At 39.6% G+C, this 57166-nt stretch overlaps 1 protein-coding gene across 2 annotated transcripts; it reads right to left on the bottom strand.

Moving 5' to 3' along the window:
* Nucleotides 1–19397: 19397 nt before the first annotated feature.
* Btla (B and T lymphocyte associated) lies at nt 19398–47587 on the bottom strand. Of its 2 annotated transcripts, none has more exons than XM_021185414.2 (6): nt 47306–47587; nt 33101–33421; nt 29727–29762; nt 28135–28293; nt 26173–26219; nt 19398–21910 (listed from the first exon to the last, which is right to left on the bottom strand). In XM_021185414.2, the coding sequence occupies exons 1-6, from the start codon at nt 47421–47423 to the stop codon at nt 21662–21664; spliced, it is 930 nt and encodes a 309-aa protein (XP_021041073.1). In that variant the 5' UTR covers nt 47424–47587; the 3' UTR covers nt 19398–21661. The 2 variants fall into 2 exon arrangements, with proteins under 2 accessions (XP_021041073.1, XP_021041074.1); XM_021185415.2 differs by having other exon boundaries at nt 28135–28290.
* Nucleotides 47588–57166: the final 9579 nt, after the last annotated feature.

Here is a 57166-nt window from a genome sequence, read left to right as displayed (position 1 = left end):
ATTTTTCTGCTGATGTTTGAATAAGCCAATAGTGTGTCGCTATGCTGAATTCCACACCCCTAAGCCCCTTACCCCATAAAAACCCCTAGCTTTCGAGCCTTGTGGCCGACATCCATTATATCTTGTGTGGGATGCATGTCGGTCCGGAGCTCCGTCATTAAACTACTTTGTGTAATTACATCAAGATTGTCTATTCGTGATTTTTTTGGGTGCACGCCGAATTGGGAATTGAGTGGGGGTTTCCCCATTAGGTTCTATCAGTGGCACATCTGTAGCAGATGTGCAGCTTGCAACAACTGGAGTGGAGGCTCTTCTTAAAGCTGTAGTCTGACTGTGGTATCCATTTCCCAGCAGGGCTGCCTTGTCTAGTTTCAGTGGGAGAGAATGTGCCTATTTTGAATCAATGTGCCAGGGTAGGGGGATACTCAGAAGGGAGTGGGCACTCTCTCATAGGAGAAGAGGAGGGGGATGGAGGGAGGATCTTTGTGAGTGGGGGACTGGAAGGGGCAGGGTTTAGGATGTAAATGAATATAAATTTTTTAAAAGGCCCTACTTATAATCACACAAGCCTCCTTCTGGTCTCTTAGCAGTGTGTACGCCAAGCATGGGTGCCATCATATCACAAACTGATGTCAGCAGAAAACCATTGTCTCCAGACATACACAAGAATTTAACCCAAGGGAGGGGGGAATTCTAAAATATCTGCAGCTTCACTAAGAACCTGAGTATGAACACCCTTCCTGGTACCCCATAAACCAGACTCTCCACATGGCTCCTTCCCTCCGCTGTAAACAGCCTAGCCATGCTAATTTCTGATCTAAAGTCATGTTCACATCTCTGTTCATTCCCATCTGTCAGGCAACATCATGGAGCTTTATGCATAGAGTAAATACTAGCTCTTTGACCTTAACCACTCTAGTTAGGTCACATAAAATCCAGGGGAAAGTCAGTCTTGGCAATACAGCCCTAGCCTATTCTATTGTAGAGGGGACATTTTCCAGAGCACAGGGAAGCTACAGTATTTTTTTAAGCAGAAAGAAACATTAAAAGATTTAATTTTGGTGAACAAACGTTTTTTTCTACCAATAGAAGAACACTTTCACTGGAATATATGAAAAAAGCCATCCTTCCATGCCCCAGGCTTTGCATCTCTAAATGGGTACTTGAAGTGGAACCCATTCGTAGAAATACTAAAAGTATCAAACAGTGTAAGACATGAAAATCCTTAACAGTCTGTTATTATGACTTGCATTCAGTATTATAGATGACGATTAATTGATTTCCAATAATTTGGAAATGCCTTAAAATCAGCTTTTCACTCTTATTAGCTTTCATGCCTCAAGGATCTCATTAATGATATTTTCAGAAACTATTGCATGAGTTACCTGTTTGTAGTTCAGTAATCTTGGATCCTAAGAGAAAACCTGCTTGTGATCAGACTCACTCACACAAAGGCCAGGTCCTTCTTCTCTGTTTCCAGAGTCCTTCAAATGAATGTCCACCCTTACAACTATCACTTCATATGACAACACTTGCATGTGATTCCTTACTACATACCAAGTCACCTAAAGGCAAGGCTTCTTTGACCCAGAATGTAACACAGGACTTGCCACGTGATATATTCATATCACCATCACCACCACCACCACCACCACCACCATCATCATCATCATCAAGTTTTGCTGAATGTGTCTATCTCTGTAGTCCTATCTCCCTGTCAGGACAATGAGTACTGCCACTCCTCTGAGAAAATCCCCTTGGGGATCTTCACACCAGCATTGCCGTACATATACGCATTCCCCGTATCCGAAAATTACTTTTCTGATTCATTTTTCCTATTCTAGAACTTCTACAAATGAAATTACCATTTTTATGCCTATAATTCTTCCACATTGCAAAATATTTTGGAACTACATCCACACAGATGTAGGCGGTGGGGATACACTACTTTGTATTGTAGAGTGGTCATGTGTGAGTGTAGCATGATTTTTAAGTTCACTTTTGTTTTGATAGAATTTTCTGTTATTCATAAAACTGCAACATAAACTACTATACATGTTTTCATTGATCTTTAGTAAATGTCTAGGAAAGGAATTTTTGTCATAGGATATAGGCATATTTAATTTTATAACAAAATGTGTGAGCTAATGTATAGACCTTCTCTTCTCTTCCACTGAAGTGTTGTCTCTACAGAGTTTCTCAACTGAAGTTTTTTTTTTTTTTTAATGTTTCTCTGTATAGCCCTGGCTATCCTAGAACTCACTTTGTAGACCAGGCTGGCCTCGATCTCAGAAATCTGCCTGCCTCTGCCTCCCGAGTGCTGGGATTAAAGGCGTGCGCCACCACCACCCGGCTCAACTGAAGTTTTAATTGTGGCATTATAAATTTCCCCCAATACTCTTGATCTCTGTTACATATGTTTTAAGACCTTCTTTCACCATATATATTTAGAATCAACTTTTTCTTGCAAAACTAATGCCTAAATTATTATGAAATGTCTCTCGCCTTGATAAAATTTCTTCTCTCAAGTTGTGCTGATATTAATATAGACATTCCACTTTTATTATGATTAATATTTGTGTGACATATCTTTTTATATCCTTCTTCTACTTCGGATCTGCACATTTAAGGCATAGCTCTTTTTTTTTTTTTTTTTGGTTTTTCAAGACAGGGTTTCTCTGTGTAGCCCTGGCTGTCCTGGCACTCACTTTGTAGACCACTGGCCTCAAACTCAGAAATCCGCCTGCCTCTGCCTCCCAAGTGCTGGAAGGCATAGCTCTTATGAACCAAATATCTAATAAAGTTTTGATTGTTTCCCAGTATGACAATCTCTAAAAAATTAATTGGTAATTAATTGGGACTTGTATTTCCTTTTCATTTTGGGAAATGAATTATGTGGCTGGGCTTAGATTCAATATCTTAATATTTGTTTTTATTTGTCTCATACTTTCTGTCTGTTCCCTCTTTCTTAATTCCCTCTCTGTTTGATACTAAAGTGATATTTCATTTTTATCCTTTTTGGCTTTTTAGCTACAATTCAAGAACTAACTGACTGCCCCCAGGAGTTCACATTTATCTTTAATGTACCATAGTTTGTATGCATGTAATACTTCCATTTAACATGTGTTCCTTCTTTGAACTACTGTTGTTATATATTTTACATATGCACATTCTGAAATTCCCATATCACATTGCTACTTTTTTCTTCCACTCGTCAACATTTCAAAAACTTTAAAAATAGAATTTAAATGCCTTTTATATTTAGCCATATATTTCTATTCCCGACACTTTTCATTCTGTTGCCAGAACCTACTTTCTCTCTGGCATTACTTTCTTCATCCCATGAATGCTTTTCAAATGCTGCAAGTATTTTTTTTCCTGTGTTTTAAAAGGATTTTTGTTTTATATTTGTTTTTTGGTAATTTGACCATGTTCTATTCATATATGCTTTTCATTTCTTTTTATTTTTCCATTTGTTTGGCTGGCTGTTTGTTGTTGTTGTTGTTGGCTGGGGGTGCTTTATTAAAATTTTATTGTGCCTTCAATCACAATATAAAAGGCAGTTTGGAATCACTGTTCAGTTTTTTTCTTTTCATTTTTATTCTTCTCTCATATAATACATCCTAACTACAGTTTCCCCTCCTCCCAAGTAACCCCCCATGTTCCCTCTCCCCCACATCCATTCCTCCTCAGTTTCCCTTCAGAAAAGATCAGAACTGTGATGGACATCCATCACCACACTATAACAAGTTTCAATAAGACTAGACACAAACAGGGCTGGGTGAGGCAACCAAGTAGAAGTGTCCTAAGGGCAGGTGAAAGAGTCAGAGACACTCCCATTCCCACTGTTAGGAGTCCCACAAAAACACCAAGCTAACAACCATAGCATATGTACACAGGACCCACTACAGACCCATGCAGGCTCCTTAACTGGAGCTTCAGTCTTAAGGAGTCCTGCTTAGTTGATTCTGTGGGCTGTGTTCTGGTGTTCTTAACCCCTCTGGTTCCTACAATTCTTTTGCAATTCTTTTCTTACATTCTCTTCCATGGGTTCTCCAAGCTCTAAGGGGTTGAACCAGATGAAGATCTCCAGTTTTGGATCTCAATGCACTTAATGTTTGGTTGTGTGTTTCTGCACAATCTGCTCCCATCAGCTGCCTGTAGAAGTCTCTCTGATGATGATTGGTCTAGGCACTGACCTATGAATGAATCATCATATCATAGCAAAATATCATTAGGAACCATTTTATTGATTTTTTTTATTTTCCAATCCTAGGTCTCTAGGCCATACGGTCTCCAGCTCCTGGTCATTCAGGCAGTGTTGGGCATGGGATCTCTTTTGGAGAATGGCCCTCAAATTAGGTCAGTTGTTGGTTAGCCATTCCCACAGTTTCTAAGCTTCCACTTCCCCACACATCTTGCAGGCAGGATAGATTATAGGTTGCAGGTTTTGAGGCTTGGTTGATATTTCTGCCCCATCAAGTTGCCTGGTTACAGAAGATGGCCATTTCAGGCTCCATATTCTCCATTACTAGGAGTCCTCACCAGGGTCACCTTCACAGAATCCTGGGAGTCTCTACCATACTGCTTCCACATTGCCCCCCACATGCTCTCTGGTTTAAGTTGTCCCTTCTCATACTCAATCCCTGAATCCCTCCTCATCACCGGCTCGCTCCTGTTCCTATTCCCACCCACCAGCAGTCCACCCACAAAAGTCTATTCTGTTTTCACTTCCCAGTGAGTCTCATGCTTCTCCTTTGTTACTTAGCCTTTCTGGGTCTGTGGGTTGTAGCATGATTATCATTTACTTAATAGCCAATAGCCTCTTATAAGTGAGTACATACTATGTTCATCTTTCTGGGTCTGAGTTACCTCACAATGATATTTACTAGTTGCATCCATTTGCCTGCAAATTGTATGTATGTATGTTTTGTTTTGCTTTGCTTTGCTTTGCTTTGCTTTAACAGCTGAGTTGAGTAAAACTCCATTGTTTAAATGTTCTACATTTTCTTTATTCATTCTTCAGTTTAGGGACATCTAAGAAAGCATCTTCAACAAATGGTGCTGATCTAACTGGATGTCATATAGAAGAATCCAAATAGATTCACAGTAATAGTATATCAAAGACCGCAACATAAAACCAGATACAGTGAACCTAATAGAATAGACAGTGGAGAATAGCCTGGAATACACTGGCATAGTAGACAATTTCCTGAATAGGACACCAATACCACAGGCACTAAAATTGACAATTAATAAATGGGACCTTCTAAGTCTGTAAAAGATTCTGTAAGGAAAAAAACACTATTAATGCGACAAAACTACAGCCTATAGAATGGGAAAAGATTTTTACCAACTCCAAATCCAATACAGGGCTAATTTCCAAAATGTATTAAAACCTCAAGAAACTAGACTTCAACAAACCAAATAAACCAATTTAAAAATGAGCTCTAAATAGAGAATTGTCAATAGAGGAATCTCAAATGGCTAAGAAACACTTAAAGAAATGTTCAACACCCTTATCCACCAGGAAAATGCAAATGAAAACTACTTGGAGATTCCATCTTACACCGGTCCAAATGGCTAAGATCAATAGCACAAGTGACAACTCTTTCTGGCAAGGATGTGGAGGAAGGCGAACACTCTTCTATTGCTGATGCGAGTGCAAACTTGTACAGCCACTATGGAAATCAATACTGTGGTTTCTCAGAAAATCTACCCAAAAACCAGCTATTTATTCCAGGGCATATACTGAAAAGATGTTTCATCCTATCATAGAGACACTTGTTCAACAATGTTCATAGTGGCTTTATTCATTTCTTCTTCTTCAAAAAAAGATTTATTTATTTATTTATTTATTTATTTATTATGTACACTGTAGCTGTCTTCAGGCACACTAGAAGAGGGCATCAGATTTCATTAGATATGGTTGTGAGTCACCGTGTAGTTGCTAGGATTTGATTGAACTCAGGACCTCTGGAAGAACAGTCAGTGCTCTTAACCACTGAGCCATCTTGCCAACCCCAGGGATATTCTTATCCAGAACCAGAGCATGTGATCTGGGTCTGGCTGGTAAGATGTAAAGACAGATTTTTCTGCAGGGTGAATTCTAGAGAATAGTTGTATTTAGCAGAGAGATCTGTCCTAAGAAATGTCCCTTCTTTTTTTTTTCCAAATTTTTTTAATTAGGTATTTTCTTCATTTACATTTCAAATGCTATCCCAAAAGTCCCCCATACCCTCTTCCCCCCACTCCCCTACCCACCCACTCCCACTTCTTGGCCCTGGCATTCCCCTGTACTGAAGCATATAAAGTTTGCAAGACCAAGGGGTGTCTCTCTTCCCAATGATGGCCGACTAGGCCATCTTCTGCTACATATGCAGCGTGGCTTTATTCTTAATAGCCAGAAACTGGAAATGACCTAGTTTTCTTTGTGGTTGCCTTCTTTGAGACATTTGAGTTGATATTTTTTCACCAAATTTAGAAGTGATTTTAATGTTGTTTCTTCAGATACATCTTGTCTACATTAGATTCACTGTTGTCTGTTTGAGGCTATCGTTATATATATATTAAAACTCTATTAATTAGTCCTTAGGCTGTTTTGCTTGGTTCTATTGTCTTGTTTTGTGCATGTCCTGTTGCTTCACATTTGAAAAAAATTAATTAAAGGCCACTTATCAAAATGATATAAGAGAAATGTTCACGTTCTTTCCTTTAAATTTATTTTGATTCAGTAGACTGCTGGGGGTCAGTCCTGGCAGAGGGTCTCTTTCTTGTCGGTTTTTCTTGAGGCAGCAGAGGAGGAAGAGTGTAGGCGGAGGGTAAGACTTTGTCTTATGAGATATTTAGGGTTGATGTATAATAAAAAGTTTATCTGAATCTAAGTTTCTATGCTATTGCAGCTGACCTGCCTTCTGTGTTCCTCTGAGGCCAGAGACTGCAGTCTCAGGCACTTAGCATCTCATCCTAAAACAGCAGGAGATTAAGTAGAAGATTAATTGCTAGAGCCTTTTTCCTTTTGTCCAGATGCCTCTTGCTTGTCAGGCTAGGGGGAAGTTTGGAACAGTAAAAGGCTATTGAACCAGGAGAGGAGAATAACACTCAAAGAAGGGAAAACTTTTACATAAGCAAATATGCATAATCTCACATAAATTCATATATAGACTCATGCATGCTCATTTATACATTTCTATTCAACCCCAGTTGGGCTCAGCTTGCAGGCATTCTCACAACTACACACACATGCATACCTTCTCACAATTACATACTCACACACACATCCATACTTACATATGCATATGGAGCAAAAGATCAAGCACCAGTGCAGAAAGAACTCACTCGTTCTGGATGAAAAATGCATTCCAATCTTTATTGCATAGAGAAAGAAAAAGCTTCTATCCTTTTAATGCTAAATGATTTAAATCCGTGTTTGTAAGAAAAAAGCTTTGTTCCTTTTAATAAGACAAAACCTGCCTTGTCTTTACCATGGGACCTGTTCTGTCCCATGGTAAGGAGAAGCCTGCCTGCTCCTTCTGCTCTCTGCAGCTTCTTTTTTTCCTCTTTCCCTCTGCATTTTGCATTGTTCTCTTAGAGGTTATCTATAGTTTCTCAGTTATTCCACTCTGCAGTCTCCTTTTAATCTTGTTCTCTCCACCTGCTCTGAAGTCACAACAATGCTCTCTTTGAAAAGCCTTTCCTCTGAAAGCTATGCCTATACTTCTAAATTCTTCTTGAGTTCAGTTCTGTCTAAAAAGTGTTCTATCTAAAAACTTCTCCGCAGTTCAGTTCCCTCTCACAGGTCATGTCTTCTCAGCTAAATTCTTCTCACCTCCATTCTGACTCTTCTCTTTGTCCTCAGCACTTAAACGTCTTTCAGAATGCATGATCACATGTTACAAAGTTCATTACAAGTTCACAAACAAAATCAAATCATAAAGTGAAATAGAAGTTTACAACAGAGAATGTTTACATGCATATCCATTAGGAGTAATTATCTAGCTAAACATCTATCACCTGTTTCAGCTCCTGTACAGATTCACTGAAGGTTCAAAACCATAACTAAGTTATTAGTGAAGTTTAGTATAGATAAACCCAGTCACTATTTTATCTTCTGTCCTAGCACCTATAATAAATCATTAGTTCTATTTTTATGATATTTGGTTAATTGTTTTACAACCTCTTAGAATGTGCTCTGAGTAGGAGAAAGTCTGGTTATTATCTAAGATCAATTAACTGGTGACACTTGTGAAACTGGCAGAATTCTCATTGCAGTTTTGACTATCAGAAAAGGCCCTAATAGCAGTCCCACTATAAAAGAGCTTAATAATCACAGATATAATTTTAGGAATTCTTGTAGGATCATCACTAAGACTTAAGTTATTTATTTGTCTATATAGCATCACTACAAGACAGTACATCTTTGTGGACCTGCCGAGATCTGCTCCAAAGGGGTGTGCTATTACTTAGTGATTGTTATATATGTTTAACAATAATAAGAAAAGCATATTAATAGCAAGAATCATTCCTAAAATGAATCCCTTACAGCCTTGCTTAATAATGGTGAACCTGTCGCAGATTATATAATAATCTGAAGCAGGCCATCTTGGGACAATCACCTGCTAGTTATTAGCTTGTCCCATTATGGATCCTGACAGTCGAGAAATGTAAGAAAAAGTTTCTAGAGAGGAAAAGTCATGAATTTATGAGTCCTCTTTTGATTCAGAATTGAACTTCAGGTTCTTACTTTAAATCTTCAGTTTATGATTTCTTTTTTGTCACACAGAAAGGCTTTGCTTTCAACCAACTATATGCACACCGACTTGCTGCACCTTATATTCTTCATATGCCATCCACATTTATTTTGGAGGTAATGCATGTGGTGGTGTATACCTGCATATGTATTCTGATATACATGTGTGTGTGTGTGTGTGTGTGTGTGTATGTGTGTGTGTGTATGTGTGTGCGTGCATGTTTAGCAGACAGACATTGATGTTGATATCTTACTTCATTGCACTACAACCTTGTGTTCAGAGACTAAATCTCTCATTAAACCTGCAGCCTACAGATTTGACTAGGCAGACTGGTCTGCAAGCCCAGGATCTCCCTGTCTCATGCTGAGATTGAAGGATACTATCTTTGCACTTGGCTTTTAATATGGGTTCTAGAGGACTGAATTCAGAACCTCCTGTTTACGCAGCAAACACAATAGTGCCTGACCATCTCTTTAGATCTTCATGCATCTTTTCTAAAGTTTTACTCTGAAAAATGTAGACTAAAATATTTTCCCAGTTCATTTTTCTTATATCAGACTGATTCAATAATTAGAAATAGTTATTTTATCTGTCTGGCTATGCCATCTACCCAACATGAATTTGAGATTATTTGAGTTTTTTTAATTTTAAAGATTATCATAAAGTATTGTTATTACCTGACTGTGCAAAGAATTACCATGATCCCAAAGTCAAATTCTACAAGATACAGTTTTTAAAAGACTTGTTAGCCAAGCATGGTGGTACATGCCTTTAATCCCAGCACTCGGGAGGCAGAGGAAGGTGGATTTCTGAGTTCGAGGCCAGCCTGGTCTACAAAGTGAGTTCCAGGACAGCCAGAGCTATACAGAGAAACCCTGTCTTGAAAAACCAAAAAACCAGATAGATAAAGAAAGAAAGAAAGAAAGAAAGAAAGAAAGAAAGAAAGATAAAAGATTTGTTTTCTTTTCTTCTCCAGTTTTTGAGAAAGAGTATTTCTATGCAGCCCTGACTGTCCTAGAACTTGCTGTATAGTCTAAGCTACTTTTGAGTTGGGAGAAATATGTCTGCCTTTGCCTCTACCTCCTTCTTCCTGCCTTCCCTGCCTCTCTTGTTTCTCCTGCCTCTCCTGTCCCTTGACCTCTGCCCCTGTCCCCTGCCTCCCCTGCCTCCCCTGCCTCCCCTGCCTCCCCTGCCTCCTGCCTCTGATGCCTCTGCTGCCTCTGCCTCCTCTGCCTCTATGCTCTGCCCAGTGCTGGGATTAAAAGCATGCAGCACCATGTCTAACAAGATTCATTTTTTTCTTTGCTTATTCTACACTATTTTGTTCCATCAAGAGGTAGCCATTTAAAAATGTTTAATTTTCACTTTTTGAACTAAATACACATATGTATCCACGAAAATGTCTGTGTCTGTGTATCTATGTGTGAATGTGTATAGACATGTTATATTTTTGATAATATTGTTTGTCAGAGTTTCCAAAGTGCTCAAAAAAAATTACAGTACAGACTAAGTATACTATAAAACAAAATACGCAGATTTTGCGGTTGTGTCTGTTTGAAAGTTGCTTGGATTTCCATGGAACCATATGCCACAAGACCAGAACTTTTAGAGTTGTCATCAAAACAAGGGTAAAGTTAGGCTTTCATAAGACATATGGGGTTCATCAAATTGGTTACCCTCTGATTTTCCTGAGACCACAGGAGTTCATTTTTAGCTTATGGGTGATGGGACTTACCCTTAACCCTAAGTTTGATTCAGCAGTTCACCATGCCCCAGACTCTCCTTCCTTCTTTGGTTTTATTGTTAATCCAGTTTTATTTGTTTTTCCAACATATTCCTGCTCACTGTGGGGAAGAGGAGTGTGGTACAAGCTGTCAGTAATGCCCGTGAACTGTGTTTCACTCAGGACTGTAACTCGAAGCATCTACCTTCTCTCATTCCACAATACTCCTCTCTAGAAAAGCCTGGAGTGGCTTCATCTTGAGACTGCAGACCTCTCTAGTCTGCAGCTAGGTCTAGATAGGAAGTATGTTAGGGCCCCACACTCATATGTTATTGGCCTGAGCTCTTGGCAAATGTTTTTGTGCCATTTGCTTTGTCTCCAACCACTCTTATTTGAATCACAGATCACCCATTTAGAGTCTGCCCATTTGTTTCCTCCTAAGCATACCTACCCTAATGGCTATCTTATGATCTGCCCCTTTCCTTCCACAAGCAGGCTGTCAATGCCAACATAGTGCTATTCACTTCTCTTGACAATGACTCCTTTCATCCACTGATGCACCCTGCTGATAAGCAACAATTGCAAATATTACTGATCTTACAGGACTCAGCAAACACTCGTGTCTGTCGGCTTCAGCAGACAGCTCTAAGGCACCACATCACTCTGAGCTCTTGTGCAACTACAAAGCCCAGAACAACCAGACTCCTTTGATGTTTCATAGGGTGTGGTGGTTTGAATATGCTTGATCCATGAGAAGTGGCACTATTGGGAGGGGTGGCCTTGTTGGGGGACGTGTATAGGTGAGCTTTGAGGGCTCCTAGAGCCTAGGCCCCACCCATTGATAAAAAAGAGCTTCTTCCTAGCTGCTTGGGGATTCCAGTCTCTCAGCTCCTTCTCCAGCACCATGTCTGCCTGCATGTTGTCATGCTTCCTGCTATGATGAAATTCTAAACTGTAAGCCAGCCTCAATTAAATGTTTGCCTTTATAAGAGTTGTCTTGGCCATGGTGTCTCTTCATAGCAATGGAAACACTACCTAAGACCTGGGGTCTGCAACAAGTCTGCTAGTTTGCAACAAACTCTTTAAACTTATTAATGATAAGCACATGGGCAAGTTATGTGTGCCTGGGCTCTCTAACCAGTAGAATGAGCATGGTGACTACCTATGTAATATGGTGGCTTTGAGACTTAAGTTGTATATATATAATTCTTAGGACAGTGTTTGATGTGTGGAAAAATAATGGCCAAGTGGTAGCTTGTAGAGAGTAGCGCTCATAAGTGCACAATTGTGAACCATAGAAAGCCCTAAATAGCATACATTTCAAGTTAATATTCCACTATTGATCAAAATAAATATAGTATATTATTTACATTATTCTTCTTAAGTTTAAAAGAAGTTATAAGGAGCTGAAGGGGACTGAAGCCCCATAGAAGGAACATCGATATGAACTACCCAGTACACTCAGAGCTCCTTGGAACTATAACGCCAACCAAAGAAAACACATGGTGGAACTTGTGGCTCTATCTATATATGTAGCAGAGGATAGCCTAGTCGGTCATCAATGGGAGGACAGACCCTTGGTCCTGCGAAGGCTCTATGCCCCAGTATAGGGGAATGCCAGGACCAGGAATGGGAGTGGGTTGGGGAGCAGGGTGAGAGGGGAGGGGATAGGGGATAGGAGAGGAAACTAGGAAAGGGGATAACATTTGAAATGTAAATAAAGAAAATATCTAATAATAATAAAAAAGAAGTTACACTGAGAATTTATAGTTAAAATGAACTTGGAGATCACACTGACCCAAAAACTATATAGAAAATCATCCGAAGAAAATAAAAACTCTCTAGGGTTGTAAAAACAACATAATCTATGATAGGAGCTATTCTTTTAACCATTTTTACTAGTTGGTGAATAGTAAGAATGTGTGAAGGATTTTTTTGTTGTTAGTATTTGTGTGGGTTTAATAAAAAATGGCCCCCATAGTTCCATAGTTGTAGCCTTGGAGTGGGTGTGACTTTTTTGGAGGAAGTGCACCAGTAGGTGGCCGTCAAGCCCATTTCAATGGTGTTTAAGGATCCAGATATAGAACTCCTAGCTCCTTCTCCAGCGCCATGTCTGCCTGGACACCACCATGCTTACTAGCATCTGATAATGGACTGAACCTCTTAAACTGTAAGCCAGCACTGATTAAATGTTTCTCTTTATAAGAGTTGTCATGGTCATGGTGTCTCTTCATAACAACAAAACACAAACTAAGATATACTTTTGTTTGTTTCTTAGTTTGTGTTTTGTTTTGTTTTGATTTGATTTGTTTTGCTTTGTTTTAGGAGACAGCAGCTTACTCCATTGCCAGGACCAGCCTCAGAGTTATGATCCTCTTGCTTCTGCCTTCTGAGTACTTGGGTTACAGGCATGCACCATCGTTCCAGGCTCCTGAGTTTGTGCTTTCTAATCTCTATTTGTTTAGCATTTTACAGGGCTTGATAGAATTCTAATCATTCCTGCCCAATAAAATTACCAACTACTACATAGTTTCTAAGACTTTGATAAGCTCATAGCATTGTTGTAAATTAAAATGATAGTTATTGTTATATAGGCATATTAACTATGTAATTTTGTGTATGTATATATGTTCATAAATGTGTACATGCATATGAAGGGCAAAGACCAATGTCAGCTGTTTTTCTCATTTACTCCCTACCTTAATTTTTGAGACGAGGCGTCTCACCAAATCAAGAGCTCAATGATTTGACTAGACTGAATGGTCAACAAGCCCCCTGGGATCCCCCTATTCCTTCCTCCTGAGAGCAGAGAATTCGGTATATCAATGCTGTTTGACATGGGTTCTAGGGATCAAACTCAAATCTTCATGTTTGCATTTCTGACACTGCCAATATGTTCCACACTCACAGGAGTGACTGCAGGGACTCCTAACTGGTCAAAGTCTTTAGAACATGTGACTGAGTACTCAGCCATGAACAGTTCAGCCATTCTAACTTTCAGGAAATATCACAGAAGAGAAGAAAAAATCAAGACCTGGAGTAAGTGGTGGGGCATTGTGGAATGCAGATTCCTGGGTGCTATATGACTATTGAAGTTTTTTTTTGAAAAACTAGATTTTATTCTCTTTATTGAAGGGAGGGGGATATGTGTGCCAGAGCATACATGTGGAGGTCAGAGGGCAAGTTGTGGGATTCAATTCTTTCTTTCTACTTTATAGGTTCCAGGGATTAATCTCAGGTCATTAAGCCATGTGGCAGGTGGCCCTACCCACCAAAGTATCTTGTGGGCACATATCATTGCACTCTTAAACTCAACAGCAATAAGAGTACCCTCACAGTACTTCCAAAAGATTGGGCTGCCAACATTTCCTCACAGAGTAGAGAGGTGTACATGAATTGCCTGAGGATCCATAAGCAGTTAATGCCTCTGGAAAGGGAGAGATATTTTCTTCAATGATATAGCCACTGGTAAGGTGTCTATGCGCCTGTAAACAACCTTCCCACCTATGCTCCTGTAAGTAACACTGTTGAAACTCACTGAGTCACCGAAACAAACAACAAATCCAAAAAGACCCGATAGTAGTAGAGCAACCAGTTGGGAAGAGAATCAGAGGGTAGATATGATTAAAATACATTATAGACTTGTATCAGAATAGAACAATGAAATCACTTCATGTGCACAATTAATATATATATATATATACACTAAGAGAAACAGAAATAGAAACAACTTTACTAAATACCCCAAGCCCTTAGAAATGGCTATCTCTAATTAGAATTCTCTATCTTTAGTCTGACTAGATGAGAAATCACAAGTACTCTTTCTTTGATTTCCCCCAGAGAAGTGCACTTTTAATGTCATTCCATCCAGTAACTGGTGTAACATGCTGTTCATTCTTATTATAAACTCACGGAAGCAAGAAACCATTCTTCTGATTTCCTCATAGGTTTACCCCAGCCACAAAATGGAATCTTTGTCTGGCCTCCCTCTGCAGGCACGCCCTCCAGAAAGAGGATATTTAGCTGTCTATAAGAGACAGGGCTCTTGCCCCTTTGACCACATGAACCTCAAGAAAACAACTCTTGCATTAAAGGCCAAGAAATTGCAATCCTGTCTCTCTGCCTGTGGCTGCATGTAGCCAGCTGGCACCCTTGAAGGTCTGAAGCATCTCTCTGTAAATGAACTCTATCTGCAGGTAAGTCCCAAAGTGAAGCAGGATTTAGAAAGGAATTCATGAGATTTTTGTCTTTGGGTCCGAGCCATGCGCACCTATAAAGATAGAGGAATGCAGTGAATTGGGGTTTTCTTCATAACCTTCCAGGCAGTTTCTAGGGAATGAAGAGTCGAGTAAAGTAAGAAACAAGCTTTACCTTCAAGGAGCTTAGAGTGGCATAGGGTTTCCATGTGCTCTGCATCTACTTCTGTGACATTATTAAGCTGTCAGGTTATAGCCTTTATCTCTATTTGTAGGCTATGCCATGCAAAAATAGAACCTTGGCTTGTCCTGTAGTCTCAGAAGCCAGCAAACCCCATAGGTGCTAGTATGTGCTCCTATACTCAGGCCAAGCAAGGCACACAGAATGTTTACTCACTCTGACTTCTGCACAGGACCTCATTTTGAAAATCAACACCTATAATTTGTCTGGAGTCTGTAAGCTGATTGCTAGCACAGAATGTTCAGTTCTCATGTTCTCGAGTTCTTTTTCAAAAGCTTCTAAAAAAAAAATGTTTTCTTTCTTACTTGCTGTTTTTACTTTCTGGGTGGGGTGTAGAGGCCCTTCCTGTATCTGCTTAAAACAGAACTTTCCAGATTAGTCTCTCTTATAAATGTACTTTGCTTCCTGCCACACTTGAGCGAGAGTGGGAAGAAAGAGGTTCAAGCAGGCTAAATGAATTGTAAAATGCACAGAGTGCGTACGACACATCAGGGTCTTGTTCAGATGGAGAATCCTGTTTAGGGTGTGAAGTTGTGATTTTACATTACAAAATACTCCCAAACGTTTTTACGTATCTGACAAAAAGATCATCCTTTGAGTAAGAGGGAAGAGGATGGTTTACTTCAAAAATATTCAACACTTTCTAATTATAATACATGCCAAGCACTGGGTTGGGAAACTAATTAGGAATATAACAATATTTACCCTTAAAAGGCCCACAGCTGGGAATGGAGACATGGCTCAAGTGTTAAAAGTACCAGATCTTCTTCCAGAGGACCCAGGTTTGATTTCTAGCACCTACATAACAGCTAACAACTGTTTGCAACTCCAGTTCAGGACAATGTGATGCCCTCTTCTGGATTTCTTAAGCCTGGGGCAGCAGATGGTGCAAATAAATACAAGCAAGACATATAAAATAAAGTAATTATTTTAAAGTCCCCAGTCTAATGTGGAAGCCAACATAACAAATTCTGTGTAAATTCTGTGATCATCATGAACATAAGAAGATGAAATGTCATTGCATACACTAGCAAGATTGTGCTGAAAGGACCCTGATATAGCTGTCTCTAGTGAGACTACACCGGGGTCTAGCAAACACATAAGTGGATGCTCACAGTCAGCTATTGGATGGATCACAGGGCCCCCAATGGAGGAGCTAGAGAAAATACCCAAGGAGCTAAAGGGATCTGCAACCCTATAGGTGGAAAAACATTATGAACTAACCAGTACCCAGGAACTCTTGACTCTAGCTGCATATGTATCAAAAGATGGCCTAGTCGGGCATCTCTGGAAAGAGAGGCCCATTGGACTTGCAAACTTTATATGCCCCAGTACAGGGGAACACCAGGGCCAAAAAGTGGGAGTGGGTGGGTAGGGGTGTCGGGGGGGGGGAGGGTATGGGGGACTTTTAGGATAGCATTGGAAATGTAAATGAGGAAAATACATAATTAAAAAAAGAAGATGAATTGTAGATTGGGATGAGAAATTTGAACGTATACCTCACCAAAGAAGATGCAGAGAAGGCAATTAAGCCGCTTAAAGGTGGCCAGGACCACATATCATGATGGAATTTAAAGTGTAAACAGCCATGAGACATTATCACTAAACATTAGCTGGTGATATTCCAAAACATGACATCACATGTTGGCTAGGAAGCTGGTGGGAATACAAAGTGGTAAAGCTATCATAGCGAGACATCATAGTGATTATTACAAAAGTAAACACACCTCCAGGCCAACAGTCATCTCCCTTGACATTTATCCAAATAAAATGAGAGTTCCTTCCTATATAAACTTACACACAAATGTTTATAGCACTTCATAATTACCAAAACTTGGAAGCCACCGAGAATTCCTTCAGAAGGAAAATGAATAAGCTCTAAGATGTCCCAGCAATGAAATGTTATTCATCCCTGAGAAGAAATAAACTATTAAGCTATGGAAAAACATGAAGGAACACATTACCGCATCAAAGAAGCCAGTATGAAAAGGATACATAAGATATAACTCCAACTATTCTGGAAAATGCAAAGCGATAGATACAATTCATTGATGACACACTCTCCAGGAGTTAAGAGAACAGAAAGGGTGAAGACGTGGTGCATGAGACAGTGTCCAGGAGGAGACATAGCGGGATTGCTCTGTAGGTTGCCCTAGCAATGTGTACAAGTGATGGTACAAGTGAAAATCATAAAAACGACAGCACCAAGATTATATACCCTAAAACAAACTAAAAAAAAAAGACAGGGTTGATAATGACATCTCAGCTTTGGTTCTCATTCAACTAATATTCTCCCATCCTATTGATTGTTGGGCACAGGGGAGAGGGCATGCAGCTGAGAATATTGCATAAAAGAGCACATGGAAAATGTTAGTGTTTTCTTCTTAATATTTCTCTGCTAAAACTTAACTTTTAGTTATTTTAATTCTTTTTATATATTCTAATGAAAAATTTTCATAAAATATATTCTGATCTTAGTTTCCCCTCCCCAAATTCCTCCTCCATGATTCTCCCCACCCACCCAATTCTACACCCTTTCTTTCTTTATCTCTTTAGAAAACAAAACAGAGTAAAAAACTTTAGAAAAGAACCACAAGAAATAAACACACATACAACACACATGTGTACACGCACACACACACACACACACACACAAACAAAACCCATTAAAAATTATTAGCTATAATATACAAGCAAAAGACCAGTAAGGTTTTTAAAAAGGCCCAAACAAAGCAATATGAGACAAAGTCTACAAAAATGCTGGAGTTTTTTTTTTGTGTTGTCCATGGGAAAAAAATACAGAGACTCACAGCCAGACACTATGTATAGTGTGAGAGATCTTAGAACATTTGGGGCTAAATGGGATGCCTCCATCAAACTCTCCCCTCAGGGTTCAGGGAATCCTGCTGGAACAGGAGGCAAATCTTTTTAAGAGATCACAGGGCAAGGACACAAGGCTCTCTCTCTCTCTCTCTCTCTCTCTCTCTCTCTCTCTCTCTCATTCTAGTTTACTCTTTCTTTAAGTAATTGCTTTACATCCAGATCTCATCAGCTTTACCTCCCTCCCCTTCTCCCAGCCCCTTGCTCTCACCTCACCTCCCTTCATCTTCCTATCCTCCCTTTCTCCTCAGAAAAGGGGAGGCTTCCCATGGATATCAGCCCACCTTGATCTATCAAGTTAAAGTAGGATAAGGTGCATCTTCTCCTAGTGTGGCTAGGCAAGGCAAAATAAGGCCTTCTAGACACAGTAGGGCAGACACGTGTATGATCTCACAGAGACTGAGGCAGCATGCCCAGGGGTTCTAGATCTGCTTACAAGATGGGGTTCTAGAATTGAAAGTAGTAGATACAAGCTCCTTAATCTTGAAGCTATCTCCAATTAATTATCACTCAAAAATGAAAATTTAATTTTCTCCAATGGAATCTCACTGGATCTACAAACCACTCTTAAGGGCAGACCCTATTCCTAGCTGTATATGACCACCACAAAATGAACTCAATGGCAACTTTGTTTTGTCAGGGCATTAAAAAAAAAACTTACAGACCCTTTGGATTTATATTATGGCTTCGTATTCTGGGTTTTCATGGAATTCCTTTGTGTGTGTGTGTGTGTGTGTGTGTGTGTTTGTGTGTGTATGTGTGTGTGTGAATATGTGAGTCATTGCATATATCTATGTATGTGTCTTGTGCTTTTTCTTTGTTTTTTTTTCTTCTGTTTGTTTTGTCCTATTCTGATTCATTTTTGTCTTATTTTATTATGATTCTTTAGATACCTATTTGTTTTCTAAGCAGAGACAGGAAGGGTGTGGATCTGGATGAGAGGGGAGTTGGGAGAAGTTAAAGAAGGAAAAACTGTAATCAGAATACGTTGTATTAAATATATTTTCAATAAAAGAAAAATTAGAAATAAAATGCTCAGTAAATTTTCACCTGGTCATGCAGGCTCTGGAATACTTATGTATAAACTATAGATCTGGACCATTCTCAGCCATGGTCAGAGAAACGTCTCACTGTGGTAGGTGTGGCCAATGCAGAGAGTAACTGTTGCTTGAAGAACAAGGGTGAAGAACAAGTGGCCATTGAGGGTTTGGCTATACCTGTGGCATCTCTACCCACTCCCTTTCAATGCTCAAGGAAGATGAGCGAAGCAGGAGGGGGAAAGAAACTGAGACCTGGGTCACAGGAAAGAGTGTTGTAAAATACTAGCTTCTGGACATGACGGGAGTGTTGTCCTCTTAAACTCACAGCAGCTGGGAGTACTTGTACAAGACCTATACCAGACTGGTGCCATCAATGTCCCTTGTGGATGGAGAAGGGACATAAGATGGCTGCTCTGGCCTGGAGAGCTATTGGCAGTTGATTGCTGGGGGAAAGGGTGAAGGAGTCATTTCCTCAATTTCCAGTAAATGTTAACAATTTTACTGTCTTACTGGGTAAAAATGACAATCTTAAAGTTCAAGGAAATCATGAAATCATCTCCCACCTGTGAGTTAGGTAACCATGAAAATAATGCTGGAACAAATTTATTGGAGGAGCTACAACATACATATTTACTAAGTAGGAATAAGAACATAAACGCTATGTGATTGGCAAACAAGTTACAAACAGAATTGATCATTCATTGAGGTGAAATCCTGAGCAGCGTCTTTCATCGTAAAACATATTAAGAACATGCTTATTAAGTGAGAATACTTGTTATGCAAGCATAAGAACCTGAGTTTGGGTTTTCCACATCCTTGTAAAAAGCTGGGCATGAGCAAATATAGTCCAGCAAAGTGGGGGTCAGGGATGGGAGGATCCATCGCTGGCTTGCTGCTTGCTAGCAGAGCTCCAGGTTCGATGAGAGACCTTCCCTTAACAGAATAAAGTGGAGTGCAATAGAAAAGGGTGCCTGACTTTCTCTTCTGGCTCCTGCATACACATGTGTGTACACCACGCACATATACCATATACACACATACATGCATACCCAAATATACATGTACACACAACGTTTTAAAAAGATTGTTTTAAACAGAGTAGACCTAAGTATTTTGTTTTTAAAGCCGGAGACAATTCTGAAAGATTTGCTTAAGTTGCCTGTTGATCTGATAAGAGAGACAGAGTGCAGTACTCAGCCCCCTCCCATACTTCCTGTTTCTATTTTGAAGATGAGCAGCTATTCTAAGGTCTTTTTTGCATAAAATCCCACAAATGCACCTGCCTGAACAAGCTTAACTAGAAGTTGTTGTAGCATGTCTGAAAACGTTGTCTGTTGTTCTAGATTCAGGGAACTGGAACCTGAGGTGAGCAGTAGGTGAGAAAAGCTGTGTAGTAAGGCCTCTTCATTCACTGTTTATGGATACATTCTCAACTCCCTTCCATTCTCACAGGTCTATGTGTTATTTTCTATAAATGACTCATTTTTTTTCTAGTACTTTGCCCCTTCTAAGCAAACTAAAAATAGCGCAGCAATAGGGCTGGTTTCTCTTGTCTCATTTCCGGACATCACATCTTGCATTTGCATGCTAGCACATACATGCACAGGTACACCCACATATATGCCTGCAATTACATAGACATGTGTTTGCTCCAGTGGCTTCTAACTCAGGCCCAATCTGCTGTATACTAAGACTATGCCATTATTCAGTTTCAGGGTCTGAGAACTCAAGCCTCAAGCTGATGAATAAAATTATGAGCTATTTTTAAGTAATTAGACTCAATCCGGAAATTCAGAACACCTGATAATCATCTTCTTGAACAGCTGCAATGTCAGAATTTAAACCTGAGTGATCTCCCTACGCCCTACTTCATTACATATGATTCTTCCTGATTCACTTCCTCAGAATCAAGAAACAGACATTAATGAATGTATGCCAGTCCCTACGGATCAACTCAATATTCAAGATTCTCCTTTCATAAATTGCCCTTTGAGCTGGTTAAAAGTTCGATCTAGATTGATAATATCTATTCCCATGGACACTTGTTCATAGGCCCATATGTACCATATATATATATATATTAATTCAGCAGCATTGAATCACATTCATGTGCATTAATCTTGATCCAAATACTACCACGTGGATTACAAATCCACTCACTATATGTGGATGAACCCTTTACTACCTACCTTACTTTCTCAATCAAGTCAGCTAAAGATGAACAGCTCATTTGTGGGGATAAGGATCGTTGGCACCACATCTATCTGGCATATGCTGTTTCTATATTATACCAATTACCCTTTCTAATCTTTTTCTGAATTGAGTCCAAGATAATTTTTCTTTCACATTAAAAAAATAATAAAGCATTATCTATAGATTGACATGGGAAGTTGTCTTATCATGACTGACTGAGGACATACAATCATTACTGTATTTATGATTAGTTAGTCAAACTGGGCCATTCTTTTTCTAGAATGTGTAGTGAGCAGATCCAACTATCACACTTCTTTCTTCCCTGTAAGTCTCTCTGGTAGTTCCAAAGAAAATATTGAATTCACACATTGGGTACCACATGGTGCGACATGGTCAATTTTAAAAGTCTGCTATTCATAATATGAGTTTTCCCAGGGAAGAGTCTGTCTTGTACAAAACTCTCCCAAAGTTTTCAGGAGAAATTTTAACTAAATACTTCATGGACCTTTAAGACGAAGCACCAGCACAGAGCATCTTAATTGAATCTTTCCAGATTGAAGGTTATTTGAAACTGAAGGTCCAGACCGAGGTATTGACAGGCACTCATGCAGTGTAGGCTGCCTGGCTCTGTGGCAGGTTTAACTTCTCACACAAATGGATGCATATTCTGTGGGTGCCTCCTGCATGTTGTTTTCCTGTCTTGGGTTCCTTCCAATAACACAATGGTTCAAAGAAGCATAAACAATGCCCTGGTTGTTTCTCTCAGACTGCAAGCTAATTGTCAATTCAGATTCATCCTGCATGCTAGACCAGGGATCATTATCATAAATTCCAGTTCCTGATGGCAGTGCTTGGTGATTTGTCCTAGAACTGGCTGGAATATCAACCTATGAAAGAAAAGAGATATACCACATAAGGATGTGACAAAACATAATCATTATTGGACTACGAGGGAAAGGCTACATTATGTCAAGCATTTTGTCCCTCCTATAAGCCACTTTATATCTACATTTTCATTAAACTTTGTACTAACAAAGGGTGAAAGTGTTGAATTTGGTTTGTTTGTTTGTTTGTTTTTTATTTTTTAATGTTATGTTCAGATCCACATGAGTGTTAGGCAGGTATTTAACCAATGAGCTCCAAAGGCCAAACATCTGAAGTCATCTATGGTCATCCCAAACAATTGTTTTATGATTTATCATGAGTCATTGGAGGTCACAGTGCATACACGCAACGTTCATTCAATGGGAAATCACAGTTCCAAGTTCATAGGAAAAGAAAAGTAATCCAAAGAAAATGCCAGGCAATTTATAAAAAATTTGGCATATGGAATGTAGAATAACAAAAGATGAAGCACCCAGCCAAAAGACCTGAGACCTCTCCAGGAGACTAGGAACAGGAAGAGTGTGGGTCACTCAAGACAAGTTATTATGATTTGAGAACTAAATTGTAAAATAGAGACCAGTTTTGAAAGAACAAAATTTCCACGAGGTTCTAAAATATTATTCTAGTTGTTATTTCTAATCATCATACTTTCAAATGGTGTCAGAGACCTGAATCCTACGAGCTAAAGAGGAATTTGTACAAACTAAAGTGAATCCTGATGTTTTCTTTTTCTCTCTTTTCAGTTATTTGCTGTTCCTGGTTATACACAGAGTGCAGATGGTAAAAATGTTGATGTCGTATTAACAGTAAGAGTTTTAAACTTTCATGTGCAGAAGTTGGGGGTGTGGAACTTATAAGTGGGTAGGTAAGCTCACCATGTGTGTGTATGTGTGTATGTTCACCTGTATGTGTGGGATGAGATAGATGCACTCATGTGTGTGTGTGTGTGTGTGTCTGTGTGTGTGTTTATGTGTGTTTGTGTGTGTGTGTGTGTATGGATAGGTGAATTCACCTGTATGGGGGCAGTGGGTAGGTATGCTCATTCATGTATGTGTATGTGTATATGTTTGTAAAGGTAACTTAAGGGGTCTTTGGAAAGTTGTTTGGATGGTGTTTTGTTGGGGCAAACATGTAAAGGAACCTTTACTTGAAGTGGACATAGGCAAAAGACTAAGGAAGACTGGTGAAGGAACGTTTAGCTGAAGCAGACACAGGATAAAGGATGTTCTGCTAAAGTAAGCACATGAAAAGACATATGTTGAAAGATTCTTTGCTAACAACATGTGTGTGTGTGTGTGTGTGTGTGTGTGTGTGTGTGTGTTTGTATGTATGTGTATTGGTCCATCTTATATTGTGTAGTTGAGCTACATTTGTTGGGACTCCATAGGGAGAAACACACCAAAAACCTTCTGGTGGTGTGCTATAGTTTCTTGTCACTTCTTGGGCTGATTTAACAGAGTGATATCAGCTGAGATAGACTTACATATTGAGACAAGACACATGCTGACAGAAGACATGTGCTAAGACAAGACATATGATGTTTAGAAGATATAAATAGAATGTGAGAGACAGTGATGGAGGCTGAGCTTGGCTTTTTTATAGCGCTAGCTGTGTAACGCTATAGGCTCCGTGTCTTCACTGATCTTCACTTCTCTGAGAGAGGCATAGCTGGGAACTTCTGATGTTCCTCCTGGTCTCGCTGGCTGAGCTGAGGCTGAGCTGAGGCTGAGGCTGAGGCCTTGCTGTCTCTGTTAGATAGTATCATCAATGTTGCTAACATGACTCTACCAAACTGGACTGCTGGTGTATCTGTGAAGTGTCTGTGAGTGGCCTGAGCTGTTGCTGTTGACCTATGAACTAAATTGTCAATTTCTAGACAACATAGATGGGAGTTATTCTAAAAACTCTTTTTAAAGAGGCCCGTTGAAACTCAAGAAGAACGAAGACCAAAGTGTGGACACTTTGCCCCTTCTTAGAATTGGGAACAAAACACCCATGGAAGGAGTTACAGACACAACGTTTGGAGCTGAGACAAAAGGATGGACCATCTAGAGACTGCCATACCTGGGGATGCATCCCATAATCAGCCTCTAAACGCTGATACCATTGCATACACTAGCAAGATTTTACTGAAAGGACCTAGATTTAGCTGTCCCTTGTGAGGCTATGCCGGAGCCTTGCAAACACAGAATTGGATGCACACAGTCAGCTATTTGATGGATCACAGGGCCCCCAATGGAGAAGCTAGAGAAAGTACCCAAGGAGCCAAAGGGGTCTGCAACCCTATAGGTGGAACAACAATATGAACTAACCAGTACCCCCCGTAGCTCGTGTCTCTAGCTGCATATGTATCAGAAGATGGGCATCATTGGAAAGAGAGGCCCATTGGTCTTGCAAACTTTAAATGCCCCAGTACAGGGGAACACCAGGGCCAAGAAGTGGGAGTGGGTGGGTAGGGGAGTTGGGGGGAGGGTATGGGGGACTTTTGGGAGAGCATTGGAAATGTAAATAAAGAAAATACCTAATTAAAAATAAAGAGGCCCGTTTCCCTTGGATCTTTTCTTTCCCATTACCTCTATTGGGTGGTGGGCTAAAAGGGAGATTAAAGTATTTAAGAACAATCATTAAAAGTAGGTTTTAAAAAAATTAAAGATACATATGTGTGTGGATAGGTGGTCTTAGCCGTATGTGTATGATAGTGTGTGTGTGTGTGTGTGTGTGTGTTATAGATCAAAGGTCAATGTCAGGTTTCTTGTCTCTTCCTCTACACTTTGCTTTTTAAGAAAGAGTTTTCTCACTGAAGCTGGCACTTTTTCAACTAGGCTGGATGGTCAGTGAGCCCTGGTTCAACTGGTTTTCACTGTCTCTCTCACTGTTGGGTTTACAAATGTATACAACTACTCCCGGTCATAAGTGCTGGAGAACCAAGCTTGCAGTCCTTAAGCTTGCACAGTGAGTACTTTACCCACTCATCCATTTCCCCAGGACTCTACTTTGAGTTTTTAAAACTCCATTTTGCCAGCCAAGTTATATTCATCTTGTACGGTTCTTGATCTTTGACTATCCATACTCCTCTTGTCCTTGGTAAGTGTCACTGTGATGTATGCAGTTGGATATAACTCATATCTACTAAGGGAAGCTCTGTCTGAAAGCATGCTTAGCCATAATGTACAATAACTGCTGATATTCTGTGCTTTCCCTATGAGGTGAGCTCCCAGAAATAGCACTAAGGCTAGAGGTCTGAAAGAGCCAAATGTGGCATGAACATGGTTCTTCGCCCCTGAAGCTCTCCATAAAAGCGATAGGTACCACATGGTGGTATACTATGACGGGGTGGCCATAGGTGGATAAGTGAAGTATGTTAAACAGAGGCAGCCATCTCTCCATTGTGCTTACATAGTTACATACATATTGTGCTTAACAGTTGTAAAGCTCTTTTTAAAAACCAGGTGATTAATAACTCACATTCCAAAAACCCCACCCTTGTAGCTGTATTATGTCTGAGTGGACTTTACTATACAACCACTTTTATTCCCTTAGAATAGCTGTTCTCAACTTGTGGGTCAAGACCCCTTTGGCAAAATTCTACTTCCAAAAATATTGATGCTACAATTTATAACAGTAGCAAAATTACAGTTATGAAGTAGCAGTGAAAATAATTTTGCTGAGGGTCATGTTGAGGGTTACCACAATGGGAGTAACTGTATTAAATGGTCACAGCATTGGGAAGGTTGAGAACAATTGTCCTAAAGGGAAATAAGATCAGAACTCTGAACTTTTCCGTTTATTAATTTTTATGTTTTGTTAGCATGTAGTAATTACACATATTAATGTTTTACTCTGGCGTACGTGTATAGAACACATGTGTACATGTTCACCCTCCAGTGCTCTCTCTTTTCCCCTTCCCAAACTCTTCCTCTTCCCAACTACTTCCTTTCTATTTTCCTGGTTGTTCCCCTAATGGACTTCACTTTGGCTGCTTACAATAGTGTGGGTGAGGGTTTATTTACTCTGACTACACTGAAAATGGCCCTTGATTCCCATGAGTTATTAACTGCCCTGTCAATGTCTCCTTACTCCATAACAAGATGTTCATGGGCCCTATCTTATACAAGTATTATGCAGGCAATCATGGCCTATGTGAAAGTTCATGTGTGTGTGTGTGTGTGTGTGTGTGTGTGTGAGATGTCATATAAACCTACTGAAAAAGTACATATGGTATAATATAAAAATGTGTTTATCTAGACAGATATTTGAAACCTACCAGGTTAGTGTCTCTTCCTGCCAAGTCAGAAGGCTTCTTTTCTTTCCCTAAAAAATTGGAGAGAATTTGGTAATAAAAAGGGGTTAAGAAAGCAAGGTGAACTATCTTCCTCCCATGCCCAGCACATTGCTTGTTAGCAGCCACACTCTTAGCTTCACCTTGCTGACTGACTTGGCTAGCATGTTCCATTGGCATCTCAGTATGTGCACATACACATGCCCACTCCCCCCCCCCAACCTTCCTACTTCACATAACAGTCTTCACATCCAAAGGAAGGAGTAGGACCTAGTAAAACAGTTTCAAATGGTTTGTAGTCATTGCAGATTCCATGCTAAACCAACGCTAAAAGTGCTTCTGTTGGCTTGGTGATGTATGAGACATATATCATACCCCTGTCCCTCAAGGCTCAAGTAATTGAGGAAAGACTGTAAGAGCCAGAGGTTGGAGAATACTAGAGGAAAAACTATCTTCTGGGCATGAATACACTACTGTACCAACTAACTCCTAATACCTGTTATTTTTTACAAGATTAAGCCAGCCAATATCCCAGTACATGAGCCCTGTAACCCTTAGCTGATGACAAATGACGGCTGGTAGGGTACATAGAATCAGTTCCTTTAGGGGTGTAATCTTTGGTACTATAAATATAACCTCCCAATAAATCTCCACAACCATATGTATATGAGCAATACAAACTTGAATCAGCAGATTATAATATATTTTTAAAAGAATATGTATTTGGGGAGGGGCCATAGGGGATTCAGGATGGATAAGAGAAAATGAGTGGGGTGAATAATATCAAAGTACACTGTATGCATGTATGAAATTCTCAACCCATAAAAATATAAAAATTTCACAAATGCTTCTGTCACATATACATGCTCCCAGTTTCCTTTGGATATGATGGCCAATAAAGATTATCCCAGTTTCTTATTCATCACTCAGAGAGAGGTTCTAGAAGTTTTAGGAAATATGAAGCCACAAAGAGACCATGGAAAGGGCTTCATGGTTACAGATGCAGAGAGGGATTCCTTAAAACTCTAAGATAGCTCCAGGATCCTTACTTCAAAATGCCAGAAGCACTTTGGCCCAGACAAAGCTTTTTCTTGTAGCAGCCAAATAAATGGATGCTTTGTCTGGCTCAGTTTCTATAGCTACACTGTGGCTGGTATTGTAGAAAAGGGGAGGGGAAGACATGGAGAAGAGCAGAAAAATAGTGAATATAGATGGACCAGATCAACATGTCTCTCTTGCTGATTTTAACTACTCAGTGGTGACAAAGAAGGCATAACTTCAAAAGAAAAAAACCAGCTGTCTTCAGAATATCACGTGTTTGACCAGAACTCTTGAAGGGGATACTGGGAAGTAACATTTGCAACATAAATAAATAAAATAATTTTAAAATATATCACATCTCTCATTATAGGCAAGTCACATTCTCAAATGCAGTGTTATTGAGTAAAAAACTGACTCAGGCATGTGTTTATGATAGCAATAGAAACTACATACACATATGAATTCCTTCTGGGACAATGATTCCTTATTTAGATAGGGTGTGTAACACTGGAATTATGTGGTATAGCTGTGGAAAGGGCTGAAACCAAACATCTTAAATTAGACATGTTGATTCAAGAGATTACTACAACCAGTCCTTTGACTTAGCTAAAGTTTAGGAGGATGCCTTCTTATATACAGTTAAGATTGGTGTACATAAAATGAGAAAGTTCCAGCCTGGAGTATGCTTAGCCACAACCCTTGGCTAGCACTGTGGTGAGGTAAGTATGCTTTATCACGCTTGGTGGGAACTTAAATCAATCCACTCAGTTTTCTAGTAGAAACTAGTAGTTCCCTGAGAATCTTTATCCAGAAAGAAAACAATAACCAGCTATTGTTATTTCTATTGGCCCTAGAGAAAGAACCCCAAATGTGTGGCACATGGGGCAAAGGGAAATTGCAACTCACCTTGGATCCTTTTCAGAAAGCAGAGCAGGCAGACACAGGCAAGGAGCAGAAGCAATGCCCCCAAAGGAAGCAAGGTGTAAAGCAGCCAGGTCCTGCCTGGCCTCTCTTCCATGGTGGATGGTCCTGAGGCATTGGTGGCATCTGGGATGTCAGATACTACTGAACACAGTTAAAAAGTCTGAGAAACATTAGAGTTGGCAACACCCCTTGTATTGTTGTGATTCAACAGATGGAATGTGCAGGCTAAGCCCTAATTTCTCCTTTGGTGGTCCCAGGACCCTCAACCTACTATTTTTAATCTTTTGTCATGGTCTCACATTCTTCTTGGATGAGTCATTTGTAGAAGGATCTCCATGACAGTTCTAACAAACTGATCGATCTGCCAGGCCACTTTGTTTATATGTTTATTTCAGTACCTTAGGAAGCCATTTTTTTTATGCAGTTTTATAACTCGAGAAGAATGTTACTGTTCCAAAAGCTGCTCTAAGTCAGATAGTTTGTGGATGGTGGTAGGACCCACATCAGGCAGCTTTCTGATGCTGTGCTTTGGTTTCCTCTCATAAGCTGTTACCTCCAAACAGCAAATACTTCCATTTCTACCAAGGATGCTTTGCTTGACATCCAGTCAGTGCTCATTTCCGCCTATCAGTGTTAACAGTCACCAGGCCACAGTACGATCAAGGATGACTGAAACTTGGGAGTTTTTTTTATCTACAACTCAGTGCATCAAAGATAGATGTTTTGTTTTGTTTTGTTTTTAAAGATTTATTCATTATTATACATAAGTACACTGTCGCTGTCTTCAGACACACCAGAAGAGGGCATCAGATTTTATTACATATGGTTGTAAGTCACCATGTGGTTTCTGGGATTTGAACTCAGGACCTCTGGAAGAGCAGTCAGTGCTCTAAACCACTGAACCATCTCTCCAGCCCAAGATAGTGGTTTTTAAATGATATAAAGTAAACTGAAAAAAAAATCTGAATGCATAATATAGGCCACTGAAGGGGTTCTCAACCATAAAATTTTCTCATCCCCTAGAAATGTGGTAGTTTCTGGAGACATTTCTGGTATCACAAGGTGGGAGATGATCTACATCTAGTGAAGAGAGCCCAGGAGCTTGCCAAACTTCTTGAATCACACAGGATACCCCTCCATCACCACAGCACAGCAATCAAGCAACTCAACTATCTGTGGATTTTGTGAAACTGCTTTTTATGTGCGTGGATTCTGAGTTAAGATGTAAGATGTACTTTTTCATTTGGGGGTCCCCATTAACACAGTATCAAAAGCAGTGAAGGAAAGTATTGGATTACATGAGTGATTTTCCCCCTAGATCTGTTCTTTGAGGGTAAAAACAATGAGGGGAAGTGGGGAGGATACAATGGGCATATAGTTTAGTGACACAGAATGGTGGCAAATGTACTGCAGCTGCTCTTTAGGTTGGCAAGTAGCCAAAGGCACACACAGTTGTCTTGGGGCAGGCAGTTGGATGGCAGACAATAATATAATAATCTAATACAAACAAACTCATTTAAGAAGACCTTATTCCCATTATTTATCTTGTTAATTTTGATTGATTTGATACTTACTTATTAGTGGGTGTTCTGAATAGTTTTGAGTCCTTTCTGAAATAGAAAACAAGATTAAATATTAAAATGGCTTGAGAAAACACAGAGGTGGTTCTCAAAGTTACCTCTAAAGACAGAGCTAATGAGAAAGGACTCTAGTATTGGCACATCAACAGAGAATCCAACCATCGAGGCCAAGTTGAGCTTGAATAATTCACAAATCTTCACCTTCATCTGACTTCCTTGGTCCTCTATTCCTCGTTCTTTAAACATAAAGACAAACAGACCATGTGTGATCTCTGACACCTACAATATAACATAAAATGCCACCAGCAAGTGCTCTAAGAGAGTGTGGATGGCCATAGGGAAAAGATGCCCTGGGTGACATTCCAGGTACAGATTCTGAAACAAAGATGATAGCTCTCCTACCTTCTCAATCAACACTCATCTCCCTGCACCCTCTACCACTGATCAGAAACTGTCCTGGGACAAGTGAGAAGCACAGAAAAAAAATTCATATATATATATATATATATATATATATATATATATACATATATATATATATAAAACATATAATGTACACATGTATATATTCTTATTTGCATATGAGTATGAGACATATGCAAAAACAGAAACATTCCTAATATCACCTCAGAAAGAGATTTCAAGGGGGTAAAAAACCAAAATACATATATCATATCTCCAAAATGTACCAATGACAAGCAAAGCCATAGTTCCAGGACATATTTCTTTCCTTACTCCATAAGCAGTTCCATTAGCACTCTCAGGTTCAGAAATAAAATGAATATTTTTACTCTTTCCTGGTAATCACTGTTTCCCTAAAGGATTCTACATATTCAGCTAAAATTTAAACTAATTCTAAAAAGAAATTACTTCACTTCTACTAAAGAAAAACAACCCCCCAAAAAGTGAGACATGATTTCTATTTTGTAAGGCTCTGTAACCTTTTATGGAATTTGACAGATTTTTATATAATGCAATGGGGAAAGGAAATGTGTGATAAATGACCTTAAACAGTAAGCAAATCAACAGACTGCAGTATAACTTATACTACATGGAAGATAAGCCTGGAAGCTTCCTGGAGAACTTGGGCAATAAGCTGGGCTTGAAAGGAAAAGTATAGCTGTGAAAGATATAAAAATGGATATTCTGAAAAACAATGAATTTTCTGAAATGGATGACAATGGTGTAGAAAGAATGATGATAGACATGAGACAAGGTTGGGCCTGAGGAGATGAATCACATGTATGATCTTGAAGTGTGTGCATTGAATCTTCAGGATCCATGTAAAGACAGAACAGGACCGCTCCTGTCTCTAATCCAGTGCCAAGGAAGCCCCGACAGGAGCATCGTGGGCGATCACTAGCCAGCCGAACTATTCAGTTGAGTCCCAAGTTCACTGAGATACCATGTCTCAAAAAAGTAAGGGGAAGAACAAGTGAGGATTACATCAGATGTCAACCTCTGGCCTCTGTATACACATGGGTACAGACACATACATGTGCACATGAGTATACACGTACACAGATGAGGCAATTGAAAGTAGGGCTAAAGTCCAGCATAGTCAACCTGACTTTAGGCCAGCCAAGGCTACATACTGAAACCCTGTCTCAAAACACAAACAAAGCAAAACAAAAATAAACAAAAAATGTAACTGAGGGGCTATAGAGACGGCTCAGTGATTAAGAGCATGGTCTGTTCTTCCAGAGGACCCAGGTCCAATTCTAAGAACGCACTTGAAGATCCAAACCATCTGTAACTCCAGTCTCACTGGAACCAGGTATATACATGGTACACAGACATATATGCTGGCTAAAACACCCATAGACAGAAAATAAAAATAATGTAAAAAATCAATTCAAATCATATACAGAGTTTTATGCTAGACTATCAATTCTACCATGTTGATCTCACCACAGTATTTAAGTAGCTGTATTTTAATAATAAGTTTTGAAATAGAGAGCTCTTCCAATTCCCATCTTTATCAAGTTTATTTTGGCTGCTCTGGTCTATTACAATATGATGTGAATTCTAGAATTAGCTCTTACATCTCTTTTAAAAGGTTTCAGAAGTATGAGTTGATGAAGATGATGTTGGATTTTGGGGACTGTCATCTCCATAATAGTTAAGTCTTCGAAACTGATGACAATAGGATATTTTTATATCTTCCTTAATTTCTTTGTTAATTCATGCTTTCTTGGTTCTGTCTACAAGTCTGTTGCTTATAAGTACCTTGTACTTTTTGATCTGTTATAAGTGGAATTGTTTTCTTAACAACCTTTTCAGATTATCCATTGCTAGCATGTAGAGCCCATTAGTTCTTATGTGTTAATACATGTTCCTAAAATTGAACTCATATATTAACGTTAGTACTTTTATGGACGTTTATACATTTTCTTCTAAATATAAGGTCATTTCATCCATGAAAAGAGATTCTTTTACTCCCATTCCATTTTCAGTACCTTTTATTTCTTAGTCTTGTCAGATTTTTCTGGTTGGAGCTTCCAGCTCAGTGATGAATGGAAGTTTCCACTCTTTAGGGAACCAGCTTCTCAGCAGGGAGTATAGTATTGGAGATAGATGTCCATAAACTGACTGTTCGTTACTCTCTATCATTCCTGCCTTTTCATTTTTACTCGTCTAGGTTTTGTTCGCCTTGAGTGTTCCCAGCTTACTGCCTGCCCTTCTTGTCTTTGCTCCTAGAACCAATTGAAAAACTCGGGGAATGGGAGGACGTGGAAACTCTGCCTATTCCCTAGAACTCAACAAGGAATCAAAACACACACTCATTTGTATGTTCTTAGTCCTGTGGGCAAAGTATGAGTCAGCACTTTCAAAAGTGTGTGCCCATCAGAGCATCCAAACATAACTTCTACAAACTCTCATCAACAAAAGTCAACAACAGAAAAAAAAATGAGTTCAAAAAAGAAAATAATACTTGTGATCTATTTTTGAACTTGTCAAATAAATGTTTTAATCTCTACAGAACAGTCAGTAACTTCATCTGGTTATGTTGATACGTGCTTTTAATCCAAGCACTCAGGAGGCAGCGGTAGACAGATCTCTGTGAATTCAAGGCTAGCCTGGTCTACAAAGTGAGTTCCAGGACAGACAGGGTTACACAAGTAAACCTTTCTCCCAAGAGACTAGTGACTTCCATTATTTTTCCTCTACTGTTCTTGGCTTCACAGTTTTCTCCCCTATTTTATGTGCTTGTGACTGTTCTGATCTGGGGGGGGATGTGGTGGACTGTGGGTGTGACACAAGTGTTCCAACTTCTAACTGAAGCACCTAAAAGTCTGAATTATCTCTTTCACAGAAAAATATGATAAAAATAAAAAGCTATAGATGGTCTGGGGTAGATCACTTACCTGTCACATAGATGGTTACTGAATGGCTATTAATAACTTGAGAATTGAAGTTTGTAGAACAGCTATACGACCCGTTATCACTGAGATGTATTGGTTTAAAATGGAGAACAAAAACCGGAACTGATTGATTTTCTTCCCAATTAGTGTATAGCTGAGGGCTAACCTCAAGGGGTACACAGATTGTTCCATTGTGCTTACACCAAGTCACATTAGGTCTATGAACACAGTATTTCACAGGACATTCAATTTTAAATAACTCTCCTGTCCAGGCAGAGTGTTTGGAATTCCTCGTAATAGTAAGTTGCACTGCACACTCTTCATCTAAAACAAAAACAAAACTGGAATCAGTGTTCACTCTTAGAAGGACCATAGATATCATTGCAATAATTTTCACTAAAGTTTTTCTCATGTTTAATTCTATAATTTGCTTCAATTTTCTTAACTATACTTTACCTTCAGTATTCCAGTGTGGTACACAACTGTCACATAATAAATGCTTGCCTTAAAAAATAATTTTACTGGGTGATGGTGGCGAATGCCTTTAATTCAAGATCTCTGGAAGCAGAGGCAGGCAGATCTCTGAGTTCAAGGCCAGCCTGATCTACAGAGTGAGTTCTAGGACAGCCAGGGATACAAAGAGAAGCACTGCCTCAAACAAACAAACAAACAAACAAACAAACAATTTAATGCTTTCCCACAATATATTATCATAAATCCTATTTTACAGATGATGTTGAAATGCTAAAGAAAATACCCATGATTATATGCTATTAATTAAGAAAATTGAGACTTTAAAGTCTTAATGAGGTCGTTGCTGTATAACTTACTAGCGCTGTATTGTTTGTATTACTTCTTAGCTAGTAATCACATTTTCTAATACCAGCACTCCTACAGTCCACTAAGTGAAATCAGGATTATTTCAACAATACTTGATATTAGTAATTTTCTTCCTGTGTTTTTCTTTTCTTTTCTTTCTTTCTTTCTTTCTTTCTTTCTTTCTTTCTTTCTTTCTTTCTTTCTTTCTTTCTTCCTTCCTTCCTTCCTTCCTTCCTTCCTNTCTTTCTTTCTTTCTTTCTTTCTTTCTTTCTTTCTTTCTTTCTTCCTTCCTTCCTTCCTTCCTTCCTTCCTTCCTTCCTTCCTTCCTTCCTTCCTTTTTTTCTTTCTTTCCTTTCCTTTTCTTTTTTTAGCTTTGTTTTATTTGGAATTGATTGTTTAATTTTCTTTCTTTATTCTTCTCTCCTATATCCTGACCACATTTTCCCCTCCCTCCACTCCTTCTCCCGCCCCTCCCTCACCCCCAGATTCACTCCTCCTCCCTCTCCCTTCAGAAAGGAGCAGGCCATATGCATAGCAAGATACAATAAGACTAAGAACAAACCCTTATATCAAGGCTGAATGAGGCAACTCCTTAGGACAAAACGGGCCCCAAGGACAGGCAAAAGGGTCAGAGACATCCTCACTTCCAGTGTTAGTAGCCCAACAAAAATCCCCGAGCTAAACAATTATAATATATATGCAAAGGACCTAGCACAGACCCATGCAGGCCTGGTGATTTCCTCTTCATTCTCTGTGAGCCCTGTTTAGTTGATTCTGTAGGTCATTGTTCTCCTGGTGTCCTTGACCCCTCTGGTTCCTATAATCCTTCCTCTCCTTCTTCTAAGGAGATCACTAAGCTCTGCCAAATGTTGAACTGTGGGTCTTTGCATCTGCTCTTATCAGCTGCTGGAGGAAACCTCTCCCATGACAATTGGGCTAGGCACTGATCAGAATAGCAGAATATCATTAAGAATCATTTACTGATTTGTGTTGATTTGTTTTGTTTTGTTTGGGGAGGGGGTAGCTCATTATTCTACTCTATATCTCTGGGTTATTTATCCTCCAGTTCCTCACCATGCAGGATGGGCTCCCTCTCATGGTATGGTTAACTCACCCCTCAAGTTAGACTAATATCAGAACTCCTTTAAGTTCTGATATTGGCCTAGTACATCTTGCATACAGGTTGATTATAGGTCGAAGGTTTTGTGGGTGGATTGTGTCCCAGTCTCACCACTGGAAGCTTTGCCTGGCAATCTACAGCAAGTCTATAGCCAACATCAAATTAAAGGAAGAGAAAGGTAAAACATTCCACTAAAATCAGGAACAAGACAAGACTGCTCCACTGTCTCCATATCTATTCAATCTAGTACTTGAAGTTTTGGCAAGAACAATAAGACAACTGAAGGAGATCAAGGGAATACAAATTGGAAAGGACGAAGTGAATGTATCATTACTGGGGCTGGAGAGATGGCTTAGTGGTTAAGAGCACTGGCTGCTCTTCCGAAGGCCCAGAGTTCAAATCCCAGTAACCACACGGTGGCTCACAACCATCTGTAATGAGATGGGATGCCCTCTTCCGGTTACTACAGTGTACTTACATATAATAAATAAATAAATCTTAAAAAGAAAGTATTATTTTCAGATGATTTGGTAGTATATATAATAAGCATTCTCTTGGTGATGGCCTTAATACTGTCTTGCAATATTCTCTATGAATCTGTCTGAGGATAACTATCCTCAGGATATAATTAGGATAACTTTCACAAGGTAGGACATGCTTTGATGACAGCCCATGTTTGTATACTTTACAGAGCAGAAAGAGAAACAGCACCTGACCTCTTTAGAAATCTCTGCATCCCAGACAGATATTTTGGAAATAAACCTCCTTTTGTTTAGGTGAAGCAAGCTTTTCTCCTGGAAATGTGAATCCCAATGACTTATAAACCTTGAGTTGGTAACTGCCGACAGTTTATAAAAACAGCTGCACAAGCCAGGAGTAGTTGTTCATATGTCTAATACTAGTACTTCAGAGGCTGGAGCAGATGAATTATTGCTCATTTTAAGACAGCCTGAATCACATGGCAATTTTCAGGCCAACCTGTGCTATATAGCAAGACACTGTCTTAAAAAAAAATCCAAAACAAACAAAAATCAAATACAAACAAAAACCAACATATAACATTCAAAAGCAATTTAAATTCAAAAGCATTGAATAAGCTCTACTATCATTAGGTTACAAATTAATATTCTTATCATTAACTTATTCTCCTCTACCTTGTAATAGAACACATAAAGTAAACCTGAAGCCAACACACATGAAAAACAGGTTTTCTCCATGAACCCATGGAACTTCACTCAAGGTTTTAATCTTTGACTTTCTTTTTGACTTTTAATTACATTTTTGTTTACTTATCCCCATTAAAAAGAGGAGAAAGGAGTTCAAACTAGGGGAGGGAGTAGTCAATAATAATAATATTGACTATACTTTTCCCTACCCTAATCCTTCTCAGAAAAAAAAGTGTATGAAAAAAATTTTAAATAAAAAATAGCTTTATATCTTTAAAAAAAGAAAAAAGAAAAACAGGTTTTCTTTAAGCAGAAAAGATAGACAATATAAGATGCCAAATTTACCTCACTTTACACATAGCTCTTACAGTGTCATTATTATTTGATAATTAACCTATAATTATGTTATATGAACAACAAAAAGTATAAAACTTAAAATTATGTTTAATCATACCCCTTTCTTGAAACAAGTATGCAATTTGGTCTACAAAAGATTCTACCAGCATTGCTACTTCAAAAGAGAGACTGGCTTCAAAGGCTCAAGGTTTGGTTGCTCAGGATGCAGTCTCCTGTAAGAGTTCATTCTCACAACTGAAGGACTGCATTGTCCCTTTGGAGATCCACCCTTAAGAGGACTGGGGGGAAAGGCATGCTCATAACAACGTTAGAAGCCACTGGGCATCAGTCACATCATATAACTTGTATATCTAAGGCATCTAGAAATTACTGGATTGGATTCCCTCAGCTGGAGACACACAAGAAGCAACACAAGTGAAGATCCCTTTTTATTAAGTATGTCATGGCACTTTCATCCTTTTCCTTTTATATTAAACATAAGGCTAAGCACAGGGTCTTAAGGTATTTCACGTTCTTTCTTCCACCTTTGTGATTTTTTTCTTGTTTTTTGTTGTTGTTGTTGTTGTTCGGTTGTTTTTTGTTGTGGCCATCCTGGAATTCACTATATAGACCAGACTGACTTCAAACTCACAGAGATCCACTTGCCTCTGCTGCTAGGTGCTGGGATTAAAGGCATGTGCCACTACACCCTGCCTTTTCCTGGTATTGAACTATTCTTTACATGCCAACAAACTTATTCTGCCTCCTCACTAACTTCCATCCTTCAGTACTTTTTCGGAAGAGATTTATGGAATTATGGGCTATAATGATGCCTAAATGAAGTTACAGTCAAAGCTCCATTAAAAATGAAGAATGCTCGAGGCCTTACTTTAAATACTTCTTAACACTTAATAAATCCTCACTGTAACTTTTGCCCAGATCTCATCAACTCTTGCATAGAATAACTGAAATTTGATTGAATTTTCAGGAGTCATGTGGAGACTAGGAGCCTGCAGAGAACCTATAGCATCTCTGATTACTGACTTATTTCAAACTATATTGGATTCTCAGACAACGTCAGTTTAAGACTTCATAGTTGAGTTGCCTCAGATTTTCTAGAATAAACATGAAAGCAAGTTAAAAGGTAAGTTATGAGGATGAGGTTTTCAAAAACTTGAAGAGAAAGGGCAAGGCTGCTGACCAAAAGGAAGCACCTAACAATACAATCCCTGCTGTGGTCAGATTTATGGCAAAAGGCAAGGAAGCCAAGGGTGGAAAGGCCAAGTGAAACCCTGTCTCCAAAGTCAGTTCCTCTCTCAGGTTAAGAGAGCTCAGCCAGCTCAGATCCTTTTTCATTTTCATGAGTACATTTGAACAATGAGGTGGCTGTGGACAAATAGCCATCGTCCTTAGTGAGCTTACTGCTCAATTCATGAAACAAATATGTCATGAGAAGTACTTTTTCTAAGTCATTCTATGATGTAGTACTCTGTTCCCTTCAAATGTATCTGAGCTTGAAAACAAGGTACAATGGAGTCTCATAGACTCATTGTTAGAGGCTCTAGGGATTGAGAATGAGGTCTGCCTCTGTGGAATTTGCCTTCATATGGAAAAGAAACATGCTCAAGGGTGGGAGAATCCCACTGGCCCTGGGTACAAAGCAGTTGGCATGGGCTGCTGGGGGATGATGCTTTGCTGGAAGGCGGGGCTGCCCTTTGGTGAATGAACCACCCTTGACCATCAGAGCAGAGACAGGGGAGATACTGGAGGCTGAGGAAGTGGAAAGGCAAGGGGCTTTCTGTTAGATCAAAAGCCTCACAGCTGTTCAGGGAACAGAGGCACAGCAGGGCTGCAATTTTCTGGAAGTGACAGAGCTCCTTGGTTATTTCAGAATGAATAGGAGAAGCGCAACTGGGGGACACTGAAACTTTTTCTAGCCACGGAGGAAAAAATGTGAAGTTCAACTTGGGCAGACATACAAAAGGCATGAAATTGGTGAAAAATGGGAACATTTACTTAACATAGCCATTTCCAATGACAGCGCAGTGTGTCTACTTGGGACATTTAATCTGATTGATCCTCCGTTTCTCTGTCCATATTCTGATGGATTGCCTTCCCACTCAGGCAGAGAACTGCTACCTCATGCTAATAGCACAGTTGAACATACTGTTCGTGTGAGTGTTCTGTGACTACACACTCGAGAGGAGCTCATGAATTACATGCAGGGAAGAGGTAGTGACCAGCCCTGACTACGTCACTGACCAGGAACGGGATGATGGAAACATGGTGGCTTCTATTCTTTTCCACAGGATAAGGGTGACTGACCATCACATCAGCTGGCACAGAATTTTTTCTTGAGTGTCAAAATGCACAGAAGAGGAATGATTTTTACCATATTAGAAATCAAGATCAACCCCCTTCTGTGTACAAATAAGGTGCTTTTTTTTTTTATTATTACCTTCAAAGCCGATAACTGGCATTAGTGGGTCAAGAATAATCCCCCAAGTCAGATGTCACAGTTCTGATTTTCTATCTGGCAAGCACATTGACAAGGAATACATGACTATTCCTTTGTATCTGCCTCAAAATATGCCAGTCAACTGTGTGACACTCAAGACGCATTCAGCTACACTTGACTGCAGTGTTTCTTTCAAGCAAATATTTTCTGAAGAGGGCATAATCACAACTGTTTTTACCTCTGACTTATCTGCCAACTCCTCCTCACTCTATCTTTGGTATTACTGTTCCTGCTGCTTTTCTCAAACATTTATATCTGATAGAGAATTTTAAATGTTAAAAAATAAAGACATGTACATTAAGACAAAAAAAATTAGCTGCCACCCTTAGGATATCATATGCCAATACACCTCTTTGTGAGCCTCTAGAAATAGAGAAGTCTCTTTAAAGGGCTCCCAAAAGTTATTTCTGTGTTCTATTCTACATGAACTGTATACAGAGATTCATAACCAGGTAGCGTAGCAAATGTGAAGTCTGGGCTGCATTATTTTGAACAACTGCTATCTCCATATGAAAAATACACTTTCAGAAATCACAATAGAAAACAAACAATAAAATGATCAGAAATGTTAAAATAAAGTCAAGAAACAAAACCATTATAGGAATATGTATTATCACAGACAATGTGGGAACACTGGCCAAAATCAAACTCAAGTGATTCTGAGCACAAGAAGTTGAATTCACATGTGCTCAGGGCCAGCTCTCCTGTCTGGGCAGGTCTATGAGTTAACTTTCATGTAAAGTAAAATTTCTGTGGAAGATAAATATTACAAACATATTAATTTATAAATTACATACATATTATTGAACCTCAGTAATAACATATTAATTAGTTAGAACTTAAACCAAAAAATATTCTTGTGGAGAATGCTTTAACATGGACGTTGTTCATCACTTCTAATACATTGTGATAGGTGACAGTAGATAGTATGGATACTGTACCTTCTTACTGTCCATACTCTAAAGGTGTGGACATCCCATTGCCTATGATTATGTAAGAATGTGATGGTTTCTAACAGAATTTTACAATTAACCTTATACATGACATAATCTCCTATCTTTCAGATCCTCAAGAAGGGGAAACACCTCTGGTTGAGTTGCTCAAGAAAGATGTCATGAAAGAGCAATCTGAGCCCAAGCCCACTCCTAGAGAATCTAGTCCTCTTGGCCTTACAGTTAATACCATGGGCACTCCTTAAAAATACCTTATGTTATTCTGTGATAGCTCCAACTACATTGCCTTGATTACAGTTATTATTGTAAAGCAAATCCCAACTGAAAGTCACTAACCTCCCATTGAAAAATTCTTACAAATAGAAATTTCAAAAATGGTTTCGTTGAGCGAAATCAATGAAAAAAATGAATAAAGATTAATTTGATTTACAATGCTAGAGATGAACATAGAAATGTAAACTATTTTAGAAAAATAAAATTATTATCAATGACGCATTAATACTTTTATTATCTAGCCAGAATCAATCCCTTTAGCTCCTATCAGGAGATATTGTGATACATAAACAACAAAGAAAAGCTTCAGAAACATGCTAGAGAAGCTAGAAATGTAGAAAAATCTTCATAGCCAGGAGAGAGGAGTTGGTCTCTAGATAACATTCAATAATATAGTCTGTTTACCTTCAAGGGTAAGGATAGTGAAGGGCAGAGATGACACTCACCGAGGAAGGAAAAGAGCTGCATCTTCTCTAGAAAAATGGCATGTAGAAGTCCTTTGAGTTAGTGGCCTACACCCATCCCAGACTAGTCTATGAACAGCCTTGTAATTGCACATGAACAATCCCAGGATATCAGGGAAGACACTTGAGAAAATTATAGGCACTATGTCAGAAAATCGAGTCATCATCTATCACTTTTTTAATCATATGCTAACCGTCACAGTAACAAAATTAGAAAGACAGTAACTTTAGAGGGTACTGGGGCATCTGCACTCCTTTCAAAAACCACTCATTTAATGTTGTGCCATTTTGGTAAAATGTATTACTTTACAGTAAATGAGCCCATTCTATAAGTTCGATATTCCCAGAAATTCTAGGAATACCTAGAGAAGTGTGTGTGTGTGTGTGTGTGTGTGTGTGTGTGTGTNTGTGTGTGTGTGTGTGTGTGTGTGTGTGTGTGTGTGTAAATCAGAACTGCAATGGTGAAAGACTCACTGTTGAAAGAAACCTTGTGTTTTGGTGTACAGGCTAAAGAAATCAATGAAAGCTGAGTCTGCTCTCAGATGAACCTGGACAGAAGTAACTCCAGGTGAAACACATGGTATGAACTCATAACAACACAACTTAAAATACAGCAGAGACCACGAAACAAGAAAATTGGAAGGATTTTCATAATCATTTATTATTTTCTACTTAAAGCATATACATCTCTATAGTCATATATGAAACATTTGAATTTGCTCTCAGATGGTGTTTTTTTTTTTTTTTTTTTTTCCAACATGGTTTCTTCTAGGTCTAGAATTTCTTATAGTTACTATGACATTTTGGAAAAGAATTTAAAGACTACCTCTTAAATTTAGTTGTATATGATTATCAGAGACATTAAGCTAGACATCTCTTATTTTTACCAATGATTTTGAAACTTTGGGGGTTTAAAATACCATGATATTTTCTCTCCTAGAGATATTTAAAGTGGAACAAGCAGAGATCTTGAGAAGTCACCCAGAGAACAATTTAAGCCATGTTTGGCAGATGCCTTAGTCAGGGTTTCTATTCCTGCACAAAACATCATGACCAAGAAGCTAGTTGGGGAAGAAAGGGTTTATTCCACTTACACTTCCACATTACTGTTCATCACCAAAGAGAGTCAAGACAGGAACTCACACAGGGTAGGAACCTGGAGGCAGGAACTGATACAGAGGCCATGGAGGGATGTTTCTTACTGGTTTGCTTCCCCTGGCTTGCTAAGCTTGCTTTCTTATAGAACCCAGGACTACCAGCCTAGGGATGGCATCACCCACAATGGGCCCTCCTGCCCTTGATCACTAATTGAGAAAATGCCTGACAGCTGGATCTCATAGAGGCATTTCCTCAAGGGAGGGTCCTTTCTCTGTGATAACTCCAGCTTCTGTCAAGTTGACACACAAAACCAGGCAGTATAGCAGATAATTCCAGAACCTCATCTAACTTACTCATAACTAGTTACCCCCCCTCCAAATCTCTCTTATCAAAGTGCCATACACACCTCTCAGGTTTAGCACAAAAGCAGGCAAATGGAGAGATGACTAGTAATTCTGAAGTTCTTACTATGTGGTAAGCCCTTTGGGGCATCATAGTTACAAGTGATCTTTGAATTATTGTAAAATCACATCCTGATAAACTTATCATAATTTTTAAAAATTACTTTAAGTCAAATTGCATTTGGCAAACCTAGCCTATCAAGCACCATATATTAATCTATCCTGCCTTAAACTTATTCAAAACAAATTAGCCTACAGTAAGTCAAAATAAACCAATATAAAGCCTATTTTATAATTAAGTGTGTTACCTCATGGAATTTTAGAATATAGTTAACCAAAAAAAAAATGCTTGCGACATGGTATACTATCATGTTTATCTTAGCGATTGCACAGTTGAGTAGGGCTACACAGAATTGCAAAAGACTGTCCATAGCATATACTGTTAGCCTGGAAGATATCAAAATTTTGAAGTGTATCTTCTACTGAATTCCTATCACTTTTGCACCATTGTAAAATTTGACAATTTACAAGTTGACTGATCCTAATTAGGAAATCATACATATATTATTTCAATATATCATACAATGATTTTATAAGGTAGTTACCAGCACTGTCTTTTTATTTAAGTTGAGTACACTGAATCTGAGAACAAATAAGCCACCAGCCGTAGGTCACCATGTATTGGGAGAAAGATTTGGAACTAGAATCTGAACCCAGGTCCACTGCTTACTCCAAGGCGCAGGCTGTGATTCAAAGGCTTATTGTGAATGAGAATATGTAGAAAAAGTTCTTATCACTACACTCAGATTATACTTAGAAATCCAGGTATTGCAATTTTCATAATAATATAGATTTATAAAACTGACACATAAGTAATTGTCAAAAGCTATAAAGCCAGTGAATGCCAGGGACAAAATAGAAATTCAAACGTCTTCCCCAAGTACCTCTGTTCTGAAAAATTAATCCTAATTACTTTCATGGAATTAACAGTGGTGTGTAATAAATGGGATCTGTGATAGGCAAACAATTAATAGAGATGGAAAAGGGACATGCTGTAATTCCTTTATATAAATAAAAATGTTATAGAATTACACTGACCAACAAGGCTTGATTGACATAGCCAAAACTACAAACTAAAAGGCTTTGTCTTTGGCTGTTTTAATGTTGGCTCTTGATACTTCATTATGCGTCTACAAGGTGACAGGTGTCTCTTTATGTTTCTACCCTATTGTTCATTGCCTTTGCAACCCAGGTCAAAGGCTTCACATTCATCCCACCTCATGGAATTCCTCGTCCATTGTATGTGTCAAGGGGTGAGGTTCTGGCTGTTAGTTTGGTAGTTAATATATAAATGTCTCCAGTGAATAACAGAAGGGTTTGAACAGTTTAGTGAATCCAAGGAATGATGATTCATACTGATAAGCTATAGAATACTTCTGGTCAGGGGAACACTGGCTACCTGTTACAAGTGGGTTTTGACTTCCATAGATGGCAGGACCTCTCTACCTTGATCACAAAGCTTTCAGGAAGGGAAGCCAGCCTTAACAGCTGTTGACAGTAGAACTGGTGAGCTGCTCTCACATTCTATCAGAAACCAGCATGAGTTTTTCTAAGTGTCAAAAGGTGTTTCCTTGTGATGTTCAGTAAGAGTATGTTAAGTCAGAAAGGTGCAGGGCATAGGATGAACAACAATATGAACTAACCAGTACCCCCAGAGCTACCTGGGACTAAACCATCAACCAAAGAGTACACATGGTGGGACTCATGGCTCTAGCTGCATATGTAGCAGAGGATGGCCTAGACGGTCATCAATGGGAGGAGAGGCCCTTGGTCCTGTGAAGGCTCTATGCCTCAGTGTAGGGGAATGCCAGGGCTAAGAAGCAGCGTCAGGAGTGGGTGGGTTGGTGAGCAGGGGGAGGAGGGAGGGGATAGGGTATTTTCGGAGGGGAAACTAGGAAAGGGGATAACATTTGAAATGTAAATAAAGAAAATATCTAATAAGGAAAAAAGAAAGAAAAAAGAAAAAGAGAAAGAAAGGTGCAGGGAAGTCCACTTTCACTTCCAATTGATTTTCTCACATCCCCAATACAGTCTGCTACAGAGATGGCAGACTTCACTGAGCTTCACTGGATCTCAAGCCCCAGATATGGTTGACTCTACCTCTGTGGTTAAAAATTCACCCATTGTTCCCCAGTGTTCACTTTCCTTTTCTAGTATTACAAATGAAAATGAAATGAGCCACTCCCATCCAGCTCAGAGTTGAACACCTCGGTTTCTCCTATTGATGACTTGGGAACTGTGGACTATTTGTGATGGATGTGAACTCCAGGTTGTTCATTAGATGAACATGGCAATTAGGGAAAAGAAAAAAAATGTTAACGAGACCTACCAGCTCAACTTGATTTTCATCTTTCAGGCATCCTGAGGAGCAGTGATTTCTACTCTACTTCAATCAGGAGAGAAATGATGTTCTTGAAACTAGGGGAGTTTTTCTCTGTATTTTCCCACCCTTGAGAAACACAAAAGCCCACCTCCTGAGAATTTCATATTACTATAACGGTGGGAAATAAGTTGAAAATAGAGTGTTGTAAAGAATTCCATAGTTTCTGAAAGTCTTAGGACTTCTTCAGACTATAAAGGCTATTTATGTCATTAGTATAATTTTAAGGAATGTATTCACTATCGGTTTTGTCCAGAAGAATACATTTTTACAAAAGATTACTTTTTTCATTCTTCTTTTGAAGGGAGGGGACAGCGGGGTGCTGAGGATAGTCTAAGCCCTCATGTATGTTAAGTAAGTGCTCTTTCACTGAACCACCCTTCCAAAACTCACCAAATGTTCCTTTCTCGACCTATATTATTTTAAAATATATTTTATTACATTTATTTAATGTGTATATGCACATGTGTATGTGTGCATGTGCACCGGAGTGTGTGTGTGTGTGTATGTGTGTGTGTGTGTGTGTCTGGGGGGGATTCACATGTACAGGGATTAGAGAGAATATTAATAACTTTCAAGATTCAAGGTTAGGCTTTCTCCCTCTACCATGTGGGTCCTAGGGATTGAACACAAGTTATCAGATTTGGCAGTAAGCACCTCTGCCCACTGAGCCATCCTATCAACACCCAGTCTATGTTAGTAATTTAATACGAGCAACATTGTAATCCACCATAAAAACTGCTGAATAAGGCACCTGGCCTGTGCTTATCTAAATCTTTCCATTTCATTTTCTCTATGTATTGATTTATTATGTTTGGGGATAAAAATTTCCAACAAAATATTAATTATTTGAAGCAAGTATTAGTGAGACATTAATACCAAAGCATGAAGTCAGAGCTAGACATAAGTAAAATGTTCTAGTCAAAACACAGTGACTACAGCTAATTATTTTTAAATTAAGATCTGGTAAATTTAAAATGATAAGTATGTAAGGTCATAGGCAAGTTAGTTCAATTGATTTAAACATTCTACAATGTATGCCTGCATTATAATCTTACTTCATAAATATCTATAGCATTTGGCGATTTTTAAAACTAGATCTACTTAAGGTATTAATGTTAAACCTAAGTTCTCATTTAATTGGATTTTATCAAAGGTACTAAAGGAAAAAAAACTATTGGCAAAGGTCACCATTAACATCCATTATCAAGCTTTAATTGCATCCGCTTACCATAGCTAGGCACTATAGGTATAAGAAAAGGCCAACTGCTAGGTATAATTATATATTTTTTAATGAAGAAAGGAAAACTAAGAAAGGAGAAGAAACTTAACTGAGTTCATAATGTAAGCAGCAGAGGGAGTAAATACTCCCACCTGATAACCAAGTTTCTGTGCGGAATAAATACCAGATTATAACATACTGGGTAGAAGAATGTAATTCGAATTACAACCCCAATTGTGCTGTGAAATTAAAAATATTTCCTTTGTTTCACAGAGTCCAGTCTACAAGAGATCCCTTAGAATGAAATAGAATTAATATTTGACTCCTCTTGTCTTTCAGAGGTGGGTAATAATAAACAAGGGCTTGAATGGCTGAGAAGAAGTTCTACTCTGCTCTTGGCTAGGTGGTCTCGTGACATCAGATCACTAAATCCTAAACTTCACAGTTCCAGATTTCAAGATGACATTCCACAGGACCTCAGTGGTTCTATTTTTCAATTCAACACGAATGTGCCCAGTTGCTACACGTGTGATGGTGGAAGATAATATCTTAAAAATGTCTTTGAGCCCAGAATCAACTGAGCAATAAGAAACTTCTGCTCATCATTCATAGGCCTTTCCCCTCTACAGTACCTGGTTCTTGTGCAGGTTCAAAGTACCAAGAGCCTTCAAGATAAAGAAGGGATTGCAAGTTTGGCCAGAAAGAGTTCCATAAATAACCCAAGGATCCCAAGCATTACAGACCTTGTCTTCATAAACTATGGAGAATTGTTTCCTATTTTCAGTTGGCAACCATTCATGAATCATCCTGTCCAGCCAAACTAAAGAAGCACTCATGATTTACTCTTCAGCTTCACATGGAGAAGCCTGCTGAGTACTCTCATAGCACAGCCCACAGTATTCTCATAGTACACCCCATAGAAAGAAGGAGGGAGCCTATTTAGATTGAACATTATTTGAGTGTAACCATGGCCACAGCTATAACCACAAGTATCCAAGAGCTTTCCCACCCCAGTACGCACTACAACATCCTGCTGACATCTCATACCAAGACACATAACATGTCTTTTCTGTTAGCACGGCAGCCACAGAGAGTTTTGTAATAGTGACAAATCTGTACGTACACATTTATAACATCTGCTCAAATCTCTTCATTTACCATCAGGACCTGGTTTTAGGAAACTTAGCTCAAGCTATGGATCGGTTTTTGCTCTGTAGGCAGGTTAGTAGCATGTCCTAACTTCACTCACATCCTGTAGCATTTTCAAGAAGCAAAAGGGACTCATCACTCTGAGCTATATATACCCTGGACATGAACATCCCTCTCCACAGAGCAAGCTCAACTATCACTGACAGGAACCCCGAGGAAGAAAAACAGCTTTCTTAATAGGTCCCTTACCATTCCTCTTAGTAGCTTTCTCACAAAGGATGCTCCAGAGGCCCAGATGGAGGATGAAGAATTCCCTAAATAACCGAGGAGTCCCAAGCATGGCAGGCATTGTCTTCATTCCCAGCATGTGTCAGGTAAAGGCAAACTTCCTCTTCCTCCCTAGAGATCTTCAGAGCTGGATCACGTTATTCACACTAGCAGCATCTTAGGCCAAAATAAATTAATTAATTAAAATCAAATCAGGAGACCTGCTGGGACAGGACAGTGTGAGTAGTCCGAAGGATTTGTGAGAGCAAGAGGCCCTGCTGTGGTTTTGTTTCTGATGCGACCTGCTGTTCTCTTTCAAGCCCTCTGATGTGCAAAGCAGCTGGCTCCTTGCTTCCGCTCTGCCACCATTCTTGCATAACCTTGAGGTTTTTCTCAAAGTGAACAATTAAACTTAAAAAAAAAAAGATCTAAATTGTTACAGCCTTTAGGTTTAGATTCTGATCAAATCAGGGTCAGGAAATTCTTACGAAAAGTACCTATGGTAAGCATATATTTCCCCTTTTTATAGTTTGTGATTATGATACTTCATCAGTGTAATGTATCTTACAACCCTCCCCCCCCCCCCGTGCTCCCATAATGGCACAGTAAGATGAGAATGTCCCTTGTCATGAGACCAATGAAGACTTATCTGACGTTATGGAGAAAATGACTGACAGGGTGCATTTCATCAACAGAAGAGGGAAGGGCCTCCTTCTTCAGTCTGTAGATGCCTATCAACGGAATACATGCTTGCCGTTAGTACTGGCTACATGAATATTAAAGTTCTAAGCAAAATGAGCACTTGAGTGCCAATTAAAGGAAACTTTCATTTTCCACATGCTTTATGTGGTTGTTGTCGAGATGAAGCAGTAAAGTAAGAAATGGAAAAAGTTCAAAATTGGATAGCTCAGGGTTGCTGAGGGGCTGTGGGCATGCAGCCCACCTTTAATCACTAGCCTATAACAACAGGAATTTGGTAATTCCAAACGAAGAGGTGGCACCTGTGCAGTTTAACTCATTGAATGAAATTGAGAAATCTTTCCCTCAGAGGCTAATGATACCCTTCCAAGGCCAAACTCCAGTTAGGGTAGCTATTGCATATTTGTCCAGATAAGCCACAGTGGCTGGAATACCAACAAGAGTGAACGCCGCTCCAGAATTTAAGGAACTCAGTCAATCAATGCTGATGCTCACCCACCCCTGGTACGCCAGATGATACAGGCAGTCTGCAGAGCTCCTAGAATCTGCACTGCTGACCAAAAAAGCACCCTGCTTATGGTTCATTTTATACAACTCATTCCCCTTCCCTGCTCAGAACGGGGTGCAAAACTCCTGTTGGCAGTTGAAACAAGGCTCAATGTACGTCTAAAATAGCCTAAGAGGTTTCGAAGAAAAGCCTTGAATCACCACCCATCCTAAAGCTCGAGATATCATCCAAACCACAATAAACTCTGTCAACTCCAGACCATCATAGTCCTCTAGTGGTTCTTGTTCTCTCTCTCTCCTCCTCCTCCTCCCCCTTCTCTTCCTCCTCCTCTTCTCCCTTTTCCTCTTCCTCTTCTCCCTCCCCTCCTCCTCCTCTTCTTCCTTTTTCTTTCAGGGTGTGTGGGTGTATGTAAATGTTTATGTAGGTGTATGAACATGCTGTGTGCTTTCTGCTGGATGTGTGCAGGGGCCAGACATCTTTCTCAATGATTCTGCCCCTTACTTTTTTTTTTTAAGACAGGGTCTCTCACTGAACCAGGAGCTCATCCATTTGGCTAAAGTAACTGGCAATGAGCTCCAGGAGTCACCTGTCATTCACCCCAAGGTACGACCATAACTGGCCTTTTATGTAGCTGCAGTGGATCTGAGCACAGGTCCTCAGGCTTGCTCAGAAGGAGCTTTACTGACAGAGCCACCCATCTACTCAGCCTCATGATTTTCTTTTCATACAAAGGAATTCATACTAAATAGATAACATTTGGAGCAATCTTATAAGACATCTCACAAATTTGAAGTAATGTCCATTCTGGTATTTTATCAGTGTGTGTGGCTATTTATCCCTGCACAGTTGCAAGTGCCATTGGCCAAGACTTTGACTCAGAATCTCATTCCTGTCTTTATTCTAGGGAAGAAATGAAAGAAGCCAGATTCAAAAATGCATTGCTCAGTGATAAGTCTGCCTTGCTTTGTGTTTATAACTTATCCAGTAGCTAGGTTTTTTTTTTTTTTTAAATCTTGAATCATCCCATTATAATCATGTACTGTTTAATCTGAAACTTGTAATTTCCATGTCAATGCACAAATTTAATGAGTTTACTGCATTCCTAGAAATGCTTTCTTTGTATGCTAGGAACAGTTTTAAAAAACACAAGTCCATTGCCAGTTTCATATTGAATGAAAAAAAGTAAAATTGAATTTGGAAAAATGCAAATTTATCTTCCCAAAAATCCAAGAGCTACTTGCATAGCAAATTATTTCCCTCACTTGCTGAGTCTGTTACTTTCAGGAATCATAAAGCAGCTTTATTTTCTGTAATATTTTCTCCAGGTGACCAGAAAAGCAGCAATCACAAACTTAAGTACAACAATGTTAGACAGAGGCAAACACTCCTTAGTCTTAATTTTTTTAACCCCTTATTGTACCAAATAATATTCCATAGCTTCTCCCAGAAGTACCTGTCCACATCTAAACCCACGGCCGTGCTAATGCATGTATGTGCTTTCCTTGCCAATGTTAGCAGTAGTGCCTATCAAGCCAGTCAGAATACAAGTTAGAAAATGACGATGAGCCCTACAGCCTGCCCTTAGCCTACTGAATTCAGATCCCACAGAGATATGGCCAGAGAGCCCTATTTTGAAAAACATACAAACACAGTTGTGATTCATTGGATTAAAAGGATCACTGGAAACTGACTGATTGGTAGAAGTGGGGAACTTTTGAGATGTGGCATCACATATATGATACTCACTAGTTGTTATGTTTTTGTTTTGTTTTCGTTTAGGTCTTAAAACCCAATGTAGACCTAGCGATGGCCCCCATACATTGCTCTCTACAGATGTTTACACTTAGCCTTGGGGGAGGCGGATAGCATAAGCCTCATAGGTTAACTCCTTCAGCATGTTCTGCACTGAGAACCACCTTATCCTGGCCTCACTATTCCTGATATGCTGCATGCAACAATGGGCCACGAAAAGTGTGCAAAGCATTTGTTGTTTGCACCCAGCATGGGATGCTGCTGGGAAGTTCTTCATCTAGAATCAAGATGGGCCAAGGGTGTCAGGCTGCAGCACACTCTCATTTCTCCTGTCCCCAGTCTTGCTTCACCTCTTTCTTTCCCTAGGTATAGATCCCTAGTCATCTCAATACCTGCTCTCTTACAACCTATGTATGTGTGTAAAGTATATTTGTTATATAATTTTCTTTTTTTTTTAATCAAAAGATACCTAACATTGATTTAAACAAAAAACGACTTTTTCATTGAAAATAGATCCTTTCCTCATACAATGCATCCCAACAGCAGTTTCTCCTCCCTCACCTTCTAGTTCCCTCCTCCACCTCTGCTCTCCCCAGATCCACTTCCCCTCCAGTTTTCTCTTCAGAAAAGAAAAGGCCTCCCAAGGATATCAGTCCAACATGGCATAACAAAATATGGTAAGACCAGGCAAAAGCCCTCATATCAAGGCTGAGCAACAGGGAAAAGAGCCCCCAATAGCAGGCAAAGGAGTCAGAAACACACTTGTTTCCACTGTTAGGAGTCCCACAAAACCACTAAGGTAATAGCATAACACATACACAAAGGATCTCTTTCAGACCCATGCAGCCACCTTGCTTGCTGCTTCAGGCTCTGTGAGCCCTGCTTAGCTGATTCAGAGGTCTACTTGGTTCTGGTGTCCTCCATCCTCTCTACCTTCTACAATTTTTCCTCCTACTGTTGCAAGGGATCCACCCATCTCCAAGCGGAGGGACCTCTAATCTGTACTCTATCTTAATAATGTCCGGCCGTGGGTCTCTGAACCCACTACCATCTGCTGCCAGAGGAAACCCCCTTCATGTCTGATGATAGAGTACCCATCTATGTACTGGACAGAGTACCCATCTATGAGTATAGCAGAATATCACTAGGAATCGTTTCATTGATTGATTGATTGATTGTTTTTATTGATTGTTTTGTTTTTATTTTATTGTTTGTTTTTTGTTTGGTTTGGTTTGGTTTGGTTTTTGCCAGTTCTATTTGGTTTTACCTTTGGTCTCTGGGTTTTCCAGTCTCTGGTTCCTGGCCATCCAGGCAGGATAGGGCAAGGGCTCCCTCTCATGGCTCATGGCATGGGCTTCAAGTTAAACCAAACATTGGTTGGCCACTCCCAGAAGTTCTATGCCACCATAACTCCAGCACATCTTGCAAGCAGGATAAGTAAGTAGAAAGTACTGTGAGTGTAGGGATCCAAGGCCACTATGCAAAACAGCCTTGTTAAGTCTTCCAGGCATGAGCTGGCTTAGGCATCTTTGTTGTGCTTAGCACAAAGGCTATGATGAGCTGTCAGGGTCCAGAGACTGGAACCCCTTGCTCAATTACCATCCTTATCATTGCTACATTTTTCCCTCTCTTCTCCTCCTCCTCTCCTCTTTCTTCTCCTCACAAAAGTAGAGGCTTTTGTTACTGGGTTGATGTCCAAGTTTCTCTTTCTGTAACCTGTAGAGTACCTTTCCACACCAAAGAGACTAGAACATAGAGATGAAAAGTCCGTGTGGGCACCAAATTGATCTCTTTATGTTTAATGAGTCCTGTGGAAGTTGTCCTCAGCAATGCCCCCCTACCCCGTCAGTATTCAGAGAGCAACGTTTTTATCTAGCATCAGCCTAGGTTGTTTAGGGCTCTCCATTGGACCCTGTCAGCCACCAACTCAAATGAGTACAGACCAGTGCCACTTCTAGAAACCTTGCCTGGCTACAAAAGATGACCATTTCAGACTTAGTATCCTCCGTTTTCACTAAGAGTCCTCACTAAGGTCACTGTCATCTATTCTAAAAGGTTTCCACTGTACTAGGGTTCCATCCCCCAAGTGTTCCCAAATTCCAGCTGTCTCTCCTCAAACTTTCTTCCTCCATCTCTCTCTCTCTCTCTCTCGCTCTCTCTCTTTCTCACGCACACACACACACACACACACACACACACATACACATCATTGTAAATCTTTATTTCATTGCCCCTCTTGTGAAACCAACATTAGGACTAGTTTACATACTTCTTCATCTCTCATGGATATACACATAATTTAACAGGTCTTATCTTTGAGATCTCAGTAAAATACCAGGGTCTGAAGCCATGAAAATTATGCAGTGAGAAGAACCTTGCAGAAGAAAGTTTTCACAGGACTGGTTCAAATATAACAAAAGAGTATACTCAATTTTTTCCATAAGTCCTTTTCAGTCAAATATAAAGTTTTGTAAATTTGTGTACAATATGTCAAACTTCACAATCAGAGTTCTAGATTCTTCAACAATGACACTTACTTTCTAAAGTAAAAATATACCTTACTGTTGGCCTAAGATAAACTGAAGCCTGGATTGGTGGTACAGACCTGTAATCCCAGGACTTGGGGTGCTGAGGCAAGAGAATCTAAGTTCAAGGCCTGCCTGGACTGCATAATAAGGCTGTCTCAGGAAAAGAAAGAGGAAGAGGTGGAGGAGGAAGAAGAAGAAGGAGAAAGGAGGAGGAGGAGGAAGAACAAAAAATGAAGAAGAGGAGAAGAAAGAGGAGAGGAGGAGGAGAAGAGAGGGAAAAATGTAACAATGATAAGGATGGTAATTGAGCAAGGGGTTCCAGTCTCTGGACCCTGACAGCTCATCATAGCCTTTGTGCTAAGCACAACAAAGATGCCTAAGCCAGCTCATTCCTGGAAGACTTAACAAGGCTGTTTTGCATAGTGGCCTTGGATTCCTACTCTCACATTACTTTCAACTTTTCTTTGCCTCAAATTACCTTGCCCTGTTTTTGTATAGTCTTCCTACTTCCCATTTCTTCCACGCAGGAATTTCCCTATGATAAAATTTTTGCATATCTGACCCTGTCTTGGCATCTCTCAGTGCAGTGATATTGAGCTACTATGCTAATATCCAGCATACAATATTTCATTCAATGTCCCTTCATTCATTCTTTGCTCAACAGGTAAAATTTTTTACAACACGCATTTGTTTTATAGGAGGTAGGACAGTATTAAAGCTAGTTAGTAATATATATATATATATATATATATATATATATATATATATATATTTAAATCAGTTATTTAGGATAAACCAAATATTAGCCTATATGGAAAACAGACATTAAAACAGAAATGTGGAGAGTTCATAATTTTTTAACCATAAAAATAAGGTATCTACGGGCATGGTGGGAACTTAACAAAAGAAAGTGAAAATGTGCATTTCAGAAACACATTATGCATTACTATCACATTTGTATTGGCATGGGATTCTCTTATTTTTGTTTTATTTTATTTTTATGCAAGGCCTCATATAGCCCAGGCTGTCCCCAAACTCACTATGCTGCTAAGGATGACCTTGAATTTCTGATTCTCCCTGCTTTGGCCTCCAGAGTGCCAGGGTTACAAACATGGACCACTGTGCCTTATTTATAGGGATCAAACCCAGAGTTTCTGGAATGTTATGTGAGTACTCTACCAACTGAGCCACATCTCCAACCACTACAGGGCTTAACAATAAGACAATGGAAGGAGCTACAGAGAGAGACAAAGTTTGGAGCTGAGACAAAAGGATGGACCATCTAGAGACTGCCATATCCAGGGATCCATCCCATAATTAGCCTCCAAACGATGACACCATTGCATACACTAGCAAGGTTTTGCTGAAAGAACCCTGATATAGCTGTCTCTTGTGAGACTATGCCAGGGCCTAGCAAACACAGAAGTGGATGCTCACAGTCAGCTATTGGATGGATCACAGGGCTCCCAATGGAGGAGCTAGAGAAAGTACCCAAGGAGCTAAAGGGATCTGCAACCCTATAGGTGGAACAACATTATGAACTAACCAGTACCCCGGAGCTCTTGACTCTAGCTGCATATGTATCAAAAGATGGCCTAGTCGGCCATCACTGGAAAGAGAGGCCCATTGGACACGCAAACTTTATATGCCCCAGTACAGGGGAACGCCAGGGCCAAAAAGTGGGAATGGGTGGGTAGGGAAGTGGGGGGGGGAGGGTATGGGGGACTTTTGGGATAGCATTGGAAATGTAATTGAGGAAAATACGTAATTAAAAAAAAAAAAAAAAAGACAGGAGAATGGCCAGCAGGGGGAGCAAAAAAAAAAAAGACAAGGAATATGCAAATGACAGTAATTCAGCGCAAAATTAAATGGAGGGGACTTTTTGGTTGGTTGGTTGGTTGGTTGGTTGATTTGTTTTGTTTTGATTTGGGAGTTTGGTGTTTGTCTGTTTGTTTGTGTGTTTGTTTCTGCAGAGCACAGGATGATCAAAGAGCTTGATCATTCACTCTGAAAGAGTATGGGGGTAGTGGTGATAAATATACATTAAGGTATAATAGATGCCTTTGTGAGATCACATGAAACCCAGAGCACTAGAGCAGCTTCCTGGAAGCGGAAAGCAGGGCATTTTAGTTGCTCAACAAAGAGGATAATCATAACGAAGCTCCAAAGAAAGGGCCCAGGGAAGCCGAGGAAGCAGGGACTACACAAGGCCTCAGAGCAGCAACTGCTGTTCAGCTAACCAATTCAGAAATCCAACTCTGCATATTTTAACACTTGGCAGAGACACAGCAGTGTTCCCTGGTTGAGCCTCAGCCAGGGAACCCTTTGGTGTTAATTACAATCAGTGCCAACAAACACCTGTAATCATCTACCCAAGTCACCAACACAAATGCAGTTTGCAAGGAGACTCAGCAAGCCCAGGTCTGGGTAGCAGCATGCTCCTTCCCTCCCTTCAGATTACACCTGCTCAGCTGCCTTCTCAGATTGCTCGCCTGCCCTTTGCCATGGACCTTTCTAAAGGAAAACACGCTCTTCATGAGTGCAGATTTGAGAAACTGGACATATTATGATTCGAAGTTTTTTTTCTCTATGTAAGACATTAAATTTTTCTAATGTTTGACATAAGCATTTTCTTCTGTATTTTAGGCGACTTCCCCAAAATAGAATCCCCCAAAATAGAATGCCCCAAATAGGTTAAAGATAAGAACATTAAAAATATTCTTGATACCCAGTACGGTTTGCTTTTGCTTTTTAATAATAAGTTTTGATTTACAGAGTTTTTTTGTTTTTGTTTTTTTAAGAAGTAGATATATCTATCAATTTCTGCTGCTTCTAACTTCTCTGGATGATCTGTAATCAAGAAGTATTACATATATATAGTCTCAGTTAGGGTTTCACTGCTCTGAACAGACACCATGACAAAGGCAAGTCTTATAAAAGACAACATTTAATTGGGTCTGGTTTACAGGTTCAGAGATTCAGTGCAGTATCATCAAAGTAGGAACATTGGAAGCATCCACACAGGCAAGGTACAGGAGGAGCTGAGAGTTTTATGTCTTCATCTGAAGGTTGCTAGTGGAAGACCTGCTTCCAGGCAGCTAGGGTGAGGGTCTTAAAGACCCTATTCACAGTGACACACCTACTCCAACAGGGCCACACCTCCTATTGAGCCACTCCCTGGGCCAAGTATATACAAACCATCTCATTCCACTCCCTGTCCCCTATAAGCTTGTTCAAATATATGAGTCTATAGGGGCCATATCTAGTCATAGCATAATAAAATGTACATTTAGCCCAACTTCCAAAGTCCCCATAGTTTATAGCAGTCCCAACAATGTTAAAAGTCCAAAGTTCAAAGACTCTTCTGAGATCCATCCAATCACTTAACTGTAATCCCCAAAGCAGGACAGGAAACCAGCTGGGCAAACTCCAAATTCTGCATCTCCATGTCTGATGTCAAAACAGTTTTCAGATCTCCAACACCTTTCTCCTCTTTGTTGACTGCAACAAACTTCTTTTCTTGGGCTGGTTCCACTCCCTTTTAGTAGCATACCTCAAGAGATATCCTATGGCTCTGGTATCTTGAGAATCTTGGGGTCTCCAAGGCAGCTGCAATGTAACAGATTCCGGTTTAAATGTCTGGGATCCACATATGATCTCTGAGCTCCTCCAAAGGGCTGGCATCACCTCTCTAGCTCTGCCCTCTGTAGATTCTAAGCTAAAGTTGATTCATTGCTACTGCTGTTCTTGGTGATCATCCTATGGTATTGACATCTCCAATATGCTGGGGTCTTCCACTGCAGCTAGCCTTCACCAATAGTTTCTCATAGGCTCTCATCATGGTTCCAAGCCTCAGCAGCTTTTCATGACCCCCTTCAGTCCTGGGCTGTCAACTGAGGCTGTACTTTCACCAATAGCCTTCCATAGCCCCTCACAGTGCCAAGCTTTAAACTCAGAGATCTGCATACTTCCCAGGCATGAGTCTCCTAATTTGGTTGCTCAAAGCGAACAGGTCAGAGACCATCACCACCACCAACAACAACAAAACCAACCAAACAAACAAACCAAAAAACAAACAAACAAACCAACAACAACAAAAAGCAGACTCAAAAGTTTGTATGTGTGTTATTTGTGCATACAGATACATATGTATGTATCAATAATTTTTTAAAAGGTTATCAACTTGAGGAAGAAATTGGGACAAGCTAGTGGGAGGGAAGCTGGGAGGGGCTGGCGAGAAGAAAGGGAGAGGTGAAATGGCATAATTGTGTTTCAATTAAAAAGTCATTTTTTAGAATGAAGACAAAGGAAGGAAGGAAGGAAGGAAGGAAGGAAGGAAGGAAGGAAGGGAGGGAG

Source organism: Mus caroli, chromosome 16, assembly GCF_900094665.2.
Source record: "Mus caroli chromosome 16, CAROLI_EIJ_v1.1, whole genome shotgun sequence".
Lineage (NCBI taxonomy): Eukaryota > Metazoa > Chordata > Mammalia > Rodentia > Muridae > Mus > Mus caroli.
This window is presented reverse-complemented; position numbering and strand designations above follow the sequence as displayed.

Coding starts and splice junctions, on each gene's coding strand:
- Btla (XM_021185414.2), bottom strand. CDS start 47,423: ATGCTGGGAATGAAGACAATGCCTGCCATGCTTGGGACTCCTCGGTTA. Junction 28,294..29,726: donor TTCAGAACACCCACTAATAA/GTAAGTATCAAA, acceptor AACTGTGTTCAG/TAGTATCTGACATCCCAGAT. Junction 26,220..28,134: donor CTTTCTGAAAAGGATCCAAG/GTGAGTTGCAAT, acceptor CCAATTTTTTAG/GGAAAGAAAAGAAGCCTTCT.